This window comes from Armigeres subalbatus, chromosome 1, assembly GCF_024139115.2.
Source record: "Armigeres subalbatus isolate Guangzhou_Male chromosome 1, GZ_Asu_2, whole genome shotgun sequence".
NCBI lineage: Eukaryota > Metazoa > Arthropoda > Insecta > Diptera > Culicidae > Armigeres > Armigeres subalbatus.
In genome coordinates, this window is record NC_085139.1 from 197,030,175 (window position 1) to 197,102,263 (window position 72,089).

Here is a 72,089-nt window from a genome sequence, read left to right on the forward strand (position 1 = left end):
TAATCATCCAGAACTAGCACATTCGGAAATGAATCATCTGGAAATTCTGCAAAGATCGTCAAATTTACCACAATTTCGCCTTCCGAACGTTACGTAAATAGGGGACGTTTCTAAATGACGCTGTTTTAATCACCCGTATTTTTTTTTCAACCTAATGTACGTACATATATCGATACAAAGTTCGCAGTAGATAAACATAAGAGGGCCTGCCATGAGCCCCCGGTTTCAACATCAACAACAACCTTTATAATAGAATATTTTCCATTAGTTTTCCATCCCTTGCATGTCTACAAACACGCGCACTGTTTTCCACCCGCCGTACTGATATTATTCGTTTACTACCGTTCCACAAAGAATTTGCATTTTGTAGCACTCTCCAACGTTATTACCATTTCTCCACGTAATTTTCTCGCCCCACCTTTTGGCTCGCATTGCACTGCAATGCATTCGGTACAGTTTTCACAGTTGCAAATGCATTTTTCACACATAAACTTGATTACTTCATTGTGGCCCCGGCTGTCTGTCCGGGAAGCAACGACCAGGTTTGAATGGGGTTTGCCTTTTCCTGTTACGTTCCTCTCAACCGGCCAGCTTGCACAAGCGTCCTCGATGTTAGCAAACTTGTAACAACCTGGGCCTTGGACGCTGCAGCGTTCCTACCGGGTTCGGAACCGGGGTTTGTTCCTATTATTTACAATTGTTTTTATTAGCAGTGTCGGCAGACCCAAATGAGTACGATGGGTGTAATTAAAGAGAAATAAAAGTCTTCATAAATTAATAATTTTATGGATATTTATGGCAAAGTTTTGCATACACTTTCCGCGAAACGAGGCGACAGCGCTACCTCTCCCGCGGTGGTAGCTTCGCAGTTGTCGTCGCCGTGGTCGTTGGCAAAGCCATTTGCAGCAAATTTGAACAGCCAGTCCGGCTCTAGGGAGTGCAATAATCCGAAATCTTTTCATCTTAAATCTTTTTGCGACTGCCAAATTTATCTATGACAATGACAATATTCTGTTTCAGGTCAATTTTTTTTCAATATAGCTTGAAAAATAATGCGTATGTGTAATCTGCTAAAGGCTGGTACATCGCACACCCTATCAGAAGTAACAGTCGATGAAATTTCGCCCGATGTTGTGGCGCTTATTATCTTGTATATTTCATTGGTCGAAGAAGTTGTTCCTCCAACTGCAAAGAAAATTCTCCTGCTGCTGCTACTTCCAATGACTGCACTATTGCAACAACGAACCGGTGTTGGAAGTTATGAGTTTGTTTTGCTTAATGACCAGTGCGGTAGGTAGAGCCATCCCGGCGCGCTATAAATGCTCCGCCAAATTGCCTGGCTACATCTTTTGTCGTCTTTCTGGGGGACTGGTCCGGATCTCCAACAATTCCATCTTGGGACCGTCTTGGGCAGTCGGTATCGTGTAACTAATGGCGAAACTTGCAAATTAAATGAAGCTTTAATGCTGAAAACTCTAATTGAATGAATTGTTTGCGCTCTACGCTCCAATAAGTCAGCGCTTTTGTCCTTGGCGCAACAGCAACACTGGCACTAGGTCCCATTTAGATTTGACACTGCTTTTCATTTTGCTTGCCTTTTCGGCTCTACTAGACGTTTCGAATTAATCTTTTTGCAAAGCTTATAGAGAGAATAATGAAATGTGACTTATTTCCCCTCTCGAATGCAGTTTACTTTAAACTTCAGTTCAAGTCATTAGCTGTTCGTTGCAATCATACGGTTGACAAAGTATACACTCAAGGTGTTACGAGTTCAACGTAGATGACATGAAAACAATATAGAAATGGCGTCCAGTTTTTGCCTCGCTTATCCCAGAAATGGAGCCGAGGCAGCTTGCTTTTGATGGGAGTCATAGGATCCACAAGTGGCTCAAATTACTTCGAAAATTTCTATGTTGACGAAGGAGTTGAAACCATACCGGAAGCAATTCAATTTGGTATCGAGCTTACAGACTTACTCGCTTCTAGAGGATTTCCAATCCACAAAGGGTGTGTCAATGAACCTGTCCCAGAAGAAGAAAGAGAAATGTTTTTGACGTTTGAAGACTCAGATATCAACCACGATATCAAAACCTTAGGTTTGCTGTGGATCCTAATCGTTTCTTTTTGGAACCTCCTAGTAAAGTTAACTCTCCACCAACCAAACGAAATGTTCTGTTACAATTAGCAAAAATATTCTACCCTCTTAGACTGGTATCACCTACGAAATTGAAATAATGTACATTTTTGTAGAACAACAGTTTTTTTTTCTAAAAAATATAGTTTTGGCGTAAAATGCATCTTTCCGTGTAAATCTGTATCCTGGACCATAGTGCAGTGGACGAAAGCTCCGGGTCCGGGTGGAATTCCACATGTGGTTCTAAAATCTGCGATTTTGGCGTTCCCGGACTTGTTCAGGATTGTGTTGAAGAAATGTTTAGTAGATGTTAACTTTCCTGATACGTGGAAGATCCAGAGACTGGTGTTGCTGTCGAAACCAGGGAATCCAGCATCGTATAGGCCCATATGTCTGCTGGAAACACTGGGGAAGCTTCTGAAAATGGTTATCTTTAATAGGCTCACGCAGTTCACGGACGGCAAGACTGGCTAATCGGAAAAACAGTTCGGATTCAGTAAAGACAGATCGGCTGTGGATGCAATTAGGACAGTCATTGAAGATGCAGAGGTCCAAAAAGAAGAGGAGCGGCAATCGGTTCTGCACGGTAGGGACGATCAGTGGTGCGAATTCTCAGTCTCAGTGACTGAGATTTGTAGCCCATTGATACTATTGCCCGTTCACACTCACTTCCTTGCAGTGAAAACTGAAAACGGTTAGCGGCAACAATCAAAGATAAAGTAAACAAAAGAACTCTTTTCTCATCGCACACGCAGCCCGCAGTGACAGTCCATTCAGTTTACTCGCTGGTGCGTGAAACTGACGGCCCTATATAAATGCATGGGTGAACACTATCACTTGAAAGAAAAAGACAGGAAATTTGTGCCGAATGATCATCAGCTTCAGCACACTGTTTGCAAACCGAGTTGACTAAGCTATTCCTGCTTTGTCTTTCTGATTGAAAGGCATAATCATGGGCAAAGAGGAGCAGACAAAAATACAAAACAAAGGAATCAAACTCATCAGGAATTATGGCATGATAAATTGCACCACTGGTGACCATTGACGTCAAAAACGCGTTCAATAGTGCAAGCTGGGAGGCCATCGCCGCAGCGCTGCACAGAATGCGGATCCCCGAATTCCAATGTATCAACGTAGAGGAGACTCCAGAGCACGTAGTATTCGACTGCCCAAGGTTTGCGGAGGCACGTAGAAGAAGGCCTGTGTAACGAGCTTGCCGTAGGTTGTTCGGATAGAATGAACTTAACGAGGAGAGGTCTAGTTGCAAGTGTGTTCTGTATTTTTCCAAACCTCTTAACTTAACTTATCATCTAGGAAATAATGGTTGAACGAGGAGTGAGCAAACGACGGTCGGTGTGTTTAACAAACAGCGTGAATGCAAATGGTGCTTGTTGTGCACATGTGGTAATAATTTGGAGGTTTCAATATAACGAAGAGTAAATACAATACGTGTAAAATTGGCCTAGTGAGACCTTCTCATTAGGTCAAGTACGGGTGGTCGGAATTTAGGCAAATAACTGTGTCGGATTGAGGAAGTGTTTAATTTGTATTCATTCAAACACCTATGATTTCTCTCCAATGATCCTATTGTCTGAGGGTGATATGCCGTAGAACAAATATGATTTATTTTTAAAAGATCGCATATGTTATCAAATATTCCTTTGTACTCGGTTCCTTGGTCCGTGTGAATGGCACCCATAGGACCGTAAACTAAGATACAATGCTCAACTATTGCTTTGGAAATTGTAGCTGATGATTTGTCTGGAATTGGAATAATAATTGTATATTTGCTGAGATCACATTGCATGGTCACAGCATACCTGTTGCCGTTAGAGGTTAAGCTAAATGGACCAATTGTGTCAATTGAAACAATTTTGAAAGTTTTGATAGGTGTCGTTGTTTTAATCATTTTTTCTTTGACGGGTGTGAAATGTTTGTTTATTTTACATAACTCACACGATTTAATAAACTTGTTAACAATGTACTTCATGTTGCGAAAAATATATGAATTTCGTATTTTTTTGTATAATCGTGATATACCAATATGTCCTCCAGTTGGTAAACAATGATTTAATTCCAATAGTTTCTGTATTTCAGTGCTATCTGATAGAAATTTAGGTGGTTCAAAAATAATAATTTGAACTGTGTTTAAAATTTTGTTTCCAATTTGTTTGAAATAATTAAGATATATAGAATTGAATATATCATCGTTTTTCGAAATTGCTATAATGTTTTCAAATTTGGATTGTTGGAAATAATCATTAATAATATGAAAAATGTTTTTTAAATTTTTCAAAGTAAATTCTAGTCCTAACGCTAGAGTTAGGCCTTTTTTATATCTTTTGTCGAATAAGCTTATGTTTCTCACCGGTGGATTTAAATTTTGCAATATTTTGAATGCGATTTATAAATAATTTATAAATTTGTTCATTATTAATTGCTTCATATATGTGAAGATGATCAGGCTTCACTTTATTATTTTTCTCGTTGCTTTTTGCTATGCAAGGTTTGCTTGTCATTGACCTTGTCTGCATTTGTAAGATATTCATATTCTTTAATTCATCAGAGTTTACGTTAATTCTAGATAAAGCGTCTGCTACGACATTACTTTTACCTGGGACAAACTCTATCTCGAAGTCGAACTCTTCGAGGTCGACTCTTATCCGAGTTAACTTCGAGGAAGGGTTTTTCAAGCCAAAGAGGTAAATTAAAGGTCGATGGTCAGTACGCACTATGAATTTTTTACCTAATAAATATGGTCGGTAATGCATTATCGCCCAGTGAATAGCAGCTAATTCTTTTTCGATGATGTGTTTATTTGCTTCGCCTTTTGTAAACGCGCGACTGGCGAAAGAAACAGGCAGATCATTGTTTCCATGTGTTTGAGATATAGGAAAGCACCGCACGCAAAGTCAGATGCGTCTGTTGTAACAATAAAAGTTTTTTCAAAATCTGGATATTGTAAGATATGGGGCGAGAGTAAGTTATTTTTAAGTTTAAAGCAGTTTGACAGTCTTTTGTCCAAGAAAATTTTGTATTTTTTCTCAATAATTTGTTCAAGCAGTTACAAATAGTAGCTAAATTCGGAATGAATCTTCTATAATAGTTGCACATTGCCACAAAACTTCTAACTTGATCAGCATTTTGTGGTATGGGGTAATTCTTTATTACCTCAAATTTGGAATCATCGGGTAAAATGCCTTTATCGGTAATCTTATGCCCTAAGAATGTAACTCCGGGCTGAAAAAAAACAACATTTTTCAGGATTTAATTTCAAGTTTCGTTCTCTGAAGCATTGGAAGACTTTTCTTAAATTTTTTAATGGTGTGATACCGAGCAACCTACAACAATCACGTCGTCAATATATAAAAATTCGCACTCGGGACTCAAGTCACTTAGTGCCATGGACATTATTCTCTGAAAGCTATTTGGACTTATATTCAATCCAAACGGCAATCTTTTAAACTGAAAATGGCCACGTTCTTGTGATGAGAACGCAGTGAATTCTCTTGAATTTTTATGTATCTCAATCTGATGGAAACCAGACATTAGATCTAGAGTTGTGAAATATTTGGCTCTGCCGAGTTGATCAAGAATGTCATCAGTTCTCGGTAGAGGAAATTCATCAACAACTTTTTGTTTAACTGACGATAGTCTACGACAAGTCTCCATTTTTTCATCATTTAAAGACTTTTAAGGAACCAGAAGAATTGGAGAATTGTAATTTGAAACAGATGGTTCGATAATGTCATTTTCTATTAATTTATTAATTTGACGACAGATCTCGTCTCGTTGATTATGGGCATTTCGGTAATTTTTAATATAGACAGGAGTTTCATCCTGTACTCGAATTTTCTGCTTCTAAAAATTATTACAAGTCAAGAAGTCATCTTGAAGACTAAAAATATCATTGTACTCATTACATAAATCATTCAATGGTTTTTTTTATGGAACATGGAACGTTACTTAAATTTAACTCTTTCTCTAGGGCTGCAACTCTATTAATTTTATCATTATTTTCAATATTGTAAATGTGATATTTGTGTAGTGGATTTATATGTGGTTTGAAATCTTTTAAAATTATAATTTCACTATTTGTTTTAATTATTCTAATAAATGGTGAATGTTTTGATATTATAGTATTACTGCAAAACACTCCCGGTGAAATCTCTGAAGATTCCACTAAAGCATCATTATCTAGCTTTAAATTGCCAATGTGTCTGATTACTTCAGATCGTGCTGGCAAAATAATCGTACCATTTAAATTATTTTGGCACTATTAAAGAATTGTTATTAAAGTTTATTGTTAAGATCCAAGAATCATAATCTATGTTACACCTAAAGTTTACTGAGAAATCTCGTCCTAATATACCATCAGCAGGTATTGGGAACGAATTATCTACCAATCGAAAATCATGTGATAAATTAAGATTGTTTACAATTATATTAATATTTACACTTCCAAGACTTAAAATTTCTTGGTCTGTGATGCCACGTAGTGCACTTTGATTTTCAGGATTGTAAAATAGTTTTGTGCATAAAAGTTTGGGTTTAAAAATTGATACATCTGCACCAGTGTCAACGATAAAAGTGCAGGGTTGATTTGTCACATTTGTTTCGAGAGAAACAAAATTGCTGGCGGTTACATTTATTGTGTACACTGCCCTTGTATCCTGCCTAAAGGGTGGATATTTTGAATGTTTTCAATCTGTGGGGTAAGTCGTGAAGAGATTGATTGCTGACGTGAAATGTTCGGCAGAAGTTGAGTTCGTTGGTTCATAAAATTTGGGTCAGACTGCATGCAATAAACACGCGGATTTCTTTGGCTATTTTGTGACGAATTGTGGAAAAATCCACGACTATTGTAAAAATGTAATGGAGAATAGTAATTTCTTTGATTGAAAGTCTCATTATTGTGAACTCTACTTTGCATTCTTTGTCGATTATTAGGTATAACTATTTTGTTTGTAACCACGATTAACGATGCTGTTACTATAGTTTCCATGGTTATGGTTCAAATTGTTTCTTCGCGGAAATCCTCTTCTGGAATTTACTGTCAATACTTGTGTAGATAAACCAAAATTCTCGTTTACCTTCTGAATAGCTGATTGAATTGTAGGGAATTCATTAGCTTTTTTTTCAACTAATTTTATTTGCTAATTATCTAATACATGCATTTATCTCTTAGACTAGGTGTTTTCTTAACACTATCATCCTTATTTGCTATGTCACGCTTTTAGATATTATTAATACATTTCAATTGCCTCTGGCAGTTACAATATTTCCTCTGGTTGAATTAAACCATGTAGGAATTACAATGTTTTCTACTTAAACTAAACTTAACCTAATTTATACTAAAGGGTACAAAGGAGCTAATCGTTGCAATAGAAGATTGCAAACGATTTTTATCTAAAATTGAAATTATTTTGTTGGACATTTGTTGCAATGTCTCAGAAATTCTATGAAGTTCATTGGTACTATACCACGGAGGTAACTTCAGAATCATTTTCAAAATTTTATTTTGAATCCTCTGAAGTGCCTTCTTTCTGGTATTGCAGCAACTAGTCCATATTGGCATAGCATACAACATGGCAGGTCTAAAAATTTGTTTGTAAATCTTAAGGCAAAGTTTTGATTTTCTGTTTATAAGTGGATATAGACACTTAATATATTTGTTACATTTGGCTTGAAGGCCTTCAATGTGATTTTTAAAAGTTAATTTTTGATCTAGCAGAGGTCCTAAATATTTAGCTTCGCTAGACCAATTAATTGGAACCCCATTCATAGTGACAATATGTCTGCTAGAAGGTTTCAAATAAGAAGCTCTCGGCTTATGTGGGAAAATTATAAGCTGAGTTTTGGAAGCATTCGGGGAAATTTTCCATTTTTGCAAGTAAGTGGAGAAAATATCCAAACTTTTTTGCAATCTACTACAAATGACACGAAGGCTTCGCCCTTTGGCTGAGAGGCCCGTGTCATCTGCAAACAAAGATTTTTGACACCCTGGTGGTAAATCAGGTAAGTCAGAAGTAAAAATGTTATACAATATGGGCCCCAGTATGCTACCGTTGGGAACACCAGCTCTAACAGGTAATCTATCAGATTTAGAATTCTGATAGTTTACCTGCAGTGAGCGATCTGATTAATAATTTTGGATCAGTTTAATAATGTACAGAGGAAAATTAAAATTCATCAATTTTACAATCAAACCTTCATGCCAAACACTATCAAATGCTTTCTCTATATCAAGAAGAGCAACTCCAGTCGAATATCCTTCAGATTTGTTGAGCCGAATTAAGTTCGTAACTCTTAATAACTGATGAGTGGTTGAATGCCCATGGCGAAAACCAAATTGCTCATCAGCAAAAAGGGTCAAAAACATTATTTTGGTTGAGAATGTCTTCGAAGCTTCGTGTAACCTGATCCTCAATTGGACTAGTGAGACCTAGACTAAAATTATGGGCACTCTCGAACTGCTGAGCAAGTTTTTGAGCCTTTTCGCCATTTGTTAATAAAATTTTATTTCCCTCTTTAAGCGTTGAAATTGGCTTTAAGAATTTTCGTCAATTTCTAAAAGGGTTTCGAACTGGGATCCAACTTCGAGACATTATTCTCAAAGTAGGTATTTCTCAGAATAGCGAAACGTTTTTTTAATTTCATTTTGCAAATCTCGCCAAATAACTTTTAAAGTGGGATCATGAGTTCTTTTGGTATTGCCTTCGCCTCACATTTTTAAGACGGATCAGTAGCTGAAGATCGTCGTCAATAATAATGGAGTTGAATTTAATTTCACATTTAGGAATTGCAATGCCTCTGGCTTCGACAATTAAATTTGTCAAAGATACGATAGCATTATCAATATCACTTTTGGTATCGAGAGGAATATCAACATCAAAATTCCTATCGGTATACGTTTTATATAAATCCCAATCAGCTCTATGATAATTAAAAGTAGAGCTGATTGGATTATAAATGGCTTCTTGTGAGATTTCAAATGTCACAGGAAGGTGATCAGAGCCAAAGTCAGCATGAGTTACCAATTGGCCACACAGCTGACTTGAATCCGTTAAAACTAAATCAATTGTAGAAGGATTTCGACTGGAAGAAAAACAAGTTGGTCCATTGGGATATTGAATAGTATAATATCCCACAGAACAATCTTCAAATAAAATTTTACCATTGGAATTGCTTTGAGCATTATTCCATGAACGGTGTTTGGCATTGAAGTCACCAATTACGAAGAATTTCGATTTGTTGCGAGTTAGAATTTGAAGATCAGCTTTCAACAAATTCTTTTGCTGCCCATTGCATTGAAAAGGCAAGTAGGCTGCAATGAAGGAAAATTGTCCAAAATTTGTTTCAACAGAAACTCCCAAGGTTTCAAAAGCTTTGGTTTCGAACGAAGAAAATAATTTATGTTTGATACGTCTATTGATGACAATGGCGACCCCACCACAGGCGCTGTCAAGACGATCATTTCTGTAGATAAAATAATTTGGATCTCTTTTAATGGAGAGTCCTGGTTTTAAATAAGTTTCTGTTATAATGGCAATATGCACATTATGAACTGTTAGGAAGTTGAAATACGTGGGTACATTGGAAAAATTGGAATTTACTGAAGTGCTTGCTACCCGTTGACGAGCGTCAAAATTTGTTTGTGAATTGTGGTGGGTATGAATTGCTCGACCGGTAACTGGTTTCGAAATTTGAGCGTTTGAAAAATTTCTACCCGTCGAATCTGGGATCCGATTGGAATTTCCCGTCATCAATTTTGCACGGGAATTCAAAACTTTTTTGCGTGAAGGGCATTCCCAGAAATTGGATTTATGATTGCCCCCACAATTTGCACATTTAAATTTATTGGAATCTTCTCTCACAGGACATGCGTCCTTGGCGTGAGAGGTTCCACCACAAATCATGCATTTAGCATCCATGTGACAATGTTTGGTTCCATGACCCCACTTCTGACACTTACGGCACTGGGTGGGGTTTTGGAAATTTCCCCCAGGCCTGCGGAAATGTTCCCATGTAACACGGACATGGGACATAATACAGGCCTTTTCCAAACTTTTAATATTATTTAGTTCACCTTTGTTAAAATGAACTAAATAAAATTCTTGAGAAATGCCCCTCTGGGAAGTACCAGAGTGGGATTTCTTTTTCATCTTAATTACTTGGACTGGTGAAAATCCAAGTAATTGAGATATTTCAATTTTAATCTCATCCAGTGATTTATCATCACTGGGGAGACCTTTCAAGACGACTTTGAACAATCGCTCAGTTTTGTCGTCGTATGTGAAGAATTTATGACGCTTCTCAGTTAAATACTGAAGAAGACGTTTGCGATCGTCAAAGGATCCCACCAAACGCGGCAGTCACCCTTCCTAGCAATCTGAAATGAAACCTTGATCCCCTGAAGGTTACTCAAGATTTCTCGCTTAATTTTTCAAAAGGACCTAAGTAACATTTTTTTGATGAATTAATTTGAATAGCGCAATCAACAGAACAACATGAAAGTTTTTGTTTGAAGTACTCAAATTAATTCATGAAAAAAATGTTACTTAGGTCCTTTTGAAAAGTTAAGCGAGATTTCATTCCGAAAGCCAGAAAACTCGGCAACAGATACCACAATTGGCGGAATCCTTTGTTTCTTCGCATGAATCGAATCACCTGGGCTAAAGGTAGATTCGATTTGCTCAAATTCATCATTAATCAAATCAAACTGATTGCTCAGTTCGATAGGAGAAGAAACAATGTCAACATTAGATTTAGAAGGAATATTTGAAGTCTCGCGCTTGGGCGTCTTGAAACCTTGTTTCTTTGAAGGAAGTGGAGAATTCAGAGACTCCCCCTTCCTCTTGTTTTTGTTAATACTCATTGCTGAGCGTGGAGACGTGACCTTCTAAGAGGTTTTTTCCCAGAACGGTGTCCCTGCAGGATTACCACCGCTTGTCGGAATTTTACTTCCGCAAACGGGTCCAACGTAAAACGAAGGCACGGGTCCTTGCAAAGATCGTAACGGGATCAGTGGGTACAAATTGCGCTAAGAAGCACCGTTGAAATTAAAATAGCTTCGGGTAGTATTAAAAACTTCCTTCCGCAAAGAGAGAAAGAACCGCACAGCACGAAAGCACGATGCGGTCTCAGTTTTCTAGGTTAAATCTACACAGGAACTGTGGCAGTTAATTGTATACATCAACACACCAACCGACATTGTCTTCACTCCTCCGGACGGTTCAAATTATACATCAACCCCTCTCTCTCGTTCATCCTTTCCTTTTATATATTTCTACGCTTCCTAGAATATTCTAGAAAGTTTCTCTCCGATCTTCTCACGACAATAGGTCTTCAGGTTCAGGATTTCTCTCTATAACGATGTCTTACATGCTAAACAAATAATAATTATTTTTAGGTAGGTGTCAACTAATAATATTTAAATTCCGATTGTTGGCTACATGTAAAGCATTTACAATCCTAACCGGACACTTGTTTTCCTTTTTTTTCCTTTCTTGTGAATAAATTTTTAGATATAGATTTAAATAACGCATCTCAATAAATTATTAAATAAATAGAATAATAATAAATAATGAATAAATAAATAAATAAACTATCTCAATAAATAGGAAATAAATAAATAATGCGTCTGAGTAAATAGTTCGGTAAATAGATAAATAAATGTATAAATAAATAAGTAAATAAATAAAGCATCTAAATAAATAAAGAAAATCTACAATCGGAATACATAACAAAATTAAATAAATAATAAATAAAGACACCTTAAGCTACTAAGCGTAAAATAAACATCGTAACCAAACACAAAAATGTGGAAACAGAAGATTAATATACACTTAGAAATTTAAATTAGAAATATAATCATACAATTTGAATAAACAAATAACAATAAATGAGTAATTCTCAATGATATGGAAATGCTAATATCATCTTCCAAACTTGGACGTACATGTTCATGATAGCATTAGAGGCGAAAGTATAGAATTGATAGTTCCGTTAGGATACGGCAGGCATGAAGAATGTTTTTATAGAAGTCGATTTGAAAGCGAGCGGAGGGCAATATTTGTGATGGCACATATCGCACGACCTTCCTTCTGCCAAGCTCCCGTATGAAGGGGGAGGGAAGAATATCAGTGTGGAAGCTGATATATCTCCACTGGCAAAAGGAAGGTGGTTTGACTTGCTCATATGCCATCGCGTGCGGAAGGATTTGCTATCGACGAGTACTGTCTCAAATTTCTAATATGACATCAGCATTTAGTCGAATAGGATTTTTATTGCACAGTTCTGTTTTCTCATTGCGTCCGTCTCGTCGCAACCAACTTGGCTGCCTCGGAGAGAACAAAGCAGAGAAAGGCACTGCTGCTGTACCGTCGACCAATAACAGCTGAATTGATGGATGCCCCCACCAAGGGTAGTACACTAAATTAATGATTTCGTGTGTGTTACTTCTACGTGAAGTTAAACGATTGAATTGATGGATGCCCCCACCAAGGGTAGTACACTAAATTAATGAAGGTCGAAGGTCGTGCGATATGTGCCATCACAAATATTGCCCTCCGCTCGCTTTCAAATCGACTTCTATAAAAACATTCTTCATGCCTGCCGTATCCTAACGGAACTATCAATTCTATACTTTCGCCTCTAATGCTATCATGAACATGTACGTCCAAGTTTGGAAGATGATATTAGCATTTCCATATCATTGTAAATCGTTTAACTTCACGTAGAAGTAACACACACGAAATCATTAATTTAGAGTAATTCTCGCTGAAACCGGGCCACTATTTGCACGAGGTTCTTAAAAATGCCTAAATTTATATTCTTTCGAAAGCTTTCGGTGAGTATATTAAGGATCCGAGTTAAATTCTTCAGAAAGATGAACTCCTCTTTAGTTATACACGAAATCATTTTAATGAGCCCCTAGATTTTTGTCAATTCTTGACTCACCAAAACTGTAATAACTCCAACATTTCTCAACCGATTATAGAGATCAGCATATCGTTGGAAAGAGGAAGAGTGTATCTTCAATTTGCAATAATAAAAATATAAGCAGCCATATTGAATTTGAACGCCATCTTGGATTTCTTTTTAAAAACTATGTTTCCGCCAGGTTCGCAACCACCGATTTTGAATATTAATACATCAATGGAAAGCTTAGCTTATATTGTGCATTGTGTCCGAAAATCTCAGGTGTATGTTTTTTCTATCAAAAGTTATGTACGATTTACCAAATTATTTTTTGAAAGGCCATCTGACCAACGAACATTGTTTCTATGGTTAATATGCTACTACGACGTCAGTTACTTGATTTCATACACTATTCTAAGCCAAATATGTTTGAAAAATGAAAAGCATATCTTCAACAGTATTTTATTTGAAGGGCTCAAAAGTTTTGAGCATAACGGAGCCGTATTCAAGTTATTGTATTAAATAATTCAAGAAGTTTGGTATTGGTAAATAGTACATAACTTTTGATAGAAAAAACATACACCTGAGATTTTCGGACACAATGCACAATATAAGCTAAGCTTTCCATCGATGTATTAATATTCAAAATCTATGGTTGCGAACCTGGCGGAAACATAGTTTTTAAACATAAATCCAAGATGGCAGCCAAATTCAATATGGCTGCATATATTTTTATTATGGCAAATTGAAGATACACTCTTCTTCTTTTCAACGATATGCTGATCTCTATAATCGGTTGAGAAATGTTGGAGTTATGACAGTTGTGGTGAGTCAAGAATTGACAAAAATCGTGGGGTCAATTAAAATGATTTCGTGTATAACTAACGAGGGGTTCATCTTTCTGAAGAATTTAACTCGGATCCTTAATATACTCGCCGAAAGCTTCCGAAAGAATATAAATTTAGGCATTTTTAAGAACCTCGTGCAAATAGTGGCCCGGTTTCAGCGAGAATTACTCAAATATTCTCCATACCATCAGCTGGCCTTTCCAATACATAGCAACATTGTTACCAAAAACGGTTGGTAACCCTAGTACAATACTGAACGAATTTCAAAGTCTCGAACATTGCTTTTCCAGCCCCCCACAAGAAGTTTGGAACATTCTAGAATTAACGGAAATTCAACAATTCTGCGGTGACCATGACAACGACTCTGATGCTTGTGATGCAAGACAGCAACCTCGTGGATTCTATGTACTGTCTGGCTGGCTGCTATGTACAATGTACTCGCTTACTATGGTTTTGCAAAATCTTCAAATTGTTGCTTTGTTAGTAGTTAACACATCTCATAAGGGTGGTGTGGTAGTCATTGTGACTTGCGCGGTAGGAGTGAGATTTCGTCCGTATCGGTGAGGTGGAGACGCACGGTCGGTAAAGCGTTAAAACAGTGCGGTATAATCTTGCGCTGTGGGAGTGTAGTAATTTTTTTTTCGCGAGTGAGAAAGCCGCTAGTAACGGTAGCGGCACAGTGAAACTTTCGTCACGGTACATTGTTCATGGCGTCGAACTTTTCGCGGAGCTCGATTCGACGAGCACGCTTCGAAATCCGTCCGTGTTTGTTGGCGGCGCGCGCTGGTTTAACATGGCGGTGGCATCGAACCACTCGTTTCACCTAGGAAACCTAGGGGGCAGTAATGGCACGGTCACCAACCGTTTTAACGGTGACTATACCGGGAGAAGACTCCCGAGTTACATGGACCCCGACAACTCATCTGGACCGCTCTAGATTACGAGACTGCAAGGTGTGAACGGTCAGCCACTTCCGACTGACCCGTTACTTCTCCGCCTCTTTTCTCGGGGGAGCAATCAAAGGCGCGAACAAGGAGAATGGTGGAACCTCGTACGCTCTCAAGGTTCGCAACAAGAAACTGTTTGATAAGCTGCTGCAGATGGACAAGCTGAGTGACGGAACACAGGTATCGATAATTGAACACCCTCAACTGAACTCCGTCAGATGCGTGGTCTCGAACGTGGACGCCAAGGACCTTTTGGACGACTACCTTCTAAGCCAACTGAAGGAGCAAGTTGTGAAGGAGCTACACCTGATCAAAAATGACTACCAAACGGTAATTTGGCTAACATACCGACAATTATTCTGATCTTCGCAGGTACAGTCATCCCAGAAACCAGAAACTACTATACCAATCCCATGAGGCGTTTCCGGTGTTGGAACAAGAGATGTCCAAATGCAGAACAATTGTGCGACAACTGCTCGAAGCACCACCCCGCGGACGCCTCAATAGCGACCGACGAGCCCACCATTTGCCCATAATGCCCTGATCTATCCTTCTGCAAATTCTGCAAGAGACACGAGCACCAATCCTCCAGCAGAAGATTCCCGGACTAGGATCAAGGATCTGCAGGTATCTAAGACCAAACAAACCTCGGGAAATGGTAACCGTACGGAGACCATCAAGCAAAACGGCACGATCGTGGATATGGTCCGAAAACTGTAGGAGCTGAAGGAAACCATCAGCAACCCAAGCAACACTTCTTGTTTCTCAGTGAGGAAAAATAACTGTGGTGTGACTTACTAATGCTCTGATTTATGCACAACGCGTCATATTTGGAACTCCTTTGTGACACAAAAAGCGCAAGAGGTGGAGCCTATTTGCAACATCTTGCGGCTGCAATGAAAATAAAAACACAAAAACCAACCGGGAATCGAACCATGGACCTTGAGATTTGCAACCTTCTACCATAACCATCACACCAACAATTCTATTTTAAGATTCTGCTACAATTGCACTACATAAACAATAAAGTCATTTGTAACTTCATTGTACATTATACGGAACATGCTGACTGTCAAAAATAAAATACTGCTCAGCTGAGCTCAAAGTGTTTTGCAACATATCAGAAACTTTGTCGTAACAGCAATGAACCGAAGTGATAATAATTCTGCAACTTATCTGTTTTAATTCTGATATGAACACATCGAATTTTAAACTACCCAAGTCAGATGGGTAAAATATTGCGACGCCACTTAAACGGATATGAAACATTGTGATTTTCTGAAACTGGGAAGTGGCTTTAATGTGACTCGATGTATTGCCAGTGTCTTCAATGCAATTTATTAGGAACAAACACCTATTTGAAAGATGTTGCGCGTGCTGCTTGGGAAACTGCAAACGAATCTCGAAGATAAGGACAAAGTTATCGAAAAGCTGAACGTCATTATCCAAAGCAACGACAAGAAGGACACCAAGAAGACCAAGTGAGCCAGCAAGGCAAACACGAGCAAGGTGGACGCATCAAGCATCCGAAATCCCTACGACAATTTCAGCGACAGCGAAGAAATGTTGGTTACACCAACGCAATTCCCTAAACGTGATCGCACCCCAAGAGACTCCAGCGAGAGTGTCAATTTTTCAACTGGAGCCCCACGGACGAAGCATGTGATAGGTAGAACAGCCAAGTAAGTAGTTTTATTGGCTCTGTTTGCCTCTATTGGATCCTACAAGTTATTTACCTACAATGATGTGCAAGCCGAGCCTCCCAGACGAGTACTACTCAAGTAACCAATAAACACAATAAGCACTCCAATTCGCCAAACCGCCCCGACGCTATCATCTTGCCCGGTCTATCCGGCAGTGACACCACCTCTAACCCACCAATCTAGCACTCCAATGGAACATGAACGGTTTCCTCAACAATTTGTGTGACTAGAAACTGCTAGTGTCGAACTCAGAACCGGTAGCCATAGCGCTACAATAAATACACAGAACGACACCCGCCGCTATGGACCGGGCACTGGGAGGCAAGTGCAAATGGTTCACCAAGGTGTAACAAAATGTACACCGATCCGCTGCTGTAGGAATCTTGCAGGAAATTTCTGCCACGGAAATCCCTGTCGGCGCCGACTTCCCCATCGTCGCAGTAAAGCTAGGATGGCTACCGCCGGTAACTATCGTATCGGTGAACATCCCCAGCGGCAAACTCCCAAACCTCAGAAATAGACTGGTGAGAATTCTTGAAAACCTCCCTACCCCCGCGATCATCTTAGGAAACATTAACAACCACCATCAGTCCTGGGGCAGTAGTACAAACAACGGTAGAGGTGAGATAGTCTTCGACGCCGCCGCCTACGCTATATTCGTAATTCTAAACGACGGCACTCGAGGACGAAAGTCAACGGTGTCTGCTGTCGATATCTCTATGGTCTCGATCGGCATAGTTGGTATGCTTCTCTGGTCCTCCGACGAGGACCCCAGAGGTAGCGAGCATTCGCCAATCCTCGTGGCTTTCGACAGCGCCCCCACCAATATCACCCGCCGACCGATGTGAATATACGGAAAAGCGGACTGGGGCAGTTTTCAGCGGGAGATCAAACGGAAGCTAGGTGCAGGTCCCTAGGACCCTAGGTCCAGAACCATCCATCATCGAAATCTCCGACGCCATCCTCTACGTGGCAGAAAGCACCATTCCCAGAACCAGTCCCAACCCGGGACGCAAAGCGGTCCATTGGTGGAGTGATAACACCAAAAACCGACGAGAACACCGACTTCCTCGACAGGATAAACCCTGACCAATCGTCAACTGAGCTCTGGAGGCGAATAAACCGTTTCCAGGGCTAGCGATGATCAAGCGCAATCACTCTTTTCAGTGACTTGTCACACACCGGGGCCTTGTGTTCGTAGCCAACACGATAGCTGACTATTTCCACCGACAATCATCCTATCAGCAGTATCGCGAAACCTTTCGCCTCCGCACCTTTCGAGTACCACCAGACGACGGCAATAGCATGAATCACCCCTTCTCCATGGCGGAACTAGACTTCGCGCTCCAAAAAGGCCAAGGTAAGTCTGCCGGCCCGGACTGCACCGGGCACCCAATGTATAGAAACTTGCCCCTAAGCGTCAAGGCCGCTTTCTTGTAGGCACTTTACAAAGAGTGGACCAGCGACACATTCCCTGAGAAGTGCTTGGAGTGCCAACACCAAGAAGTCAAGACCCACCGAACGAGGCGGGAAGCTACCGTTCCATAGCGCCTACAAACGTCGGCTTAAAAATTATGGTGCGGATGGAAAACCGACGCCTTACTCACTTCCCCGAGGCAAGCTGCCACATGCTTTCCATCTTGCCTCCTTTGCCCCCCAGGTAGTCGCAGCATCTGTTGTGCCGGGGAGATCAAGGCAAGGAGGATAAGGTTTTATCCGGGAGGCACATTTTTAGCAGGGAGGAGACCAACCCTGTTCATCTTCGAGCATAGTGTGGATGCTCAGGTGTCTGTCGCGCATATTTTTGATGGCCTTCAACCCTTGTAAAACACACACGCACACACACCCTGAGTTTACAGGTGTATCATACAAAAACTCTGAGTCAAAAGGCAGAAGGGTAAATGTCGAAAGTAAAAAGGTCGAAGGTAAAAAGGTCGAAGGACCAAAGGTCAAAAGACGAAATGTCGAAGGACAAAAGGTCGAAAGGACGAAAGGTCGAAATATCCAAAGATAGAAATTACGGTTTTAGGACAAAAGGTCGAAGGTCAAAAGGTCGAAGGTTAAAAGGTCGAAGAACGAAAGGTCGAAGGATCAAAAGGTTGAAGATCATAAAGTCGAAGGTTAAAAGGTCCGAAGCCAAAAGTTGAAGGTCGAAAGAGCAAAACGTCGAAAACAAATCTGAGTCAAAAGGACGAAGGACAAAAGGTTGAACGTAAAAGATAGAAGGACAAAAAAATCGAATGGACGGTAGTTCGAAGGGCCAAAAAGTCGAAGGGGCAAAAGACCGAAAGGTCAAAAGTTGAGATGTGATAGTTGTAGGACAAAAAGTCGAAGGTCAAAATTTCGTAGGGTGAAAGGTCGAAGGTCAAAAGGTTGAAGGTGGAAAGGTCGAAAGGTCAAAAGGTCGAAAAGACAGAAAGTTGAAAGTCAAAAGATTGAAAGGACAAAAGTTAGAATGGTCAAAAGATGGAAGGGACAAACGCTCGAAAACAAAATCTGAGTAAAAAAAAGCGAAGGACAAATGGTTTAAAAGGTCTAAAGGACAATAGGTTGAAAGCCAAAAGGTCGAAAGGACAAAAGCTCAAATGGTTAAAAGGAGGAAGGGACAAAAGGTCGAAAAAAATCTGATTCAAAAGGTTGAAGGACAAAAGGTTGAAAGTAAAACGGTCAAAGGACAAAAGGTTCGAAAAGATGAAAGGTCGATGGACAAAAGGCCGAAAGGATGAAAGGGCGAAATAGCAAAAGATAGAAATTACGGTTTTAGGACGGAAGGTCGAAGGCCAAAAGGTAGAAGATAAAAAAGTCGAAGGTCAAAAGGTCGAAGGGTCAAAAGGTGAGATGAGATAGAAGCTCGAAATTACAAAAAAGAGGCAAAACTTCGAGTGTTAATCAACCATTCTTTTTCGCATTTTTGTTTATTTATGATTCACCTGATGATATTTCATTGTTCATTTTTTCCCTGTAAAAGGCCGGGACGACAGTCACCTCTTCAAAGTGCTCGTTCTCAGTAAAGCGTTGACCAAAATCCATGACCCTGAACTTTTCTCAAATGTGATTAGTAGGGCTTACTTTTGGCATAGGTGCCGCCCCGCGTTCATGAGTTTCGAAAATGTCTGTGTTTTTCCTTACTTTTTGCTATGATGGCCAAATTTCTTCAGGAATCAAGTGTAATAAGGTTCTGGTGACATAAAATAAAGTAAACACATGAAATATATAAAGTAGAAGTGATTTTGAATGTTTCCAAGGTATCAAGTTACAAGCATTGTGCTTCAACTTGATTGTAGATCTAACGACCTGAACCCCAGAACGTTTTGGATGGCCTTCTGTGAATTGAAATGCAGAAAGTTCGGTGTAACATTTATTGGCAGGTCTTTTGAGCTGTCGAAAACTTTTTGTAGGCCGTTGTTGCGTAGGTTTTACGATCCGAACTTCAGCATGCTTATCTGCGGGCGCCGCATCAGATGACAGTTGTCGCTTTGTTTTAACGTCTATCAATTTGTTAACCTTTTGTTTGCTGCGGCCGGGCACGGCTTGGTGTATCACGGCGACAGCTTCAATTTCTCCTTCTTTTTCTATAGCTTCATTTGTTGTACCTTCACCTACCACGGCAGCTTGCTGTTGTGCACTCTGTCGTTCCAACATCTTTGGGCAGGACTTTTTTTTATGCGTGTCCGCCTTACAGGCAAAACACTTTGGTTTGAGTCCATCGTAGTAAAATCTCCCCTTCCAGGTGCGAAAATAGAGAATCTCTGGAAAAGCTTTTTCTACCTCCATATAGATACCACGGACACCAGTGAATATGTTAAGTTGGTATTCTGCAGGGAATCGCTCACGTAATGTGCGTTTAACTTTGCCGAATTTTGCCAACACAAATGACAGGTCGGCATCTGAAATTTCCGGCGGCAAATCGAAGACCCTAACATAACGGGTTTTTCCACCAGCTACAGACATAGTTAGAAACAAAGCGATTCTAATTATGTATTTAATTATTAGTTTTATTTCCAGAAGTTTTGAATAAACAAATTGCTAATAATTCTACACAGCAAGGAAGTTGTCGTTTCCAATATCAATACTATAATCAAACTCCATCGATCCAAAAGGTAGAAGTTAAATGTAAATACGTTACGTTTATACAAGTCCTACGTCTACTCGCGATTATGTTGAAAACATTACCCATTGCTCGTTTTTTCAACCTTCTTTTTCATCAAGCTTTTGTCATTTTTTTCAACCTACTTTTCTTTCGATGTTTTGTTATTTCGACCTTTTGTCCTCAGACCTTTTGACATTTGACTTTTGTCCTTTCGACCTTTTGTCCTTTCAACCTTTTGTCCTTTCGACCTTTTGTCCTATCGACCTTTTGTTCTTCGACCTTTTTACCTTTAACCTTTTGTCCTTCTGACACAGATTCACCCAGCGATCAATACCAGTGAGATCCTGATTATGACATTCTGGCCGCGTGTTATCGGGCCTTTGTCTTGGATATCGTAATATTGTGAAAGCGAGGGATGACAATCTGACATTCTACTCTCTTAGTAGTCGAGTGACCCTGACTGGAAACGGCGAATGGGCTAAAGACAAGGTTCTCTTCCGTCCCCTTAAACCGCGGCGGGCCTTGTAGCACGCTGTCCAATCCTGCCAGCAAGCTTTGCCTGCTGGTTATAAGCAAAAATCCTAACCCATATCCATTATGTGTTCTCAAATACGATAGAATTTATGTGGCCTTCGCATAACTACTTTGTTGCTTCACGTGAGCTCTATTCAGTGTGCAATTAATTTGCCTACTGACAGTTCACTCTCCTCCGCCGTAGCACATCGGAAAACTTATTACAATGAAGTAAAAGTAACGATAAACAGAGAAAAAACGATATGGTTAACCAAAGAATAACGCAAAGGCCAGTTCCACCTATAGCTACATGTTTCATGTGCAATAAGGCTGCAGGCGGCACGGCCGGTCTGATACAAAGGTTTCACTCGATATGGAAGTGGGGCGAAACAGTGTGTGTCTCCTTCCTGGACGTGGAATGTTTGCTGCGAGCAATTTAATTATCATTTTCCATTTTATGTCGTAATTGAGACCACGGTATGGGGCGTTTCCATCGCCCGGTGGTATTCTGCTTCAATTATCGACATGCAACAACGTCAACCGGGAAAGCTCCGTTCATGCTGCAGCAAAAGGGTTTCAACCGGGCGGTTGGTATCTACTCGATCGTTGGATGGAATTGTAAAATGGAAATTTGTTATGTGTCAGAATTGGAATTCTTCAGTGATTTATTTTACCATATTTTGATACAATTAATGAATGAAAGCGGAGGCATCACTTCTACATATTTGTGGCTTAAATCGTTTATCTACTGGATATTCTCTGTTTGCACTCGCGTCATTTATTTATTTAGGCCAACAGGTAAAATTATACCCCAATGGCATGATTTGTACTTTCATTCTTCTCACTACTTCTTACTTCTGACTACTTTTTCCACCTTTCTTCTTCCCTCTTTTTTCTTCTTTTTTCCATTCTATTTCATCCAAATGACAAATGGCCAAAACAGTATTCTTAAACGACAAATAATTACGATATCGAAATAATAATTCATAATTAAATTCGTCATGAGACGAGTTTGCATTATCTCATTTAATTCAACCACTCCACCACTTAAATGGGACAGTACGGACTCGTCTTATGTCAATTGAGGACATTCTACTAAAAGCTCAAAATAATGTTGTTTTCATACAATGCTGCCAAAATTACCAGTAACTTTTTCTAAGTGTAGTTATTTCTTCATCTAAAAGTTAAAGCTATTTTGTTATTTCTAATTCTTTCAACATCAATTTTGTTATCAAATGTTTGAAAAGAGTTTGAACGAATTTCGTAAAACATAAAAATGATCATTATGGATTGAGAGATTACGGATTGATTTTGGCGGAATCTACGATGGTTCAACATATTTTTCAGGATTCTTGTTTACTTACACTGCTTTAATATTTCTAAAAGCATATTTACGATCTAATTTATTAGCGACTCCTTGGGCTGCGCTGCTACCTCTACATTGTCATTCCATCAGGCTCAAATCTTCCAATGTAACGCCATGCAGTTCCAAGCCCTTCGAGTACATTATCTGCACTCTCAATGGTGAACCTTGTTGGCAGGAATTTAATCATTTTCCCTTTCCCCCACGACTACTATCTGCATAATGCAACAAACCCCGTTTGCCACCAGCCAGCGCAGCGGTTGGGCACCCATAATGCGGCATCGCTTATCCGGGTGTTAAATTGGGATGAACGGAACCACGGTCAACGAACACGGTGACGGCGACGACCTACGAGATGTTTATCTCCATGATAATAGCGAAGGGTTCTGTTGCCGGCTATCTCACGCAGCAGGTTCAGTAACCATTAACGCACGTGGACTAAATTAACACTAACGTGACTTATGCAGTGAGGCGCGGAAACAGGTAAATATTCACTCGTTGCACCCTCAGAGAGCGTGGCATGCGATGTGTATCATCAGTTAGTAATGTGTCTCACGGGTGAACTTACCGCAACGACTCTATGAACGGACGACGGAGTGCTCAATATGAACCCGTGGAAAGTGAGTGTTGTGAGCGGTAAAGATTTGCCTTTATGCGCGGTCCTTAGCTTGCAATAAAACTAGCAATTTTAGTATTACTACGACACTCAGTACTAGCTTCTATCTTGGTTATGTGTTTTTGCGACCGATTTCCATGAATCTGCTCAACATTTCATTATTTGCACAGGTTTGCAATTCTTTACCATAGCATAGTGGGTGCGTTTCGAAAGTGTTTATCCAACTCTATCTAATGTTTTCATAATAAAAACGATTAGTGGAGTTGGACAACAAAGTATGAAATGTAGCGTCACAAAGTTAGACATATGTTCGTTAGGAATAAATATGTTACACATAAAGAACGTTAGACGAAATGTACGTCAGACTGTTCCCGCCAACGCGCAACGGCAACAAGACTCGGTTCCCGAGAATTTAAACAAACGCGCCCAAAATATGTTGTACACCCAAAAAACAAATCTGACAATTATTGTATAAAATCTGGGCATATACAATTCCAATTCTGTAAGCTTTTTATACAAATATTGTATTAAAATAATACAAATCTGTATTATTTTAATACAATATTTGTATAAAAAGCTTACAGAATTGTATATGCCCAATTATTATACAGTTTCTGTAAGGTTCTTATGCAGAACTGTATTAAAATCTGCCATCCCCTAGATGGGTGATATTTATTTTATTAGACTTGTATGTTAAATTTTTCCTGTAATTGTTGAAAACAGTTTGAAATTTAACGAAAAGCTATGTCGATCTTGAAGGTCAAATTCTGTCATTCTTTTACTCACGTTTAGTGTGTCTTTTACTCGTTACGTCCGGTAAGCGGTCTCGTACGGTATCTCGTGCGATTTCTATCTGTAGTGTAGTTTTGTATTATTAGCATTTATCTTGTTCACGGCATTATAATAATGATTATTACCTTAGTTTTGAAATAGTTGTTCCTAACTGCAAATCCGGATCCGAATCCGTAGCACTAACTGTGATTCCAAACTACTAACTGTGATTAATATCTGTGATAAAATAGGCTAGGTAAAATCCGTACTACTAGTGTTAAGGATCTTTTTAAATTCAATTCACCTTATAGATATAATATTTCACCGTACTTAGCTCTACATCAAAAGATCTCTAATCAAATAAGTTCACGTAATAAGCTCAATAAACTAAATTTAAGATTTTTGGAATTATCTGGTTCTATCAATTTCACAATTTGTAAACAAGATCTCCCTCTTCAGCTACTCATACATACTTGTGTTTTATCTGTGCTATATGCACCGAGTATAGACTCTGTATACCTATGTATTTGATGTGTTTCACTTCCTGGTGTTTCCCTACTATCTGCATCTTGCGTTGCTGAAGGTAGAACCACAATGGGCTCGAAGGCGCTTTACGCAGATTGCGTAACAGTCCCCCCCAGTACACACGGTCCAGGTTCTTGTGTACTCTTGGTTGCGCCGACGTCCAGGACCGCAAGTTTTACTGCTGGGCGCACATAGATATTCTGTGTCCTCACGGTTGCGCTACGAACTTGTCCATCTTTACAGCTCACGTTCACCACGCGACCTTTTGGCCACGAATTCCTAGGAAGGTCTGGATCAGCGATGACCACTACATCACCGATTTCGATCGGTTTTGTTGGGTAGTGCCACTTTGTTCGACGATTGATAGATGGCAAGTATTCCCGTAACCAACGTCTCCAGAAGATGTTGGCATAGATTTGCGAGGATCTCCAGTTGTTGACCAGCGTAGCGGGGCTACCATCGTAGGCGACTAATGGCTTTGAGCCACCTGAAGAACCCAACAAAAAATGATTGGGTGTTAGTGCTTCGTTCTCGGCATCGTCAATGGGAACGTAGGTGAGGGGGCGCGAGTTTATAATATTTTCCACCTCTAGAAGGCTGTTTCGAAGGACTTCGTCGGTTGGTGTTCTCGGGAGCTGCATGTTTTTCAGGATTTTTTTTTACGGATTGCACCAGTCTCTCCCAACTACCACCCATGTGCGGACTACTCGGCGGTAGGAAGGTCCACTTCGTATGCGTAGTGATGAACTCCTGCATCAGTAAATCTTGGTCAAGAGATTGTAGCGCTTCAGTCAGCTCGCGATTCGCTTCGATGAAGTTCGTTCCCCTGTCACTAAACAGTTCTAAGGGTGTTCCTCGCCTGCACATAAAGTTCCGCAGAGCCATGATACACGAACTTGTGGTGAGGGAGTGCACAATTTCAATGTGAATGGCACGTACCACCAGGCATGTTATCAATACGCCCCACCTTTTCTCGATCCGCCTACCCACAACGACTTGAATTGGACCGAAGTAATCGATTCCAGCGTAAGAGAATGGACGAGAATAAGCTGCAAGACGAGCCAGCGGAAGATCAGCCATTGCGGGTGGTTGCGGTTGAGCTCGAATGTTTTTGCAGTATTGGCACAGTCTTCGTACTTTGTTGCATAAACTTCGTAGTTTCGGGATCCGATATATCTGACGCAGTTCGTTGACAATCGTTTAATGGTTGAGGTGGTGATAGCGTTCGTGGGTGAACCGTATGATTAGCGAGGTAATCGGATGTTCCCTTGGCAGAATAATGGTGTGGACAGCGTCGTGATCGACGAACTGGCAACCAGCTGCTCGTCCTTGCATGCGAAGCACTCCGTGGTCATCAAGATACGGCAAGAGCTTGTAAAGAGAACTACTTCTGGGAATTGTAGCCGTCTTCTTACCTTCAGATTCCTTAGACTTTCGCAGCAAAGCTACTTCCTCGCTATACGCATCCAGCTGAACTTGACGGTAAATGTATCGTACTGCTTCGATCAACTCTGTCTGTTGGAGGATTCCGGTAAATCGTGTTCTCTGCTGTAATCTTGCTCGCAGGTTTCTCATGAATCGGAGTACATATGCGATAATCCGGAGAAGCCTGCGCCAGTTAGAATAATTGGTGAAATTGAGAATTGGTTCACGAATGGTATGGACGTTGATCGTAGCTACCATTTCAGTGGTAGTTTCACCATGAACGGACGGTTGAACTGGCCAGGCACTCTTCTGCTGCCACATGAATTCCGGTCCTCTAAACCATCTGCTGGATGGCGAGAGATCAGGTATTTTCTGCCATTTTGTACCTTCTTCGGTCGTTCGTTTTTGTTGGAACCCACAGCCACTCTGATAGCTCGGTATCTTCTAAAATTTCTCCAACCCTGGCAGCTTCAAACTTGCTGTATCGTCTGTGATCCGCACGTATCCAGCAGAGAACGTCCCTTGAATCGGTCCAGAAGAACCTTTTTTGCACAGGTACACGATGGGTTTCTCCTATAGACTTCGCAAGGCGGGTTCCAATCACTGCACCCTGGAGTTCCAGTCGTGGAATTGAGACGTACTTCAGTGGCGCGACTCGGGTTTTAGCCATAACGAATGCACACTCCACAGAGCGGTCTTCTTCGAACCGGAGATAGGCGACTGCTGCGTAACCTTTCTCGCTGGCATCGACAAAGACATGCAACTGAACTTCGTTAGTCACGGTTGACGATGAGGTCATCTTACGGTAGCATCGAGGAATGCAAACTGTCTCAACTTCAAGCAGTACGTTAAGCCAAATTCTCCATTTCTCCAGTAGCTGATCGCCTATCTGTTCATCCCAATTAATTTTTGAACGCCAAATTTCTTGGAGCAGAACCTTTAAGTACATTAGTACATGCGCCAGGAAGCCGAGTGGGTCGTAGACTGACATTAAAACCCGTAGAACTTCCCGCTTCGTGGAGACTTGCTCTCCGGATAACAGCTTCTGTTGGCACCGTTTTGGAATCTTGAAAGTAAATGTGTCACCGATAGTGTCCCACCACATTCCAAGGACCTTTTCGGTCGCCAAGTCTCCATCCATGTTCAGATACTTTTGTGGTGTCCTCTGCTCGCCCATAGAATCAAGAACCTTTTTGGAGTTCGACAGCCATCCTCGGATCTCGAATCCACCCTCTGCGTGTATATAACAAATATCCCGCACGAGTTTCACGGCTTATGCTTCGGATTCGACACTGTCGAACATATCGTCCACGTACGTTCCTTTGCATATCGCCGCCACTGCTTCTGGATACTGGTCTTTGAACCGAGCTGCGTTCAGGTTCTTGACGAACTGTGCACTACTTGGAGAGCAGCTTGCACCGAACGTCATCACCTCCATCACGTAAGTCGAAGGACCTCCTCCGAGGACGCCATCATCCCACAGGAATCGTTGACAATGCTGATCGGTAGGATTGATCCGAACCTGGTTAAACATTTCACGGATATCTCCTGAGACCGCTGTGCGGTATTCACGAAACCTTTGGAGAACTTGCTGAAGCGGTGTAACCTGATCTGGTCCCTTTAGCAGAAACGAATTGAGAGAAAGGTTTCCCACTTTAGCGGCAGCATCCCAGACGATTCGTAGTTTATTCGGTTTATTGGGATTCACCACGGGAAAGATCAGCAGATACCACGAACGTCTAGAGTACGTGGCTTCCTCCTGCGCTGAAAGTTTGCGAATATATCCTTTCGCTTGGTAGTCTAAGATTTTTTCCTGAAGAGCCTTGGCCAGCACTGGTTCCCTAGCCATGCGCTTGCTCAAGAAGTTTTGCCTTTTCAGGGCCATGGTTTTGCTCGACGGTAGTCGAACATCATCGTATCGCCATAGCAGACAGGTCTCGTATCGTTTATTATGCAAAACCGTGTTTTCTCGTAACAGTTTTATCGCTCGTTCGTCGTCTTTCGACATCAACGGTGTTCCATTGAGTTGTACTCCGAGACTATCGAGGGAGAAATAACTCTTGACTGCGGAATGCAGTCCTTCGCATTGGCAGATGTGGTAGCTATACGAAACACCGTTTTTCGCATCCTTTTGTCCTGGCAGAAAGGAGCACGGACCGTAGACCACCCAGCCTAGCCGAGTTAGTACAGCCGTCGGCGTGAGAACTTCCTTCCCTGGAATCGAGTGGATACTCCAATCTGGAGCTGTCAACTCCCAACAGAATTCGGGGTTTTGCTACAACAAAAGAGTCAATTGGTAGATCTGTTAAATACTCGAAATGCTTCGCTAGCTCGGTCGCTGACATTGACTGTTCAGGAAGATCTAGGCTACGTACGGTATGCACCTCCGGAAGGTGGAAGCGCTGTCCTGATTTTGAAGCACTGGAAATTTCCGCTGAGAATATAACCGAATCTTGCCCATATCTTCCTTGCCCTCCTGTCCACGCAATGCACAGTGGAGACTTCTCGCCGTTGAGATTGAGTTCCTTCCGCAAACTGTGTTCCACCAGTGTTGTTGTCGATCCTGCATCCAGGAAGGCGTATGTAGTAATCGATCTTCCTTTGCCGTGCAGCGTGACACGCACGTACTTCAGCAGCACATTTGGCAACGAGCTGTGATGCGCATTTACAGACGCGTTCTGTGCTGGAGCGCTTGGTGACGGCTTGTTGTGTTTGCTGTCGTCGTGCAGCAACCGGTGGTGTAGAAAGATGCATCCTCCCTGATTGCATGGAACTTTCATCTCACATGTTTTGAAGTGCTTCTTCAAACACTTTCGACAGAGTTTCTTCTCGTTCACTAACGCCCATCGAGCATTCGGCGACATTTTCAGGAAACTGCTGCACTTTTCAAGGCTTTCACACATATTGCCGCATGCCAGACACTTTTTACGATCGACTTTTTCCTGCTGATGGACGGAATACGCATGGACGTAGACCTCATCCTTCCAGACTTTCTTCTCTATCCTGGTTTCCGGTTTCTGCGGTTTGGTCCATACAGCAGGTCTAATCACCTGACTTAATTGAAATTCAATAACGTAGCAGCTCCAATCTCCATTCGATGGAATGCCCACTTCATTTTCAATGCCGATGGCAGGCTATCCTCAAGCTGCCACGTTGTACAATCATTCGTCCAACTGACACACTTGTATAGTCGGGCAAAGGTTCTGAACTGCGACGCCGAAGTCAACAATGGTCTCCATCTTCTCCGCCTTCGGTGGCGGCATCATCCGAATTCTCCGGACCATAGTCTCTAGATGGATTCTGGTAGATCTGTTAAAGAGAGTTTTCAATCGGCTCATGATCACTGGAACGTTGTCGGGGTGTAGAAGAAGGCTTTTGACGGCGTTCAATGCCTTATCATGTAGACTTCTCTCGAGACGATGATCGAGCAGCTCATCGTTCCTAAGGCCACACATTCTAGAAGTTCGCTCGTATGCTGCAATGAAACGTGGCCAGTCCTCAGGATCCCCACCGAACTTCGGAAGATCTTTTACCGTCTGTCTTGCAGCTAGGTGGCCACTATTCAGCGGCATAGGGTTGCTATTAAGTGGTGGCTGATATTGCTGCCGTAATGTGGCCAAATTCTGTCGTGGAGTTGACGTCGTTATCTGTGGTTGGCCGACGTTCTCAGGCATAGCCCCGGCAAATGGGAGATTCTGGGTGAACTGATGCTGGTAATTCGCCGTCGGATACGTTGACATCCTGATCAGCTGCCGAGACGCTACGGTGTATACCGGCATCGATGACGAATTGGATATTACGGCTGGATATCCACAAACTGGTGGTTGGTAGTTCAGCAGAAATGCCGGGATGCTCCCGGCGGGTCGCAAATGCTGCATATACCTGGCCCCAGGAGCATAACTACCGCAAAGTTGCTGAGCGGCACATGACTGAAGCTGAGGCTGAATCGTAGCAGAATATCCGGTAGATTGTTGAAAATTTGCTGACACCATTGGAACGAAACCGGACGGCACAACCGTTTTTCGCAGAAGCTCGTCGTAAACCGGTAGCGGTGTTTCGTCCATCGCGTTCCCTGCTTCTTTGCCTGCATTCTCCGTTTTCTCCAGCCATTCGTTGATCTTCTCGAGACTTGGGTCCGTTTCCGCCTCAGAGTCACTAGCCTCCCAACATATCACGCTCCAGCGCTAGTCGCTCTTCCAGTTGTTTTTTCTCCAACGCCTGCCTTGCTTCCAGAGCCTTCGCTGGTAGTTCTCGAAGTTTCGCAGAACGCTTAGATGAATTCGATGATGCTTTGTTGCTTTTACCAGAGGTCTCCCCATTATTGGCGACTGCCTTTCGCAACGGGTCGATATTCCACGCTCCATCTGCTGCTGGCGCCTCCGGAACAACGTTCTCCACTATCTGAACCCGATGTGTCTGCCTCGGACCACTGTTCGATTGCTGGGCCACTTTGAGTCCAGATGTACCCGCTTCCAACTGCAACTTCTGCTGCTGCAACTGCAACTTACCCATCTGCAACTGATTTAACTGCTCCTGCTCTCGCTGCTGCAGCTCTTGTTGTTTCTGCCACTGCTCAAGCTTCTAACGCTGTTCCTCAGACTGCTCTAGGTGTTTTTGTTGCTCCTGTTGCCACTGCTTTTGCTGCTGCTCAAGAAGTCCCATCTGGTCACTCAAGGCACGCCGTTGCTTATCCAGCGATGTCCTTACGCATCCGTTACAGCTCCATTCATAATCCCGAATACTGTCTTTCACATTCACACAATCGTAATGGAACCACACATCACACTCATCGCATTGTACCATCCGACCATTAGTACAGTCTAAGTCGATCCGACGGCACACTCCGCAACTCGCCCCCTCACCAGGAGATTCACATTTGTTATTGGAACGCATTCCCGCACCCGTTACGTTTCCGCTTGACATTCCGGGAACTAAACGAAAAATTTAATTTGTTCCCGCCAACGGCAACAAGACTCGGTTTCCGAGAATTTAAACAAACGCGCCCAAAATATGTTGTATTTATTTTATTCGACAGCAGGGACTATGTCCAAGGGCTTGACGATCCCTCCCCAGGCTATCTGCGAGTTGTGGGGCTTGCCTAGGATGTGGTGGGGTTTGGCAGTGGGCCCTGATAAACCTCTATAAAAAGCTGCATGTATCCGCAAGTAGGCCCCACCAAAGCGACCGTGTGCCGCTCAAAGCGCACAAGCCCAAGTCCTGGTGTTAGGTGGGATGCTAAACAGCCCTGACACGACGGCCCTCCGACGAGACAGGAGGTTTGCGCAGGCCCAATAAGCCGCCTAGAAAACCAATCATTACGAACAATATAAGAGATAATGCGACTCGATATAATCGGAAAAGACCTAGGCGACGAATACAGGATCACGATTGGAAGCTTGGAACATGGAACTGCAAGTCGCTAGGTTTCGCAGGTTGCGACAGGATGATCTACGATGAATTACATCCCCGCAACTTAAACGTCGTGGCACTGCAGGAGATTTGCTGGAAACGCGGGCATCGAGCGGCTACCTTCTACCAAAGCTGTGGCACCACCAACGAGCTGGGAACCGGCTTCATAGTGCTGGGTAAGATGCGCCAACGCGTGATTGAGTGACATCCAATCAACGCAAGGATGTGCAAGCTGAGGATTAAAGGCCGTTTCTTCAACTATAGCACCATCAACGTGCACTGCCCACACGAAGGGAGACCCGATGACGAGAAAGAAGCGTTCTACGCACAGCTGGAGCAGACATACGATGGATGCCCACTGCGGGACGTCAACATCGTCATCGGTGACATGAACGCACAGGTAGGAAGGGAGGAAATGTATAGACCGGTCATCGGACCGGATAGTCTGCACACCGTATCGAATGACAACGGCCAACGATGCATAAACTTCGCAGCCTCCCGCGGAATGGTAGTCCGAAGCACCTTTTTTCCCCGCAAAAATATCCACAAGGCCACATGGAGATCACCTAACCAAGAAACGGAAAACCAAATCGACCACGTTCTAATCGACGGTAAATTCTTCTCCGACATCACGAACGTCCGCACTTACCGCAGTGCGAATATTGAATCCGACCACTACCTCGTTGCAGTATGCTCAAAACTCTCGACGGTGTACAACACGCGTCGAAGTCGGACGCCGCGGCTTAACATTGGGCGGCTACAAGACGCTAGACTAGCCCAAGAATACGCGCAGCAGCTGGAAGTGGCATTCCCAACGGAAGAGCAGCTAGGCGCAGCGTCTCTTGAAGATGGCTGGAGATATATTCGATCTGCCATTGGTAGCACCGCAACCGCTGCACTTGGCACGGTGCCTCCGGATCAGAGAAACGACTGGTATGACGGCGAATGTGAGCAGTTAGTGGAAAAGAAGAATGCAGCATGGGCGAGATTGCTGCAACACCGCACGAGGGCGAACGAGGCACGATATAAACAGGCGCGGAACAGACAAAACTCGATTTTCCGGAGGAAAAAGCGCCAGCAGGAAGATCGAGACCGTGAAGAGACGGAGCAACTGTACCGCGCTAATAACACACGAAAGTTCTATGAGAAGTTAAACCGTTCACGTAAGGGCCACGTGCCACAGCCTGATATGTGTAAGGACATAAACGGGAACCTTCTAACGAACGAGCGTGAGGTGATCCAAAGGTGGCGGCAGCACTACGAAGAACACCTGAATGGCGATGTGGCAGACGAAGATGGCGGTATGATGATGGACCAGGGAGCACGCGCGCAGGACATAATCTTACCGGCTCCGAATCTCCAGGAAATCCAGGAGGAGATTGGCCGGCTGAAGAACAACAAAGCCCCTGGGGTTGACCAACTACCAGGAGAGCTATTTAAACACGGTGGTGAGGCACTGGCTAGAGCGCTGCACTGGGTGATTACCAAGGTTTGTGAGGAGAGGTTCTGCCGCAGGAGTGGATAAAAAGTGTCGTGTGTCCCATCTACAAATAAGGCGATAAGCTGGATTGTAGCAACTACCGCGCAATCACATTGCTGATTGCCGCCTACAAGGTACTCTCCCAAATTTTATGCCGCTGACTAACACGAATTTCAAGAGAGTTCGTGGGGCAGTACCAGGCGGGATTTATGGGTGAACGCTCTACGACAGACCAGGTGTTCGTCGTACGTCAGGTACTGCACAAATGCCGCGAATACAACGTGCCCACACATCATCTATTTATCGACTTCAAAGCCGCATATGATACAATCGATCGGGACGAGCTATGGCAGCTAATGCACGATCACGGCCTTCCGGATAAATTGACATGGTTGAACAAAGCGACGATGCGATGGATCGGGTGATGTGCGTAGTTCGAGTTTCAGGGGCATTCTTGAGTCCCTTCGAAACCCGCAGAGGGTTACGGCAGGAGGTATGAGAGGATGGAGAAGCCTACATCAGACTGAAAGCGAAGCTAAACGGATTGGACTAGTCATTAACACGTCAAAGATGAAGTACCTGATAGGAAAAGACTCAGGAGAGGTCAATGTAAGCCACCCACCACGAGTTTCTATCGGTGGTGACGAAATCGAGGAGGTTGAAGAATTCGTGTACTTGGGCTCACTGGTGACCGCCGATAACGATACCAGCAGAGAAATTCGGAGACGCATCATGGCAGGAAATCTTTTATACTTTGGACTCCGCAAGACGGTCCGATTGAATAGAGTTCGCGCCGTACCAAACTGACTATCTACAAAACGCGTATAAGACCGGTAGTTCTCTACGGACACGAGACCTGGACGATGCTCGTGGAGGACCAGCGCGCACTGAGAGTTTGCGAAAGGAAAGTGCTGCGTACCATCTTTGGTGGAGTGCAGATGGTAGACGGTTCGTGGAGGAGGCGAATGAACCACGAGTTGCATCAGCTGTTGGGAGAACCATCCATCGTTCACACCGCGAAAATCGGAAGACTGCGGTGGGCCGGGCACGTAGCCAGAATGTCGGACAGTAATCCGGTGAAAATGGTTCTCGACAACGATCCGACGGGAACAAGAAGGCGAGGTGCGCAGCGGGCAAGGTGGATCGATCAGGTAGAGGACGATTTGCAGACCCTCCACAGATTGCGTGGTTGGCGAAGTGCAGCCATGGACCGAGCTGAATGGAGAAGACTTTTATGTATTGCACAAGCCACTCCGGCCTTAGTCTGGTAATAAATAAAAACATTTTGAACCCTCCTGGTGACATTCTCTTAATTTCTGAACTAAAATCAAACTCCCGTGCGAAAATAGCGAAATTTCGAGGAAATTAAAAGGCGAGCGTTACAATGCATAACGCTGAATTTTTAAATTTTTACGAATTTCGCCACGGGTCATAGATTTTTCTAATATTGGAAGGAGGCTTCCGGGCCTCTTGGAAGGAGGCTTCTGGGCCTATTGGAAGGAGGCTTCCGGGCCTCTTGAAGGAGGCTTCTGGTCTCTTGGAAGGAGGCTTCCTGGCCTCTTGGTAGGAGGCTTCTGGGCCTCTTGGTAGGAGGCTTCCGGCCTCTCTGGAAGGAGACTTCTGGCCTCTTGGAAGGAGGCTTCTGGCCTCTGGAAGGAGGCTTCTGGCCTCTTGGAAGGAGGCTTCTGGCCTCTAGGAAGGAGGCTTCCTGGCCTCTTGGAAGGAGGCTTCCGGGCCTCTTGGAAGGAGGCTTCTGGCCTCTTGGAAGGAGGCTTCCGGCCTCTTGGAAGGAGGCTTCTGGCCTCTTGGAAGGAGGCTTCTGGGCCTCTTGGAAGGAGGCTTCTGGCCTCTTGGTAGGAGGCTTCTGGGCCTCTTTGGTAGGAGGCTTCCTGGCCTCTTGGAAGGAGGCTTCCTGGCCTCTTGGAAGGAGGCTTCTGGCCTCTTGGAAGGAGGCTTCCTGGCCTCTTGGAAGGAGGCTTCTGGCCTCTTGGAAGGAGGCTTCCCCTCTTGGAAGGAGGCTTCTGGCCTCTGGAAGGGGGCTTCCTGCCCACTTGAAGGAGGCTTCCTGCCCTCTTGGAAGGAGGCTTCCTGCCCTCTTGGAAGGAGGCTTCCTGCCCTCTTGGAAGGAGGCTTCCTGCCCTCTTGGAAGGAGGCTTCCGGGCCCTCTTGGAAGGAGGCTTCCTGGCCTCCTGGAAGGAGGCTTCTGGCCTCTTGGAAGGAGGCTTCTGGCCTCTTGGAAGGAGGCTCTGGGGCCCTCTAGGAAGGAGGCTTCCTGACCTCTTGGAAGGAGGCTTCCGGGCCTCTTGGAAGGAGGCTTCCGGGCCTCTTGGAAGGAGGCTTCCGGGCCTCTTGAAAGGTCCAAACTCTTGAAAGGAGGCTTCCGAATCTTTTGAAAGGGGTCCTCCGAGCCTCTGGAAAGAGGCATCCGAGCATCTTGAAAGCAGGCTTCTGAGCTGCTTGGAAAGAGGTTTCGAGAATCGTTGAAGGATGCTTCCAATCCTCGTGCAAAGAAGCAACTTAGCTTTTGGGGAAAAAAATTATGCCTCTCAAATAATGGCTTCCGGACCTTTAGACTCAAGATTTTAGTTCGGAAACATATTATTAACATATTATTCAACATTTTGTTTCGATCAGGTAGATTGCATTGAAATTATTCAAATTTGTTCATTTGACGTTTTTGATCGGTTGTCCACAGGTTCAATAAGCTTTGGTTTACTGATCATCATGTATATTATGTACAAGACAAATTAAATGATGAAATTAAAAACATTGATAAAGTAATAGATTTTGATTGGAATTTCAATACATCCGCCATTACACATTTTTGTCCGAGGTACCCCCTAGGGCAAGTGATGGTACCCCCATGGGTACATGTCCCCAGGTTGAGAACCGCTTGTCTTGGGGTCTATAATGGAACATTTACACTAGTCCCCATAATACTTCATATGATCTATACAGATCTCAAAAGGTAGATGGACAGACAGGGAGACTATTATTGTATGTTCAAGGCCATCCGTACACACTTAACTCATTTCACCGTATTCGGTAAATTTTACCGAAATCTCAACAGCAGAACTGTTCGGTAATATATTTTACAGATTTTTTGTAATTTTTTCTATTGCTCAACTGTCAAAATCACCGAAAATCAGTTAAATTATTTACCGAACAGTTCTGCTGTTGAGATTTCGGTAAAATTTTACCGAATTCGGCGATTTATTTTAAGTGTGTAACAACCTGGAATTGACGTCCACAATTACTATGGGTTCTTTGGCATTATACATCTTTTGTACTTGATTCCCAACCAAACTTAGCAATCCAACATGTTCATGTATGTCTCTAAAGCTCTTGGGGATATTACACCATTCAAATTAATTCATAGGAGGTGTTCTTAGTTGGCTCAATAGGCTCAGAAGTTATGCTGGAACATACATACTATCATTAAATTTCATATACAGTATCGGGTGTTATCCCTCCTCGTTTTTGTCTACCCCCGATTTTATCACGTTTTTGACCCGATTTTGTTACCCCAGAAAATTTTGAAAATGTTGGTCGTTGTTTTTATTTTTGTAAATAATTTCGCAAATAACAATGATTTTCATGAAATTACTTTCACCGTCCTTGGTTTATTACGAATCATTTCAGAGTAGCTGTCAAGAATTTTGTGACCCTTTTGGACAACAAATCATGGGTTCCGGTTTGTGACATTTCCTATTTTTTCACCCCAAAAGCAATCATGGGGGAAACCGGGATATTACTGTAAATAGATAGAAGAAGAAAAAGATAGATAGATAGATGGAAGTCACAGAAAAGAGAAAACCATAAAATCTGTCTTTTATTGGCGAATAAAGGTTGCACAAAGTAGAAGAAAGGTCCAACATCATCTAACCGTTTTTAATTGAATTGCTTCTAGAATTTGTGAAAAGAGCTTAAAATAATTTGCAAATGCTTTCCGTGCATTTTTTTTAAATATCGTCCATCGACTTCTTCATCTTCATGCAACCTCTATTCGCCAATAGTTCGCCATGGCTAATAACCAACTGTCCAACTACTTTGAACACTATTGGCGGTCAAATCTGCCATTTTCCTCCCTTTTCTTCAGAAGTTACAGAGCGCCATCCACGCATTTTAGCTTTATGTTTGATTGCCAATTAGACCATAATGGCTCTCAGGGGCTTCCAGTTGTTGTACAGTGTACACGTTAGGTCTACTTTGTCGTCCTATAGTCAATTCCAAGTACAATTTCACTGCAAATTATAAAACATGTTTCTCATGGTTTGCAATAAACATATATTTCCTTTCCCAAACAGGAGTCAAATAAATAACAGTAATACTATGCTACTTAAATGGTGTTCAAAGTATATACAAAACAGTTGTTTCAACCCACTTCAACCCAACCATTTTCATTTGTTAGCTAATATTGATAGTCCTTTTCAATTCTAATGAACTGCTCTTGAACCCGTTCACCCCATAGTAAAACAATCAATAGGTCCCTCATTCACGTTTCCCATAAACAGAATGTAATTGAAAGCGCTGGCAGACTTATTTTTTCACTCTGCATTCCAATCTGTTGTATACAAACACAAGTACCGAACAAACCAAACATTTTCATCGTTTGACATACCCCCGCCGGACCGCACCATTGGTATGGCTGCGTTCTGAACGACTTTCATCGATGCAGCATCCGTCCGTGGACCACAGAAATCGAAGCGGCGCTTCATTTCAAATCCTGGCGAGCAGACAGCAACACCCACACATCGACAGCCAACGTGGTTCGCTGCACGTGAATCCCAGCAGCAGACTGCGTGAGGACGAAGGTAGCAAGGTTTCTTCCGGAAGGTACAGCAACTGCGCTGTGGCACTTTGCGCACTTTCCGACCATCAGGCACCGGGCTGTTCCGAGCCGGGAAGCGAACGGCAACCGAACCGCCGAGACAGGACCTGACCTTTTTCCACGGTGTGCTTCGGCGGCGGACCACGGCGACACGGCAGTCCAGTTTCCCTCAGACTGTCGTTCGTGTGTGACGCGTGTGTTGCGAGGACTTCCGCTACGAATACGACGGTGACTCTTCAGTGCGATAGTCGAAGACGACGTCGTTTTCTTTTGGTTGCCGACCTGCCCGCCGGGGGGAAAACTGAAGGCGCCTTTGGTTGGCTCTGCTCTGGGGACATCGACGGCGCGGAGTGCCGTGTGCGTTTGGTGTGCTGTCGCGCTACCCTTCCCGTAAAGGGTAATTCGCTAAAGCGCTGCAGCATCTTCTTGGTGTACCCCATCCGTTCGTCTGGGGGGTGGGAAAATTGAAAGAAGAAACATAGGGCGATGGGAGAGTCACAGATTCCTTGTGGTCACGCTGGGTGAAAATTTCCGTGGAATGGAATCTCGTGTGGTCCGCGTTGCGTTAAGTTGAAGGGGTGTTGTTTTGCGGGGCCTGGCAATTGTTCCGTCTGTGGAGCAGTACTTTGGTGCTTGGTGAAAATTTTCGGGGTGGGGTGGTTTCCGTCCGACAGAAAAGTGGATTGTTTTCCGATGGTGGCTGCAAGGAAAAACAGAAGATGAAAGGAAAACGATTTGACAGCTGGTGACCAGAGCAGATGTTTCAAGATTCCGATACTCCTTCGAGGAAACGATTGGCCAAATCGGAGTTGTGTAAATTGAGTTCGAATAAGCTGATTCATATATTGAGTGCTGGGGCAACCGCTTAGGGCGAGAGGAATCAGTGAGGGTTCGTTTCTATTGAGTAAGAGTGACGAAGGTGAAACACGGGGAGATCAAACGATTCAGCAGCCTGTCGAGACGATTCGGTTTGTTCGGTGTAAAACCTTTAAGGATTTGGTCAAATCAACCACCAGTGGATTCCTGGAAATGTTTACCAATATTGAATGTAGAGAATTTGCGTCAGAACTTTTCCAGGATTGATTTCTATGTGAAAAGGACTTTATGTGATCCAATAACCGGCATTGATGAAAGAAAAGCTTCAAAGTGTACCCCCTCGTGAAAATCGATGAAATATTGAACTCGGTGTGCGATTCCGTTGAAACCGTGATCCTTAACCATTTTTGCTCCCTCGCCGTTACAATCCGTGATTTTAACAATCAAGATACGGCCTCAACCAACTCTGAAGCGCTATTTCTACGGTAAGCTACTTTCCACCCTCTCTTTTGGTACTCAATCAACAGAGCAGAGTCTGCGATGTGGTGAAGGTGAAAAAGGTTCCCGATTCCCTACGAATTACTCGTATTATTCAGTGCCGTGGAAAAGGGCAGGACGGCGGGAAGAGGACCCGAGCCGGAGTGGAAAACCTGTGTTTGGATATCGTAAGACGGGGCGACGTGCGTGCGTTTGGGTGTGCGGGCTCTGTTCCCCGTTGATGTGGGTACCCCACTACTGATGGAGCCGGCGAGGTCGGGGTGAAAATCCGAGTGCAAATAAAAGCCGGAAACTGTGCCGTGTGTGAGTCGAGTGCCGAAGAAAGCAGAGAAGCAGGATTTATCCGGTTGTGTGCGCTTCTTGAGCTAGCGCCTAACTAGGTACGTGAGAGATTTTTCTTTTCTGCTCCGTCGAATGTAAGAAAGCCGTAGCCAAAACCATTTGGCAGCCTGTGAACAAAGGTAAAGCTATCAGCAACGTTGGACCCATCGAGTGGAAAGGATTGATCGAATACATGTGAGTACATGCGCTTATGGGGTTCGAAGGGCTGCTGGCGGAAACGAATCAGTCATTCTTTCTCTGGGTGGTGTATTGAAGAAATGGATTATTGAAAAAGGGGTTTTTTGCAAGAAATTCGAGTCGAAAATATTCAAAGGGAATTATATTTCTCTGTTGATTCGAAAATAGGTTTCCGCTCGTCAATATTCAATAATAAATCATTGAACCGTTTTTTTTTTGCTTTTTCGTATAACAAATGTTTGTTTATCAAAAGGCCATAACATAGATCTAGAAATATATTTTTTGTTGGAACATCAAAGAGTTGAGTTTCTTATTCCAGTCGATTCAATTTGCCGAATTTAGATTATGTTTATGGGTGTGTATCTGTTTATGTCTATACACAATAGATGTTTTTCTATACTAGCTCTTGTATATCATGTCACACAGTTTTTGTTTGTGAACATAATCTTAATAAATGGTGGAGCAACAAGTTACATTTGATTATGGAATATATTCTATCAACATTGTATTTGATTTGATTTCAAAACGATTTACGGTTGAAAAAATATTCTTTGAAATTTGTGCTTCTAACCATAAGCATCCAATTTTTCCGGGAGTATCTTAGCCAGGAGTATCTCGCCGAAACACCGCTGTACCTTTTTGTCGCAATCTAACTGGTGCCAATCAGAGTGTAAAATAATCGAAATTTTTTAGTGAAGTCCATTTTTCTTCATTTGTCAGTTCACTTCCGACACATTCATAGTCGGCTCTGGACAGTCAATATTCAGTTGAATATTAGTCATTGAATACTTATACAGATTTTATAAATTGATAAATTATCTGAAATCTGAACACGTTTCAAATGAGTAAAGTGATTTATCACACAGGACTGAATTCAATTTTCATCCGCGAGGCACTTTCAGCGGTAAACATCAACATAAACAATGTTAATTATGTTTTTTTCTGCACATAGTAAACACATTCAGTGACAGTCGAATGAATGAGTTCGTGGAATAGTCGTCTGACTATGTCATTCTATGTTTTGAATATTCATGCGATGTTTGTCAAAATTCGGACCAAAGTTGCTTCATGAAGATGAATATTTTAAGCTCTGGTGCCAATCATGACGTTCCCTATCGTTCAAAACTGCTTAAAAAGTTGGTAAATTGGAAAAAATGTCTTGAAAAATTTTCAATTTCCTCTGACTATTATATTCATGTTTGCCTTTCTCGTGACATGAGTGTACATAAGGGCTATGTCCAGTCCAAAAACGAAATTTTTGTAAGAGGCCAGTAGATTCAAAGAGTTATGGGGCCATCCAGAAACCACGTGGTAATATTTTTGATGATTTTCAACCCCCCCTCCCCCCATGTGGTCTATTGTGGTCATTTGGCAGACCCCCCCTCCCCCCCCCCTTTGACCACGTGGTTTTTTTTTTCAAGCACAAAAATTTAAAAAAAACCTATGTAACTAAAACATATGGTTAATCCGATCAATTTTGAAGATGGACAATTTCAACTGATTCAAAATCAAACTAAAACCCAGCATGGAAATTATAAATTTTCATTATTTCGAAGATTTTTATGATGTTATCATGTTGTAATGTGTATCAGGTATTAGGTTATCTAGAACTCGCATACCTTCGATGCATCAGGAGGATACCAAAAAATGCGGACTCGCGAATATGTTATAAAAATTTCGAGAAAAATTTGTAATGGTTTAGAAATTTTCCAAAATATCCCTATATTTTTTAATTTCTTTATTGGTGATTTTTTTAAATACATAATTGCAATTTTTGCTTTTACAAGTGCTAATTTATTATTGTTTTGTGGAAAACTTTCAACTGTTTATGGAAATTTTGCATTATTTGCAGTAATTCTATATTTATTTAATACTCATACCCTGATTTCTTTATTGGCAATTTCCAATTCTATTATGGAAAATTTCTATTTTTTCTCTGATAAATAATCTAGAGCTGGTTTCATCTCTCAAAATTTCTAATTCTTCATTGAAATTTTATTTTGATATTGACTCGTGGAATCCAATGATGCCATACTAAACATATTTTCTCGGTCACTCTGATGTCTTTCGAATAATTTCCCAAGGAACTTCTATTCCATATCTCGAATATGCTTCAGTCAATGGTCTTTTCATAAGCGACTCATAAAAGAATGAATTTATTATAGATCAATTATCATTTTGGAGTTCGGATCATTCGATTTATCCAATTAACCAAATTATGAATGATGTATGATATAATATCCCATTAGGTCCATTGGGTTGATATGACAATTGTTATTTGTAAAGTTATTACACTGTTGTTCTACGCATAATTGTCCCATGTACATAGGAAATCCCAGCAAACATGGGACAAATATGCGTATGACGGCAGTACAGACTTTTTAGTTAAAAAAGTTATGTTGAGCTTTTTAATGGAATGTCTTTACTTGTCATAAGACGAGTTTGTACCTTCCCATTTAATTCCACCACTTGATTGTACCTTGACAGATACGTATTTCTGCCTCAACAGTAAGGTCGTCTTCAGTGTTTCGTACTTGACTCGACTTCGGGTTATACAAAACTTTAGGTTTTAAAAACGTCCTGGAAGTCGTATTGTTTGAACTACTTAATCATCCAAGTCCGTGGAACCCAGTGCTTCTAAGGCCCTACAAAAAGGCATAGTCATTGTGCAGCTTGGATGTTGACTCAAGATAATTTTGGGTACCTTGTCTCTTAGATCTCATGTTAATGGAAATTAGGATCCTTTTGCTTATTTCATCGGATTGGGTACATACTGATGATGAGGACATTACAAATGTCAGTGATTGATCACCTGAGAAGTCGTGGGCTGAACTGGAGAGCAATCACTGGCTTAACGTTCAGGATGACCCATCTTATCTGAGTGTTCAAAATGATTCAAACATTTCAACTTCATTTGCATGCTCTTAGAATCGAAATCTTCCCAAAGTTTAGGATAACTGAGTGTTCAGGGTCAGTCAAATTTGAGCTCCCATATTTTTTGCTGTAAAACCAATAAATAGATGAACAATTTTACTCAAGAAAATGGTGGTCTAGCTTCTTTGTGATTTAATAGACAATCTAAAACGCTGGGTATATATGACCCATCCGTCCGGAAAGGGTTGAGATTTGTTTTGAATTCAATTTCAATCGTTATTATAACACTATTTATTACCTAGATTGTTTTAGGAATTGGAGTGTTTTTTCTGGAACACTGTTACTTTTTGCCTTTCTCGTATACTAAGTATACGGTAAAGGCTATATGATCGCTCCAAAATCAAACTTTTTATAGAAGGCTCGGAGACACATAGTGTTATATACCGATTGACTCAGCCTGACGAATTGAGGTGATGTCTGTGTGTATGTGTGTGTGTGTGTGTGTGTGTGTGTGTGTGTGTGTGTGTGTGTGTGTGTGTGTGTGTGTGTGTGTGTGTGTGTGTGTGTGTGTGTGTGTGTGTGTGTGTGTATGTGTGCGTCTGTGTGCAAGAACGTTAATTCCACCAAAAAAATGTCACTCATTTTTTAGGTACTTATCCTTAACCGATTTACTCGATTTACTTTACAAGTTGCATTCGACGCAGGACACTCTGCCATTGTTTCCTATTGAAAATTGGTCGGATCGGACTATGGGCTCGGAAGTTATGGCCAAAATACCACTTTTATTACAGAAAAATGTCACTCATTTTTCATGCACTTATCGTTAACTGATTTACTCGCAAACAAGTTGCGTTCGACGCAGGATACTCTACCATTATTTCCTATTGAAAATTAGTCAGATCGGACTATGGGCTCGGAAGTTATGGCCAAAATACCATTTTTTTTTGTAGAAAAAATGAGTAAACAAATGTCACTCATTTTTCAGGTACTTATCCTTAACCGATTTACTCGCAAATAAATTGCATTCGACGCAAGATACTCTACCATTGCTTTCTATTGAAAATTGGGCAGATCGGACTATGGGCTCAAGAGTAATGGCCAAAATACTATTTTTATAATGCACGAGAAAGACAACATTACTGCTATGGGGATTAATCAGGGTTTTTCATATCGCCGGACTCTTCTTAGTTCTAAGACCCTTTTATGAATTTAAAAAAGCATTTTATTTAGAATTTCATGTTGATTTTTTAAATGCAAACTTCTATGTCATAACCTTTTTCATACGCACTACTAGAATTTTAGGTATTATTGATCGAAAATTTAAAATGCACCTAAATGTTCTAATTGGGTGCATTATGAAATTTTTCGATCAATTAGCCTGATTATTCAATATCATAAGAACCAGGCTTCTTAATCCTAAATAATTGCCTACATGTATTGCTTTCTGATGAATTTTAAATTCCAAGATCTTCCTAATTTTCAAGAATAATTATTCTGGAGTTGCAAGGGAAACCCTTCAGAATAGTTAGAAGAAATTCTTCGGAGTCTCCACGAAAAAATCTTCAGTATTTCAACGATTTTTTTTTCGAAATTCTGTGGAAAAGTTCCTAAAAAAGGTTCGGTAGAAATTTTGAAGAACTAGAAGAATCCGTAGAAGGATCTTAAATGCATATTTACGATGAAAATTCCAATAAACATCAAATTCCGAAGAACTTCCGGTATAAATTAGAAAAAAAAACCAGCTTACTTTTTTTACATAATCTCTAAAGATTTTTTTCAAAATCCTGGGCAAATTAATGAATCTTCAAAGGAAATTCTTCTAAATTTCCAATGGAAATTTTTTTCGTTTTTCAAAAAATAATCTTAGAAATTTTCAGCAGTTTTTATAATTTCCAAAAGAAATTATTTGGAATATACCAAAATATTTCGGATGGAAATTCCTAAGATTTTCCAGTAGAAAATCGATGAAAAGTTCATCTAAAACATCAATAATGAATTTCCTGAGGATATTTCTGATGTTTTTACAAGTGGAAATAACGAAAAAATTGCACTTTTGTAGTACTTGTGAAGGTTGTACTTTAGAAGCAATTCCAATAGAAATTCCTTAGAATTAAATCAAAATTTTAAAGATTTTCTGATGTGAAAATTCTTAAAATTTTAAATCATTTCGTGCTTCTTTGCATGGCAAAGACTTAAAGCAATGTTTAGTTGAACCTACAAAGAAATCAAAATGACTTTCCGAAGAAGAATGAATTTCCCATGAAATTTTGGAAGAATTTATGGTGCAAATTAAAAAAACACGAACCTTGTGAATTCTAAAGATTTATTCTTTGAAAATCCAAAGTATTTTTTGAAGATAATCCATAGACTCTTCCGTGGAAATTCTAAATAATGCCTCGAATAAAAAAAATATTTGGAAAATTTAAAAATGTGATTCACAAAGAGCGTAAAAAATTTCATTTCAAAATTCCAAATTTGAAAACAAAAATCCAAAAACAAAAAATCAACGGTAATATCAAAGTGTTTCATGTGGCATTGGCTATTTAATTTCTCATGAAAATTCAGAAGATTTTTTCTTGAAAAATTCAGAAGTCTTCTTCTTCTTCTATGGCTCCATATTCCAACTGGAAGTTGGACTGCTTTTCAACTTAGTTTATTCTTTTAGCATTTCCTCAGTTATAAATTGAAAGTTTTAAATGCCAGCAATTGTACGATTATATATCTTGTGTAGCAAGTACGAAGGATACATTATACCTAGAATGTCGACAATGTTTGACACCCGAAAACATCCTAGACAGGAACGAGAATCGAACTCGTCATCTCCGGATTGGCAATCCTATGCCTTTGGTCGTAAGGCTAACTGGAGATTAAACATTTTGAAGTGCACTCCAAAATGTTCGAAAACTTATTTTGGAAATGAAATAGAATTTCTGGTGAAGATTCGAAGAACGTGTCGAAGAAATTCATTAGAATGTAAAAAAAATATGAAAATATGAACATTTTTTTCCACCGAAAATTGTATGTATTTCCCACGAGACTGTTTTTAAATTTTCAGACAGAATTCACATAGAATTTTTTCGGCATTTACACTGGCGATATTTTGTTTTTTCATGACCAATTTGTAGCAAAATTTACAAGCAAAATTTTCCAGAGAAAATTGTTCAAAAAACATTCTGAATGCTAGCACTTTATCAGGATTGTATAAAGTAAGGTCAAAGTTTTTACAGGAATTTTTTACTGGATTTTTCCTGAATATCCACAAGACATTCTTTGAAGATTTTACTTGAATTATTGTAAAACATGAACAGTTTTCAAAATTGTAGCTGTAGTCCGCTGATGCAAAAAGTGTCGGCGGCGTGATGCCAAAAAAACCATCTGCGGCGGAATTTAAAAAAAAAAAAATATTTTTTCATTTTTCTTCCCAATTTTTTTTGGTAAAATTGAGACTGAAACGCAACCTGCTTTTTCGTTTATTTTTTTTATGGAAAAGGATCTAAAGCTGTTGGCCAAATAACTCAGATATGCATCGGCGTTGCGACCGACGCTGCGTTACCGGGTTTTCTCGATGCTTAATGCTAAATTTTTTTAACACTGAGTTGAAAAGACGCCATGTGGGCATCGGCCCTAAGATGCGCTTTTGCGTTTAATGATTAAATCATTAAATTTTGATGATTTGTATTTTTACACCGCTATTGTTATTTACCAAAATTGTCGTGTTAAAAACCACGTGGTTCGAGAGCAACACCCTCCCCCATGTGGCTTATCGTGGTCATTTTCCAAACCCCCCCTCCCCCCCTATATGACCACGTGGTTTCTGGACGGCCCCTATATACTAATCGACTCGACTAGGAAAATTGAGAGGATGTCTGGCTGTGTGTGTATGTATGTGCGCAAAAATTTCCCTCAATTTTTATACTCTTCTTCTACTTCTTCTTCTTCAATGACTCTACATTCCAGCTGGAACTCAGCCTGCTTTTCAATAAAGTATGCTATTAGCATTTCCTCAGTTATTAATTGAAAACTTTCTATGATCGGCATTCTTCTTCTTCTTCTTATTGACATTACATCCCCGCACTGGGACAGAGCCGCCTCGCAGCTTGTTTATTAAGCACTTCCACAGTTATTAACTGCGAGGTTTCTAAGCCAGGTTACCATTTTTGCATTCGTATATCATGAGGCTAGCACGATGATACTTTTATGCCCAGGGAAGTCGAGACAATTTCCAATCCGAAAATTGCGTAGACCGGCACCAGGAATCGAACTCAGCCACCCTCAGCATGGTTTTGCTTTGTAGCTGCGCGTCTTACCGCACGGCTAAGGAGGGCCCCCAATCGGCATTGCATGGTTTTTAACCTGTGTGGCAAGTACAATGAATACACTATATGCCCAGGGAGTCGAGAATGTTTCCAATCCGAAAACATCCTAGACTGGACCGAGAATCGAACTCGCTATCTCCGGATTGACAATCCTACGTCTTTGCTCGCAAGGCTACTGGAGACCCTTTTTTAGACGCTTATACTTAACAAATTGGCTTACAGCAAGTGGAATTTAATGTGTCCAATTGTGGCGATTTTGTCCATTTTTTCCAAGTTCGTTTATTTGGTAGGCTCAGGCGTGTATAACACTTTACGGAGCCACGTTTCTTTGTGATATGTACAATCGACATATTCTTATTATTAAATAAGTAAGAGAGGGAAATAAGCCAACGTACTCGTGGTGACTCGAGGTTAGGTTTACAATGTTTAAGGATGGACGGGGATTAGGATTCGGGAATCAGGGAATCATCATAATCAAGGAATTTCAGCAGCTCATCCGGTCATTTGGCGTCGGGGACGATGTGGTGTGTCGTCGTGCTCGAAGAATGGTTCGACTGGGAGCATCTTCCGGATGGCCAGAGCTACGGTGCTCTACGGGACAGAAAGACAGAGACAAACAAAAAAAACTTTGAAGAAAAAGAAAAAAACAAAAGTATTAGACTTTTATGTCAGAGGAACAAAGAAAACTATAGATTAGACCTCTTCACGTTTTCAAAAAGTATCAAAAATTCAACCGGTCAGCTCAGAATCACAATTCTTATGTCAAAATAAGTCTCCTGTCAAATTTTCAGCTATTTCGGATAAAATTTCGAGGCGGCTCAAGTCGATTTAGTGTTTTTGGGCTATTTTCAATTCAGGAAAAAATCTAACAAGAGATATAAACGTCGAAAACTATCGCAACAACCTCTATACGGAAGCTTTTGGTATGCTCTACAGGTCTTGTGAACATTGCGATTAGTTTCGTTAACGTTTTGTCCATGTTAAAGTGATTTTCAAGCTTTTAAATGCATAAAAATACTATTTCCCGTAAACGTCGTTGTTCTACAATATTCTTGAATTTATGACAAATGATTGCTAATTTATTATATTATTATTCCTCTTTTATCCCTGGAAATTTCAGTAATATAATTGCCAATGTGCGATTTACCGTTAAATTTTTAAAAATCAGAAGCTGAACATTTGTCGTAAATTTGCACGTTAGGTTTTCTTCAAACAAGTTGTTCGAACAAAACATAAATCAAACCATATGATATTTGATGCTTACAACAAACGACTTCCAAATTTTGATAATTTCACCATATGTCTGCATGCTTTTAACATCGGGTGCATCGTAGTAACAAGTGAAATCGAAGCTTCTTTGTTTGAACAACTTGTCTGAATAAATCTCAGCGTGCAAATTTATGACAAATGTTCAGCTTAAGATTTTTAAGAATTTAACGATAAATCACACATGGGCAATTATATAACTCAAATTTCCAGGGAAAAAAGAGGAATAATAATATAATAAATTAGCAATCATTTGTCATAAATTGAAAAATTTTGTAGAACAACGACTTTTGGGTGAAACAGTATTTTTATGCACTTAAAAGCTCGAAAATCACTTTAACATGGACAAAACGTTAACGAAACTAATCGCAATGTTCACAAGACTTGTAGAGCACACCAAAAGCTTCCGTATAAAGGTTGTTGCGATAGTTTTCGACATTTATATCTCTTGTTAGATTTTTTCCAAAATTGAAAATAGCCCAAAAACACTAAATCGACTTGAGCCACCTCGAAATGTTATCCTAATTAGCTGAAAATTTGACAGGAAACTTATTTTAGTATAAGAATTGTGATTCTGGGCTGACTTGTTGAATTTTTGATATTTTTTGAAAACATGAAGAGGTCTACTATAGATAGCTTGCATATAGACCACATCACGGTTCCCCAAAACACCTCTTATCTCCTGGAAGGGTTGTTTACCTCGGGCCACTAGGGTATCCAATAATTGCTCTCTGGAGACGTCATTTTCCGAGCAGAACCAAACTACGTGATCGATGTCATCATAACCGGCTCCGCACCTACATAAGTTGCTATCGACAAGGTTTATTCTGTACAGATGTGCGTTTAGTGAATAGTGATTAGACATAAGTCTCGACATCACGCGAATGAAGCCTCGACTTAAGTCCTCACCTCTGAACCACGCTCGCCCAGAATCTTTTGGAATTATGGAAATTTTGTCCATTTGTTCTCTATTGAAAATGGAACGGATCAAACTATGAGTTGTGGTCAATATACATTTCTTTCAAATAATCCAATCAAAAAATTTAATACGAAAAGAACCAATTGTAATGTAACGAGGTGTAAATGCCATGGTTGGGTGATGTATTGAAGTGGCCAATACGTCACGGGCCGCATGCGGAGACGGCCGTGAAATGCCAACGGAGTCTGGGCTCAAAAATTTCAGCTCGATTGGCCAACTATAAACCGAGATACAGCCCTCCAAAGTTGAACATTTTGTATAAAAAACGGACTCTGGTCTTATAGTTTTGTCCGACACTGTATATTGTCAAAAACATAAATAACACAAAATAGTCACTCACAATCTTCCTGCCGTTTCCTTACTCTAAGACGGCCATTACTACTATTAGTTGATTACATCTATTCTTATTGTTACGTAGCGGATGTTTCTCGATGTAAAACGCTTAAATTTATTCGATTTGAGATGGACTTGATGAACAATTCAATTAGTTATTCAAGAACATCATTGGAAGATATTATTTTTTCATGAAAGTTATCAAATAATCGATTTTACTAAAAGATTTGGCATTTTCAAAACTTGCGGGAGACTTGATTCTCATCTTTTCCTTCTTATTGGCATTACATCCCCACACTGGGACAGAGCCGCCTCGCAGCTTAGTGTTCATTAGGCACTTCCACAGTTATTAACTGCGAGGTTTCTAAGCCAGGTTACCATTTTTGCATTTGTATATCATGAGGCTAGCACGATGATACTTTAATGCCCAGGGAAGTCGAGACAATTTACAATCCGAAAAATGCCTAGACCGGCACCGGGAATCGAACCCAGCCACCCTCAGCATGGTCTTGCTTTGTAGCCGCGCGTCTTATCGCACGGCTAGGGAGGGCCCCACTTGATCCCCACATCGAGAAGAATTGATTGAATGGATCTCTCTGTGTGGCTGATACAATTATGTTACCCAAACTGGATGATCGATACATAGATATTAAATAACTAGCATACCCGACGAACTTCGTTTTGCCTAAAATTGATTTATTCTCGATTAGATCTCGAGTTATGAATAAATTAGTTACTATGTCTGAAACTTGATTATGCATATGTACAACATGTGATAGATTTAGTTCGGAAAAGGTATTGGAGGGTAACCGCCCCTTCGGTGGGGTTTGATCCCACGACCCCAGTTCGCATGACAGGTGCTTTTCCCTACTAAGCTACGAAGGACCTCCGTCGTCCACCGCAGCTTAGCGGGTACTGATGAAACCAAATTCCCAGCACCAGGTACCAGCCGATCTCTCGCAATACATTTTCAGAACTAACTCTCTCAAATGTATTTTGTACACATCATGTCAACCAAGTAGGATGAGTATTTAGTATTGTCCGGCTCCTACACACTTGCTTCATCAGCAACGGCGCTCAATGAAGTAGGGTTGTGTGAGGTTGTGCCAGTTTGGTCGTCAGATCCCAACACGACCACACAAGCGAAGAGAGATCGCCACTCGAGATCAGTACATTCAGTACATAGGCAATTAACTTTGAATGTACGAATAAATTAGCGTTTCATTTGTATGGGAGCCCCACTTTCCAGAGCGGGGAGGGGTCTCGAACCATCTTAAGAACCTTCCCCGGCCCCAAAAACCTCTGCATACAAATTTTTACGCCGATCGGTTCAGTAATTTCCGAGTCTATAAGGTTCACGCAGACAGAAATTCATTTTTATGTATATAGAAGAAGACTATATAGGGGAACTGTTCCGATCTCAATCTCACTGTACATATATCAATCTCATCGCTAAACAAAGAAATACGGCACCAAATTCGTCGCTTCTTTTTGTCAACATGCGTGCTCACTGCTGAAAAAATCACAAAAATAATAAACAACCCAAATTCCTTTCCATTTCTATGTTTTTGATGGGATGGAAATAGGAGCTATGAGATGAAGTGGCGACCGTTCCCCTAGCTTGATGCCACGATAGCAACAAAAACAAACCAAGTTGTTCGAAAGAAGCTTTGATTTCACTTGTTACTACGATGCTTTCAATGATAAAAGCATACAGACATATGGTGGAATGAACCAAATTTGGAAGTCGTTTGTTGTAAGCATCAAATATCATATGATTTGATTTATGTTTTGTTCGAATAACTTGTTTGAAGAAATCCTAACGTGCAAATTTATGACAAATGTTCAGCTTCTGATTTTGAGGAATTTAACCGTAAATCGCACATTGGCAATTATGTTACTCAAATATCCAGGAAAAAAGAAGAATAATAATAAAATAGTCATGATTTGGTAGAAATTCAAGAATTTTGTGGAACAACGACTTTTTGGGAAAAAAGGGTTTTTTGCACTTAAAAGCTCCAAAGTCACTTTAATATGGTCAAAACGTGAGCGGAACGATTCGCAATAATCACAAGACTTGTAAAGCACACCAAAAGCTTCCGTATAGAGGTTGTTGCGATAGTTTTCGGCGTTTATATCTCTTGTTAGATTTTTTTCAAAATTTAAAATAGCCTAAAAACTCTAAATTGACATGAGCCACCTCGAAATTTAATCCGAATTAGTTGAAAATTTTACAGAAGGCTTATCTTAGCATAAGAATTGCGATTCCGCGCTGACCGGTTGAATTTTTGATACTTTTTGAAAACATGAAGAGGTCTAATATAGATATCTTTGTTGATTTAATCTAGTTAAATTGTTTTTAATTTCAAAAATTAGGCGCACCTCAAAACCCATGGCCATGTTGGAATATCAGGTAGTGTGCGACGCTTCGCTGTAGAACGAAGATGGATAAGACGCGGGCGCCGGTTAGTTGTAGTTGCTCTTTGGTATATTAATCTATAAATATTGTTATGGATGTATTGTATATAGGGTATCCAATCACCGACAAACCGACGGGCCTCTCTGATTCCAATATTGGCAAAAAATAATACAATCGTTTTACTTAGAGTGTAGTAACTCGTTCTGTCATTATTGACATTAACGTTCATTTGATAGAAAAAGTCAAGAAGAAAATGCGCGCAATTCACCAGCTGTTCGACGTCAACATTATATGCACGTTTCAAACAATCAACACAGCGATGTAGATAAAAATAACCAAGTAATTAAAAATCTTTTTTGATGCTTAAATCGACATTGAAGACTTTACGATCATTACACACATTTTCGAAAGTCGAATGTTTTTCATTTGGCGAACGAATCCTATCATAAAATTCTCGATATTTATAATATTGAATATTGATTATTATGTGGGAGCTGATGAAATAAATTAAAGAGTGCATGACCAAGTTTGCCCGCACACTTGTGAGAGCTGTTGTGTAAACCATCGCACAGATGGAGCTAGGTAATGAAAGGAGAGTAATTGCCAATAAATTTGAAGAACTGTATATAAGAAGGCACGTCGGTTTGTCGGTGATCCAATCATGGTTTGAACCAAATGGCGGGTTTCAGATGAGTCGTCAAAATAAAGTTGATTTATTTCATTAAAGGGACAAGTTAGAACTGCGATTTCTAGTTTGTATGGAAGCTTAGTACATTATCTTTCTAAAACATCCTGGGTGCACATATTTATGCTTAGTTTAATTGAAAAAACTTAATAATTACATAACTTTGAATCGTACCATCGTTTGAACTACACTGTTCATGGTTTGAACTAAATTCGTACCATGGTTTTGAACTACTGCAGCAGCTAGCAGCTCATAAATATAATACTATTCACATGCATGAAACGCTGAGAAAATCTGTAGAAATGTAAATTTGTTTTACTATTCATCTTCTCGCATTCGATTAGTAACTCGAAACGTGTGAAAATCGTCTAAATTATCGATATGAAAATTGCGTTTTTTTCATATTGGAAATGTAAACAAAATGCTCCAACTAGGCGCATGCAGCGCTCCTAGCGGACAGCAGCAGAACATGACTGCATTTAGGGTAAAATCAGCAGTGATTCAAATCGTTCAGGGCTGTCAGTTTGAATATCAATCTGAAACATTCATTTTCCCAGCACCTATTCTAGATTCATTTTTTATACCAGTCAAATGTCAAAAAAATAAAACTTTTTTTTTTTAAACTTTATTAGTGTGTTTTTTTAATTGTAAACTAAGTTCAACACAAAAATAAAACTGGTATAACGTGCCGGTCTATTTTCTGCAGATTTGAACCACGATTGAATCACGAGATTCAATTATTTTCCTATTGTTTTGATGTATGAATGCGTCATTTTATCTACGGATCAACCCACTTTGCAATTACAGTGCCTTTCTTGGCGCCAACATGATGATTTCGTTTAATTGAAAATTTGAAAAACATGAATAGAACACTGCTGGGGAAACCACAGAGTTTGTTCTATTTGGCTCCAGATTCAAACTAGAATAGTGGTCGAAAATTTGGAATGAAACTGAATCACTCCTGATTTCAAGTTCAAACCATGGTACGAATTTAGTTCAAACCATGATCAGTTTTTACCTTGTATAAATGTTACTATTTTAACTATTTAAATCTGTTTTTCAATTGTACGACGACGTCAATCGATTACAGATGAAAATAGCGCTCTTTTGATATATTGATCTCACTCTTGTGTCATAAAATGCGTTCTTTACGAGCTTTTTGAAATTATGCCACTGGTGGGGGAGATTTGGCGCAAATTCAGGACGTTTTTAAATCGCTTTATTTAATTACTTAAACAATATATACGAATGTTTAAATAAACTCTATCACTTCCAGTATACCTAAATAATCCATTCATACTGTTTTAGGTTCATGTCCTGCCAATTAAATGGTAATTTCTACTGATTTCAAAATGGTTCAAACCATGATACGCTTTTCACTAGTTCAAACCTGGGAGGGAGATTCAGATTCAAAAAATATGAATGTCAGTGCAGACCTAACTTTAGTTGTCATGAAACGTCACCGCAGACCTAGCTGAAAATGTTTAATGAATGGGGAGTATCGATACTGATCATTTGCTTGAAAACTATAAAAAGCAGAAAATTATATTGAATCAATCTATATTTGAAACGACGGTTGTTGAACAAAAAAAAATGCCTAATACAATCGAACTGTGAAACTCATTTGAAAATGATGTCCATTGTATAAAGAAAAGGAGACGTCTAGGATACATCTTCTTGCAATGATTCCCTTTGCTTAACGCTTATTAATTCATTATCTGCATCGCTCGTTTCACGTTTTACAAAGTCAACCCATTCCGTAGCTACAGTAAATTGTTTTTTCGTAATCTTAATCGTGAATAGTCGGGTTTTGACGATTTGGAAAAATCTGTATTCGTCGTCCGAATCTGGCATATATGGTGAAAACATGGAAGAGAGATTTCGCTTTGCAACTTCCGTCTTTTCCCCCGCCCGTTATTAAACAAGCTACTTCGAAATGCAAAAGAAAACAAAAACACATTTGCCAACATGAACAATCAATCCTTGCCAACCATTTCTTTAAGTTTCTTCATATCCAATTGTAAAAGTTTTCTTATGAACCATCGATAGCGATAGATGTTGTTTTATGAAGAGTTTTAAATTACTCGAAAATTGCAAAGGATATTTTCCAAAATATCGATACCGTTAAAACGGTTAAAACGATATGATTTTTCACCGTTATACTTTATCGATATGTATGTCAGAATTTTTGATAAGAACTTTAATTTTAGATTCTTCAGAGGAACTTCGCGAGTTTTCTTTGGTGCAGATTTTTATTTATTTATTTGCTTAATCGATAATCGAACCTGGAAGAAATAATACTGTAGAACCTTTAGCTATAGGTTAGAATTATTCCATTGATTGTTTAACTTTTAGTTAAAATTTGACAGTTCGGTGGTTATTTCGCCGTGGTTAAAAATAACCCTGCTCCGGAGCAATTTTTAACCACGATGGGAAAATAACCATCGAAGTGTCAAATTTTAACTAAAAGTTAAACGAATCGGTGGAATGGTTCACAGCCTAAGAGATCTTAATCATTAGACCACAATGTAGTTTTGATTGGTAATTGGTAAACATTCTATCCCATATTTTATTCAAATATAATCAATATGTAGGGGAATTATTTTCCTTATCCCAAAACATCAATTACCGGCAATGTCCTTGTGAAATGGTTCTTCATGACGACAAGGCTATTCTTTCATAATCAAAAAGCTAATTTCGTTTCATTCAATAAATTTTTATCTCAAAAATATAAACTTCCGGAGATAAACAAACGCCAAAATACCGATGATTCGATGAACAAAAGACACTTCATATTTCAAATTCCCGCACTCGGAACGTGATATGCAACTTGAGAAAGTCACGCACCGGCTTCAATGAAATCAACGAAAACATCGATGACACGCAAAACAAAAATTGGTCAGTCCGTGTGACGCTTGCTTTGGTATATTTTGCTCGTCGATAATTTTCTTGCGTCATGACGTTTGATTTTATTGTTATTTCGTGTGTAGTATCTGGATCTCCCTCCCAGGTTCAAACCATGATTGGATACCCTACCTATTGTTGAATAAAGAGAACTGCAGCTGCTGGCAGAAGTATTAGTCAGTAGCCTGCCGTGGTGTAGAGAGGGAACTCTAGTATTTTGTTATTCTTGGTGAGGGGGTTCCCTTCCTATGGCCAACAGGCCAGAGGTAAATATCCCAGAGTGCCTATTTTAAGACCAACGAAAAAGGTCTGTGATGCATCGCGGTCGCCAGACTACTACCAATACCACGACCGTGATACCAGGCTGGTGACCATACATCATTGTGGTACTGTCACGCATGCTTGAAACATCAGCGGCGGTGGCGTGACGGCATCACGCCGTTGGTAATCGACGGCGGCGACGCTACGGCGTAAGTGGGTGTATGCTTATTTCAAGCAATAGAAATTTTCCGAAATTGGACCACAAATTCCACCAGGAAGTGCTTTAAAATCTGCTCCAGGAATTGCTCCCAAAGTTCCTCCTAGAATTTCTCTGGCAGTCCCTCAAAGAAGTCCTCCGGAAGTTTATCTAGGAATTCCTCTAGAACTTCCTCCAGGTATTCCTCCGGAAGTTTCACCAGGAATTCCTCCACGAAGTTCCTCCAAGAATTCCTCCGGAAATTCCTCCAGGAATTCCTCCGGAAATTTCTCAAGGAATTCCTCCGGAACTTCCTCCAGGAAGTCCTCTGAAAGTTCCTTCAGGAATTTCCCCGGAAGTTCTTCCAGGAAGCCCTCTGGAAGTTCCTCTAGAAATTCTTCCGGAAGTCCCTCCAGAAGTTCCTCCATTAGTTCCTCCGGAAGTTTCATCAGAAACTTCTCCAGAAGTTCCTCCAGGATTTCCTCCGGAAGTTTCACCAGAAACTTCTCCAGAAGTTCCTCCAGGAGTTCTTCCGGAAGTTCCTCCAAGAATTCCTCCGTAAGTCCATTGGGAAGTTCTTCTGGAAGTTCCCTTCAGGAATTTCTCCGGAAGTATTTTGAAGAATGACTCCAGAAGTTCCTCCAAGGGTTACTCCGGAAGATCCTCCAGGAATTACTCCGGAAGTTCCTCCAGGAATTCCTCTGAAAGTGCCCCCAGGAATATTCTCTTAAAAAATCATAAGGAAAACACTCCGAAAGTTATCCCGCTTTTTATTCAGACTTCTTTAGAAATTCTGCAAGAATTCGTTTAAAAATACCTACAAGAATATCCGCGAAAATTCCTTCCAGAACTCTCCCAGAAACATCTCTATATGTTCTCCTTGAAATTTCTCTAGGGTATTCTCCAAGGAACTGCTCCTGGAAATTCCTCCTGCATGAACAATTCACGACCGAATTTTAGTGGGAATATCCAAAGGAGTTCATGAAAATTTTTTATGATAAATTCATGAAGTATTTATAATTCACAAATAAATTTACTGATTTGAAACTCAGAAGAAATTTTTATATAAATTCTGGAATGTGTTTCGTGTGGATTTCTCGATGAGCTTACAGTACAAATTTTCGAATAAATTCCTAAAAGAGTTTTTGTAGAAGTTCTAGTGCTAGACGTATTAGTTCCTAAAGAATTAAAAAAAAGGATTGTCGAGTGTCCAAACAAAAATTATAAATGTAGTTCTGAAATATTTACAAACTGAAATATTCTAGTACGTACTGTCGAAGAAGTTCTAGGAGAAATTCCTTGAATTCTTTAAGAACAATTGCCTTATTTTCGAATTAATTAAAAGCCAGGTTTATTTTGTTTGAACAAATGTAGTTTTGATTATAGATAGTAGAATCTATAGATGAGCGAAAGCATGGCTGAGTCGATTTTTTTGCCCGTGCACACGCGCATATGACGTTACAGCCCTTAAGGTGATTATAGAATGAAGCCAGAAATCGGCCATTTTGTAAACCACGTGCTTTTCAAATATTTTTTTCAAGAGCACGAGATGAAAGAAACATAACGCGTATGGGGATGAAATAATGGTAGATCGTTTGCTTAGTTATGCTGAACAATCATAATTTGATTTTCGGCACTGTACGAAAACTATTACGCCAGAATTGGGCTTTTGGAAATGTTTGTAGATAAACGTGTGGTGAATTTGAAATTCACCACGGGCTTCATTCTATAATCACCTCAACGTTTCCATTGAAATCGTGACGTCATGCTCGTTTGGAGACACGTTTGACAGTTCGTTTGGAGACAGAGGATTTATCTTCGCTCATCTATATATTCCACTATCTATAGTTTTAATTGACCGAGCATACATTGCGCAACAAAGGATTTAGTTTTTTTTGTTTTAATTGGCTTTTTTCGCTGACAAATAAATCAAACAGCAATTTAGCGCGACGCGTTTCGGCTTACTACGCTTCAGCCATCATCAGACGCTACTAGCTGGCAACCTCCTAGCTGTTCAGTTATAACTATAGACAAACATAACTGACTGAACAGCTAGGAGGTTGCCAGCTAGTATCGTCTGATGATGGCTGAAGCGTAGTAAGCCGAAACAAGCCAATTGAAACAACAAATAAGTGTCTACGGTGATTAAACCCCAGTCAGTAAAGGATTTAGTTGTTCCCCAACAAACAATTCAGGCTTTACTACTTTAGCTGAAAAGCCTATTTTTTTATTAAATTAAGTTCTTAATCTTCTTTCAATTTTGTTGGGTCGTGAATCGTGAACCAGCAAAAATACACCGTAATTTAATTCATAGTTTCGGGAACATCAGTCATGTTTTCCACGTTAGTTCACGAATTCATGAACGCTTTTTTTGCGTGTGTGGGTCTGCCTATCCGATTCTGTTTTTTTCGCACTTGTATTCAAGTTTGATAAATTTGTTATCACGTCTTGTTATTGCGAGAAAAGAGAAAACTTCTAATTTTGCGGAGCAAAGAACACGAAGCAGACTGAGTGTCGGAAGCTTCAAATAACATGCGCTGTACGAAAAGTGTTGATATTTATTGATATCAAGAATATTCGAGAAATTTATAATGTAAATATTTGACAAAATGCCTTGAAAGTTATTTATTTATTTATTCAGACTAAGGCCGAAGTGGCCTGTGCGGTATATAAGAGTCTCCTCCATTCGGCTCGGTCCATGGCTACACGTCGCCAACCACGCAGTCTACGGAGGGTCCGCAAGTCATCTTCCACCTGATCGATCCACCTTGCCCGCTGCGCACCTCGCCTTCTTGTGCCCGTCGGATCGTTGTCGAGAACCATTTTCACCGGGTTACTGTCCGACATTCTGGCCACGTGCCCGGCCCATCGCAGTCGTCCGAATTTCACGGTGTGAACGATGGATGGTTCTCCCAACAGCTGATGCAATTCGTGGTTCATTCGCCTCCTCCACGTACCGTCCGCCATCTGCACCCCACCATAGATGGTACGCAGCACTTTCCTTTCGAAAACTCCAAGTGCGCGTTGGTCCTCCACGAGCATCGTCCAGGTCTCGTGTCCGTAGAGGACTACCGGTCTAATGAGCGTTTTGTAGATTGTCAGTTTGGTACGGCGGCGAACTCTATTCGATCGGAGCGTCTTGCGGAGTCCAAAGTACGTACGATTTCCAGCCACTATGCGTCTCCGAATTTCTCTGCTGGTGTCATTTTCGGCAGTCACCAGTGAGCCCAAGTACACAAATTCTTCTACCACCTCGATTTCGTCACCACCGATGCAAATTCGCGGTGGGTGGCTCACATTGTCTTCTCTTGAACCTCTTCCTATCATGTACTTCGTCTTCGACGTGTTGATGACTAGTCCGATCCGCTTAGCTTCCCTCTTCAGTCTGATGTAGGCTTCCTCCATCTTCTCAAAGTTACATGCCATAATATCTATGTCGTCGGCGAAACCAAATAGCTGGACGGACTTATTGAAAATTGTACCACTCGTGTTAATCCCTGCTCTTCGTATTACCCCTTCCAAAGCGATGTTGAATAGCAAACACGAAAGACCATCACCTTGCCGTAACCCTCTGCGGGTTTCGAAGGGACTCGAGAATGCCCCTGAAACTCGAACTACGCACATCACCCGATCCATCGTCGCCTTGATCAACCGCCTTGAAAGTACCATTGTTTAAAATGTATAGCGACGTAAAACACTCGCTTAAAGTTACATACTCGTTGATTTTAACAATCAACATTCACACCAAAAAAATAAACCAACATTTTTTACCGTGCGTCAAGTGATTTGACGTTTGGGGAACAGCGATCCGACAGTTGTCCTTCAGACCCCGGTTGGATTTATTCAATCTTCTCGCAATAGGCGAATTCGAGAAGGATCCAGTGGTAGAGTGCGCTGCGAGAGTTTGGGGGAAAAGTCGTCAGAAGTGATTTTTTACATTCAAAATCAAGTTTTCTCCATAAAATTTACTTCACTTTTTGGTATATTGTCACATGTTTTCCACTGGCAATGGCTTCTTACAGTCTTTAAGCAGCTGTTGAAGACAAATCTCACCCTTATAAGCCGCGAATAAAAAAATCCGGGAGTTCATAACCAAGATAGTAACCATAGATAGATAACCAAGATAACCGAGAGATGTTTAATCGGAAAAATCATATGCAAGCACCTACCAGTGGAGAAAAAGCGACCCATAAAGGCACCTATTTATTGTGGCTACATGATGCGGCAGAAAAATACCCTTCCTTAAGGGAAAATTCACGACAAATCGAATGGTGCTATTTTTGTTCCATTTACCCCTAAACAACATATTTTTTCTATGGCAGCTATACTTAAAAACCGATTGCGGCTAACTACTCTTATGTTCTCTGATGCTAATTTTGTTGAGAATGCATATGTCATAAACTCCGAATCTAAATCGCACTTAAAAGGGCCCGTTTTGCCCCATGTACCCCAGAAAAACTTCTTTGGTTATTTCTTGCTGATTTGCAGTAGTGAATAACAATTGATCAACAATAAGGGTTCCCATAATTTCCAGCGAACGAAAATAGCACCATTCGATTTGTCGTGAATTTTTCTTTAAGGAAGGATATTTCTCTGCCGCAGCAAGTAGCCGCAATGAATAGGTACTTTTTTGGGTCGCTTTTTCCCCACTGTGCACCGGATGAAAGCTCATGCCAAAGAATACAAAATTTTCTTCCAATTTGCGACAATTTCAGCTTTCATAAATGGTTGGATTAAAAAGAAAACGCGAAAATCGTACTCCCTCCATATGCTGCCAAGGCTTTGGGACAGAATGTCGAAAGACAAAAGGTTGAAGGACAAAAGGTAGACGGACAAAAGGTCGAAAGGATAAAAGGTCGACGGGACAAAAGGTCGAAGGGACAAAATGTCAAATCTATAATTCTGTACACATGAAAAAACTAAATATACGACAACAAGTTTGAAAACATGTTTCTGAAGAAAAATCTAGCTTATTACATTTCCCAGAGATTTCTTCTTCTTTATTTCATGGGCAATTTTTTAACTAATTTACAGTGAATATACAGCTGCCAGGGGGATCATTGTATGATTTTTATTAGTTCTCCGGTCGTTGATGCTGAATAATTAGTACTCGTTAAATCGTGCTTTGGTTTTTGGTGTCTTTTAACCACTGCCGCATTATGAATTATTTCTCAGCTAACCAACGCGACTCCCTATACATTCCTACGGGAGATACAGAGAGATTGTCAGTCTCTTGTAGCAATGTGTGTCAAATTCATTTTCCGCTCCTCATCATGAATTAAATGGGGATGTTATTGTTTATTGGAATAATTTTAATTACCATTCAAACACGCATGTTGTTGTTTTTTACAACATTAACGAAACAATCTCTCTCATGATGGTACATAGCATTACCGAGCCTGTGTGAGAGTTCCCGGACGGCACGCTTCCTGAACGGTTTATAATCATGATTGTGCATATGCATTAGGGTGGCTCAAAAAACACTTTAAATTTTTTTGATGGGCCTCTTATTCGGTTCTATTTGATGCCCTGATGCTCTGGACAAAATTTCAGCCAAATCGGTCAACGTTTGGGCGGTGCTAAACTCGTTGGAAGTTTATATGGACAAATGTATGCAGAAACATCCAAAAACAATGATTTGCAGTTGGACGGCATAATTTACGATCAAGAACCATGATACTCATTCAGTTCTTGTAGAATTAAATACAGAATGTTATGCTTAAAACCGCGAGAGGATTAGAGTTTATTACGCAAAGATATTAGCATTTTACTGGAGTGTTGTAGGAGTGAATTTATTTCTTTTCAAAGATGAAACAAACGAAATTTGCTCAAACCCCACTTCAGAAAAATGCTAATAACAGACTCTAATTTTCTCGCGGTTTTCTGCATAATATTCTGTATTAAATTCTTCAAGATCTGAATGAATATCATAGTTCTTCATCGTAAGTTGTTTTGCAATTTACTGTTTGCAATTTACTGTTTTTGGATGTTTCTGCATACATTTTTGCATATTAACTTCCAACGAGTTTAGCACCGCCCAAACGTTGACCGATTTACCGTTTGACCGTTTTTTTAGAGCGCCTTTTTCACATTGATTTTGCGTTGGATTTATTTGAAAAACGGTTTTCATTTTCGAGTTTTCAAAATAACTTTGCTACAATAAACATTTAGTCGCTTACCAAGGTGGCTTCACATGAATTACCTGTTCAGCTAACCAACGATTCCTTTCCCGTGGCGATCACGGACACAGATCATATCTCGGTCTCTTATAACTATGAGTGTCAAACTAATTTTTCTCTCCTAATAGTAGTTCGTCGAGTTGATCGTATAAAAGACTGTGGGTCTTCGAGCCTCATATAAAAATGTCGAATTCGGAAGGAAATGATAGCCTTTTGGTGCAACGTTTTGTATTAGAAAAGAAAAATTATTTCTTCATACTTGGCAAACTGTTGACATAAAAATTTTGCGATCACATTTCTGAAAAACAATCTGAAATGCATATCCTTGTGCATTTTAGAAAGATGCAGAGGATTATTATAGAGAGCAAATGTATGCTATTAACAATTCTCTATCTGCGTTTACGCCTGACAGATTAATACCCCACTAGATAAAAAACAAAATCTTTGCAATCATTTACTAGTTTGGTAAGACAATATGAAGTACGCTTCAGCATAATTACATAACTCTTAAGTAAAATAAGTTTTTTTTACAGAATTTGAATCCAAACACAAAAAAATCTCACAATTTCTATATTTTTATATACCTACTGATATAAAACTGAACTGATATAAAATTGATCAGATTCGGGGGCACACACTCCACAATGAATTGGGTATTACCTTATCACCAATGGTAGGGGTGGAGGTTCGGTTGTGGACACCCTTTCGAATTTTGGTCATAACTTTGGTTCTAGTTGGTATTATGTCTACATTTGTATACCAATTAAAAGCTAGACGTATAACCTTACTTCTAGAGAAGAAATTGGTTTGAGTTAATCGATTTGATACATTTTATTGTCAATTTCGCAAAATTAGAATTTTTGGACCCTTCAGTTTTGTGGTTCGGTTGTGGGCACCCTTGAAAATCCGGCTAATAATGAAGAATTACAAATAAAATCCACCCAGTTTCAAAGAAAAATAATATTTTATTAGTTCCAATTGTCATGAAACAATAAAAACCTAGAATAATCAACCTAGCAGTGATGATGCCTTTCTCATGGATTGAAGAATCGTTACCTTCTTAACAATCACTTAAGAAAGGTAAAAAATTGCACTTTAGGTAGTTGGATTTAACTTTTTCCATCAATTTTCATATATTGCATTCATTTATATACATCGAAGGCAGAAACATATATTTTTTTAAAAATTTCGCGTTTTTCTCCGCAATGAGGGGTCTCTATGAAAATACATGATGATTTGTCAACAACTTCGGAAGGCAATGTCCGATGATCTCTGTTAAACAAGGCAATGTCTAAAAGGTCCAATTTTATTTAAATGGCAAACAATAAGACTGAATTTGCCGTTGAATGCAACTTGTTGCGTGTAAATCAGTCAACGCTTAGTTCCAAAAAGCGAATATACAATGGTTAGATGCGCCCAAAAAAAAACAAATAAATAATAAAACTTATTATTACAATAAATTATGACTGAATAATTAGAAGAAAATGCATAAAAACAGCATAAACATAATTTTGGTGATATGTTTGTTGATACACTCAGTGATATTGAACGATTTGTTTATAAAAAGAGGGTGCCCATAACCGAACCAATAAAGGTGCCCACAACCGAATTTAGCAGCGTTTCAGGAAAATGATGAAACAAAAATTTCGAGCTGAAATTTTGATGGCAATCGTCATTGAACCCCGAAATAGACTAAATTTACCGTATGAATACGCATTAGAACCCACTTTTTCAATTCAATCACACCATTTCATGACACTTTGAAAAGTGACAAACAAGATTCGTGTTGATTTTTATGTAGAAAAAAATTTATTTGTTCATAGTTAAAAGTCGAGGTGTCTATCTAGTTTGGTATTATGCAGAAAACATCGTGTTTCGATAGCAAATGAATGACAGATGTCAGAATAACAGTATCGGCTTTCTGTCAAAAGATAAGGGGGGTTGCCCACAACCGAACCACCTCCCCTATATAAACGGGAATGTGGCAATTTATCACAGACTGATTCTTGTGTTACTATAACTCTATTGGTCGCAAAAAAAATTGACTTCGAAAAACTGAATCGCCTGCTTTGAGCGTGCTTACAGCGGCACACTAGGAGTTATCTTTCTGAAATCAGTATGGCGAAAGGCATCTAAGGTTCGATTTCTCAAAAATAGGCATCTTTACCGACAAAATATTTGGTAGGCGTAGTAGCGGACACCATCCTTCATAACTGGTACCAAATAGTTTTTCATGAAAAGTTCCTGATTTTGAAAAAAACAGCGTTAGATGTCTTTCGCCATACACATTTCTGGCGGTTAACTCATGCTGGCTATTTGCGCATATACGATAGTGCCTGGATGCGGAAGCGGTGGGTAGAAAATCAGCCACTGCCAATAATTCATTAAATCAGAATTGCGTACATAATGTAAAACCAATTCAATACAAAAAAAATCCTTTCGTTTCGTAAAATTTCGAATTAAATAGACATTGATTTCCTATCGTTCCGAAGTCTCGAAAGTAAATCTTAAATTACACAGCTCAACAAGATTTTGTCCCTAACACCAAATAATGTGTCCCTAATAGATTTTTGCTCGCTGAATCCGAATCTGACTTCAGATTTGCTCTAACACGTCGAGATTTTGAGATATACCTCAATAAATGTCGTAAAATCAATGATTTTGAGCATTTTGGAACAGCCATCGTTAACCCTATAAAAAGAATTACTAGTCAATCAAGGTCCAAAATGGATCACAAACATCTTATCTTTCGAAATGTGGTGCATTTTGAACAGGTTAAACATAAAGAGTGTGATTTATCTACAATTTTAGTAAGTAAAAGTCATTTAAAAATATGTTTTATGCAAGCCACCTCGAAGACTTGTATACAAGCCTGGTTATATTCTGTAAACGTTTTTGAGAGGAAAGTAAAAAGAATTCAATATAGGGGAACTGTTCCGTTTTCCATCTCACTGAACATATATTCATCTCACCGCAAAACAGAGAAATACAGCACCAATCTTGTCGCTTCTTTTTGCTAACACGCGTGCTTACTGGTGGAAAAAATCACAAAAATAAGAAACCAACCAAATTCCTTTTCATTGCTTTGTATTTGATGGAATAGAAATAGGAGCTGTGGGATGAAGTGCCGAACCGTTCCCCTAATAGTTTGTCCAAGCAAAAATAATATGTTTTCATTGAAGCAAGTTCTATTGAATGTAAATATGATATTGTATTTCCTCTGGCGCGATAAATTTTCTATAATTGCTCAAGTGATATGGTGTATTTACTGCCAATTGAAGCTCCTTTATTATGTTCATTCGAATAAAGCAAGTAGGAGAACTGTACGCAATTCTATACATTTTGATTATTCCTGCTATTTATGATCATTCCAATATTCCTATGATAGAATTTTGGGCCGAAAACTATCAATTAGCAAAATCAATCAACGAATCGATAAGTTGCATTCGAACGTTCTTGTGTATGATTGCATACAAGCTGAAGCAACGTTGACGGCTACGCAACAGAAACCGGAAAACGTCAGCAACCTACTCGTGCGTGGGGGACTTTTCATTTGATTCGCGTTGAAAATGCTGCGTGAATGTTGCAATAATCCCAATGCAATTTCTAGGACGCAAGGTTATGCGCCAGAAAAAAAAACTTGGGCTCCGCTCCACTTCTGTGCTGTTCAACATGTTACAATTTTTACAGTTACCCGAGCATATGGTTGGATGATCCGCCAATTCTGCACTCTGATATTTCTCTAAAACAACGGCATAAATGAGAAAATTTACGATGAAGTTACAACATGTTCAAGTTTCAACTTATTTTCCTAGTGCTGGAGTGTATTTTATTAGTCAATGTGGCTTGAATGCTCTGGTAGGGGATCCAGTAGAGGATTTGAATTTGTTCAAATTGCAATCTGATCTGTTTCCTTGTTGATAAAAAGAAAGGAACTTTCTGGATCATCATGTGCGCACTATATTCTAGCACAACACAATTGCAACATGATAACAGATTACGTGTGGTTCTTGGAAGTTGATCGATCAAAAAAAAAACAACCAGAAATCGAGCAGAACAACATTTTAGGAGGAGGAGAAATGTTGAGCATGAAATGAAAAAAAGATATTTTATTAAAAGTAGCGTAAAACATATATTTACAAACTTACCAGTATCTCTATACTTCATTCAACATTTTCATATCCCAGTTCCTCTGGCCGCATGTTGTTGAATTTTTGGTGGCTTCGAACTGGGGGTGAGGCGTTTGCATGCAAGTTTTTGAAAAACAACTTGCATGGAATATTTTTAAATTAAATTCACTGAACTTAAATTCAAGGAAAACCGAGTAGAAAACAATTGTAACGTGCAAATCTGATGGAAATTCATTAGATCAGATGTGTTTATACCGTTTCGGATATTGATTGACCTAAAATTATGTTTATATACTTCATGAAAGTCCTTCGAAAAATGCCAATTTCTTCAAATTAGCGGTATTAATCTAGCTATATCTCAAAATTTGGACGTGTTAGAGCATATCTGAGGACAAATTCGGATTCAGCGAGCCAAAATCTACTGAAGACACATCAATTGGTTCTGAGGACCCGCAAAAGTTTTAATTTTGTTCCCCTTATTGGATCCTGAAAAGGTGAGACGAAAAGAAACAGGCCAGTATCAAACAATATGAGTGATTTTGTTTGGAAATCAGTATGTTTTTTTTAGTTTTCCTCATTATCTCCGGAGGTTTTAGGAAGGTGTGCAATCCTAGCCAACACAAAATCGCATATGCTAGCGAATAAGTGTACTAGGTGGAGGCGATATAGGCACATTCCTCCATTTGACTGCGTACAAAATGCACGTATATGGCCTCTTTGTACACTTATTCGCTATGATATACGATCTTGTGTTTGCTGGGATGGCACATTAACTCTCAACTTAATTAAAATATAATACTCAACAAATATCAGAAGAGGATAATACTCAATTAATACTCAAGGGATATCAGAGGAGAATAAAGCATTTATTTGGGCAAATATAAACTGCTTGCTGCTCTATATGGAAAATGGTTGAAATCGATTAATAGTAGGATTACAAGCTAAAACACGCCAAACAAGCCACTTTGCTAGAATACGAATAGACGCAGCTTCACCTTACTGCCCAGGTAACCAGTAAGCATTATATAAAGCATTTAAGTGGCATTATATGCGCCTTTACTGCAAAACATTTAATGCTAATAAGCCCTATAGTTGCCTTTAATGCTATTTTAATGCAGGTTTTGGCCCAATATATGGCTGCTTAAATGCTGAATCCTACTTTATCGATAAAGTAGAAATTTTGCTGAGTAGCATTTGTTCAGCATCCGAAATGCTGAATAAATGCTTGATTTTGAAAACAAGAAAAAAAGTTTTTTTAATGGCATTTTTTTTTCAAATTCTTTTTCAACATAGTTTTTTTTTTCATATTATAATCGTTATTGTATTTTCATATTCGAAATGGAACATAATTTTTTACTTTTTCGAGCGGGATTCGAACTCGCGCTCTTTGCCACCCGACGCTGTAGTTGTCATCGCCCTTACCAGCTGGCCCATAAGAGAGAGATGGTAGTGTGAATAATTTTGCCCAACATAAACAAAACCCCCTTTCAGGAACATTGAAACTTAATCTAACTCATCTCAGAATGCAACCGTCACAAACGTCATACCAAGCTACAGTAGTGCTGCTTTAATGCATCCATCGAATATAGTGCAATGAAATAATAAAATGTAGCTAAACTATGTAATTAGTGTAGGGTTAGGTTAACGACAAGTACTCCTGTCAATGGCCGGAATGAAAAAAAAATCATTCTGCACGTACCGATTTCTTTTATCAAATGTAAGTTCATTGGACAAATAGTCCACTATATGGTTCCATATTGGAAAACGTTTGACGTATGAACACTACAGGCCTTAAAGTGGCACTAATGTAGCTGTTCCATTGCACTTAACGAAAAACATTATTGTGCATTCAAAATGCTATTATAAGACTATGCCTCTCATGACTGCTTTGACAATGCTTATTTAGAACAGCCAGGTTTTCGAAATGCTTATTTACAGCATGGAGCATATACAATGCCAGTATAATGCTACTATAGTGCTTACTTTAATGCTTATTGGTTACCTGGGTGATTTCTAAGGAAATATTTTCACCACCGAAGTTTTCACTCTTCCTTTTTTTCTGTGATACCTGTGATGTGCGAGTGAGAAGAAAAAATTTGCAGAAATATGAACCATCAATGGTTTCAGGCTCTTCTTCACTTGGAACGTATAGTTTTAGCATGTCTGATTTAGGCTCCAACTCTCTTTCGCCCGTCACACAAGTCAAATGATGTATAAATTTGGCATTAAGCCAAAGATGTTGAATGCAAGACACAAAAATATTGAAATAATTTGAATACAACAATGATATGGAAATGCTAATATCATCTGCCAAACTTGGACGTACATGTTCATGATAGCATTAGAGGCGAAAGTATAGAATTGATAGTTCCGTTATGATACGGCAGGCATGAAGAATGTTTTTATAGAAGTCGATTTGAAAGCGAGCGGAGGGCAATATTTGTGATGGCACATATCACACGACCTTCCTATACAACGGTAATTGATCAAATTTCAAAAACGGCTATTTTGCACGTTTTAGGTCTAAATAGCATTTCTCATATATGGAATGCGGGTTTTTTTTTCTAATTTACATAGTTGCAAAAATGCACAGTGAAAGCAAAGACTTAGTTTTTAGTGGAAATCTTTAACGTAGAAACCGCAAAGAATCAACCCGATCGGCCCGAGGTGATCGGAGATCCGGATGTTTCGTTCCGGATGGTGACGTCATTCGGCTGACCGGTCCAAGCAAGTGCGGTGAAATTTTTTCCATTTTTGTTTTGTTTTTGTTTACCGACTCTCGAGTTCAGTGTGCGGTCGTGCTGAACAGTAGGGGCGCGATTTCTTCATCGGCGTGGTACCATCACATCAGTGCGTTGATATTTTCTATTCGTCTAGCTTGGTTAGCTCGTTATCGTTCCGCGCGTTTCAAAATAAGGAGTATTCGGTTCATGAACATTTAAAGAACAAAAATATAAATAAAATAAATATTACTATATACTCTTTCGACAGCCGGCTGGCAAGAGTTTTAATTATAAACACATAAACAACATATGCTATGGGTCGAGTTGTGAGCTTGAGGCAAACGTCCATGACCTACCTAACCCTACCCAACCAAAAACTCCGTAGATCTTATGAGGGCGTCGCCAAGTCGGGGGCCTCTCCATAGGCGTAACTAGAGTCCCGGTCTAGGGGTGGCCATGGCCCCAGCTGGTATATGGTAATATTTTAAGGGGGTATAGAACACTGCATGCGTAGACTACCAAGGGTTTTTAATGCCTTTGCCGTTTATTTGTCTTGTTGTTAACATCAATCGTATCTGGTTTGAGCGTATTTCATTGTATTTTCATGAATTATGCACAAGTTTGTCTAAATCTGATTTGCAGTTCTTGGATCTCTTCATTACTGTTTGTATGATATGCGGAAAGCTTCGAGGGACCGTACTTTCTTCACAATTTAACAATTTTTAATAATGGAGATGTTCCGAATTTTGAAGAGCATTTTTAAGGCTGCGATTACGTAAGGGCTAACGGGGAAAAGATGGGGTCGATTATTTTCTCACGTTCCATATAATAAAAAAACACATATTTTGAATGAAAAACGGCGAGTTGAAAAGCTCAGAAAAATCCCTCACTTAATAAAGGTAAAAACGAAGATGATTTGTTGATATTGTGGGGTCCATAAAAAACTGAATACAATCTACATCATATTGTGAAAGTATAATAATCCTAATATTTTCATACCAAAGAATTGCGGCTCCTCAAAGCGCCATATACGACTGAGCCTTCCAAATAAAAAAGCTAGTTAAACAAATCCTGATATTTGCACAATTTTTTTAGATGTTGTTAGATTATTGTAAATTTTTCCTTTGTTTTATAATTCTGGAAATATTTTAAGGATTTAAAAAAAAATCATTGAGAAGGTGTTGTAGAAGTATTGAATGAAGGGCACTTGAAAACCGGATTTTAATAAGATTTCGTGAATAACAAATGGTAACAATCGAATTTTCTCCCATTTTCAGAATCATTCAACTATTTTTGATAATCTCTAATATCTATTTACAAAAGGTTTAAAAAAGAATTATGGTTTTAACTCGCAATGGCTGTATTTTGGAGCATACAAGTATGAAGGCCAATAATATGTGTAAACAGTAAGGTGACTCAAAAACACTTTTTCAAATGTTTTGATGGGCCGCCCTCTTATTCAATTCTATTAAAAGATATTTTAGTTACCAGATAAAGATTGTCGCTGTCGTCGTTGTCCGGAACATCTTTTGCTGGCGAGGATACGGGATCTAAATGTCAATGAAGGAAAAACACATACGATATGGCAGTTGGGTACCACGCATGTTCCGGACAGCAGAACAAAGGGAACAGAGGCGACAATCTTTATCTGGTAACTAAAATACCTTTTATTCTATTTGATGCTAATATCGTTGCCTAATAAACTCTAATCTTCTTGCGGTTTTCAGCATAACATTCTGTATAAAATCCTTCTAGATCTGAATGAGTATCATAGTTCTTCATCGTAAAATATGCCGTCTAACTGCAAATTACTGTGTTTGGATGTTTTTTCATATGAAGTTCCAACAAGTTTAGCACCGCCCAAATGTTGACCGATTTGGCTGAAATTTTGTCCAGAGCATCACTGCTGCTAATTGCAAGTCGAGCACATATGTATATGGATCCCATATACAGATGTGCTCGACTTGCGGTTAGGGGCAGATCAGGGAATAAATAGTACCGAATAAGATAGCGGCACATCAATAAAATTGAAAAAAGGTTTTTTTTTTCATACTAATTTAAGCCACCCTAATAGACAGTCACGACTATGAATTATTAAATTATGGTCCAAAAATGTTCCCGCTTCGTTTGAATCTAACCGTCGTTGGACAAGAATGTATATTTTTTCAAACAAACTTGTTTTTTAACGTGGTATAATCAATAATCCAGAATGTTAGCACGCTTTGCAATTACTTGATTAATTAATGGCAGTGAAAGTGATTGGCATTAAAAATCTGAAAAATCTACTTGGACTTATCATTTTGCACAGTTTGATACTGTGCCAAACAATTGATCGAAGAAGACGTATGATGCAATGAGGAAATATGTTTGTGGTATATAAAAATTGACTATTTTGGAAATCGATTTTCAAATTTTCTGGGTGGGCCACAAGTGTGTCTGGGGAGGGCCAGGCCCCCCCCTGGCCCCCCCTTATTTACGCCAATGGGCCTCTCGCTAAGTAAGTTCTGCATCAACATTTCCTTCCCTATCCCTAATTACGGTAAAGATGTGCGTGGCCGGGAGTAGTAATCCTCATGCTTTTGCCATTTTTATCTTGGATTGAAATCAAGGATTACTCCCCATCTTGATTTCTGATAGCAATCTGGATAAGGATTTCAAAAGAAACATGAGTATCACTAGTGTCCAATCTACGAAGTATACCGTAACAACGCTAACGCTAACGCTAAATATCATTTCTCATATATGCTTTGTTTTTCTTTATTACTTATTGTTCTGAGGTATTTCCAACATCTGAAATGGACAATTGTGAAAATGTTTTTGAGATTTTAGAACTTGCATCGTTGTAAAAATGCGTGTCAGTTGGTAATCTGCTTCTTCTATATACATAAAAATAAATTTTAGTCTGTATGACCCTTTTAGACTCGGAAACTACTGAACCTGGAAGAAGTCAGAGCAGACTCCAGAACTAAGTTTGACTGTTTATTGATAATAATTATCATTCCTTCGCGTGAGTTGCGTTTATTCCGGCAGACACCTAGGAACGAGCCGAAGATAGTTTCCCATAACGCATCCACTGCAGCAGCGTAGTAGCTTCCGAACCCCTCTACTGGCATCAATAGACTTAGCCGTCAAACGCTAAGTCTATCATATTTCCGTGACGTTTTTTGATTTTTTGCAATCGTAAAGTGTACCCCAATAGGGCACTGCACGGACTGCTTTGTCTCTTTCTCGCTGCAAAAAAATTAGAAAACAACAGGCCCAGTAAACGACAAAATTTATGAAGTACGAAAGAGAAAGAGATGTTTCCGTGCAGTGCCCTATATAGAAAAGACAGAGGTACAGGGTATCTGCAAATTATCCGTACAGATTTTGATAGTTTGCTTCTACAAAGCAAAAACAGATAATAATGGACT

General features: G+C 40.1%; 1 protein-coding gene across 1 annotated transcript; it reads right to left on the minus strand.

Annotated features, from left to right (window-relative positions):
- Positions 1-27,131: 27,131 nt before the first annotated feature.
- Positions 27,132-29,922, minus strand: LOC134206886 (uncharacterized). Its single transcript, XM_062682628.1, has 3 exons — positions 29,041-29,922; positions 28,234-28,875; positions 27,132-28,133 (listed from the first exon to the last, which is right to left on the minus strand). The coding sequence occupies exons 1-3, from the start codon at positions 29,920-29,922 to the stop codon at positions 27,132-27,134; spliced, it is 2,526 nt and encodes an 841-aa protein (XP_062538612.1).
- Positions 29,923-72,089: the final 42,167 nt, after the last annotated feature.

Coding starts and splice junctions, on each gene's coding strand:
- LOC134206886 (XM_062682628.1), bottom strand. CDS start 29,922: ATGGACGAAACACCGCTACCGGTTTACGACGAGCTTCTGCGAAAAACG. Junction 28,876..29,040: donor ACCTTTGCCCGACTATACAA/GTGTGTCAGTTG, acceptor ACCAAACCGCAG/AAACCGGAAACCAGGATAGA. Junction 28,134..28,233: donor ACCTTCCGGAGGTGCATACC/GTACGTAGCCTA, acceptor CTTTTGTTGTAG/CAAAACCCCGAATTCTGTTG.